Source organism: Dermacentor andersoni, chromosome 9, assembly GCF_023375885.2.
Source record: "Dermacentor andersoni chromosome 9, qqDerAnde1_hic_scaffold, whole genome shotgun sequence".
Classification (NCBI taxonomy): domain Eukaryota; kingdom Metazoa; phylum Arthropoda; class Arachnida; order Ixodida; family Ixodidae; genus Dermacentor; species Dermacentor andersoni.
Window position 1 is genome coordinate 30,957,876 of NC_092822.1, and position 71,865 is coordinate 31,029,740.

Consider the following 71,865-nt stretch of genomic DNA (forward strand, 5'->3'; position numbering starts at 1 on the left):
AGTGTCTAGCAACCATGATTGTTCCATGAGTCGAGGCGCATCGTGGTAGTCCAAGATATGTCGGTAAAACCTGGCCTTGCAAATCTTCGAGGGCACGACTATTTGTCTTACACGTGTCAGCCAAAACCGGCAAGCTGCACCGTAAAAAGCCCACTCTGTACAGCTGAAGCATGAACCGTACCGACGTGCTCCAGGTTCTTCCGCACAGGAACTTCATTATATGTACAATCGAAATTAGACTCCGCTACAGATAGATAGAGTGGGGGCTCCATGAAAGGTGCCCGTCAATAATAACACCTAAGAAGCGGTGAAATTTGGAAATCTGCAGGAACAAGACGGCAATCTACACGGCGAGATTGTATGTAAGCTGCATGCAGAGGGAAAAAGATAGATAAATAAACGTTTATTTTAGCAACGTCCAGCAAAGACCAATCCTTGCTAGCCCGAGGAGGGTGGTCTCCCTAGGCCAGGAAGCCGCAGGAGGTTGCCGCCGCTTCAGCCCGATCCACCAGGCATCGCTGGTGTTCCAGGCCCGACGCAAAGAGCAGTGCGTCCTACACTTCAGTGAGGTTGTCTGTTGATTCAGGTGCTTCTTCTAAGGTGCTATTTACTGTGGCTCTTTCTTCTTGCCGGGTTGGTCCATGGTGCTGTCTGCGTGTCGTCCTGGTCCGTGGAGCGCTCTTGGTGTGGGTGCTCCAAGACGGCATGGGGGACAAAGACTTGGCTTGCCTGACTAGCGCGGTGTTGTCTGCAGATAAAGCGCGGTTTCTTATCGTGTTCCGAAAGCGTTTCACTTTCATCCCTCTATCTATAGACAGTTAAAATAATAGTAAATAAGTATAAAAACCTTAATTAAATGACGTTCAAATTGCAATGCTGTAGTGCATAGGCTTTGAAAATCGCCCCCTAACAAGCGCCTGGTGACATGTTCCATATGCGAGCGTTAATGTGACGGTCATGAAACTTCCCCGAAAGTTTCATATAGGGACAGAATGCGGCACCAGAGGCACTGGCGTAAGTAGAAGGTGAACAATATCGTGCGATCATGCAAATCTTTCACGATGAAGGGCGCCTCTCCCACCTTTATTTCAGCATGTTTAAAAAAATTAAATTATGGTGTTTTAAGTGCCAAAACCACTTTCTGATTATGAGGCACGCCGTAGTGGAGGACTCCGGAAATTTCGACCATCTGGGGTTCTTTAACGTGCACCTAAATTTAAGTACATGGGTGTTTTCGCCCCATCGAAATGCGGCCGCCGTGGCCGGGATTCGATCCCGCGACCTCGTGGTCAGCAGCGCAACACCATAGGCACTCAGCAACCACGGCGGGTATTTCAGCATGTTTGCAGAGTGAACACGCAAAGGGAACTTTTGGCAAAATAATTTAATGTGCGATGCGTTTGTGTTTAAACTATACGCGGGACCGTTTTATGATTGACGTCGCCACCTCCTCCCCCCCCCCCCCCAGTAGCCTTCCTCGCACAGGCCGTTTCGTTCGACGGTCTCTATTTGCCCTTTGTCTAGTTAGTTGGACAAGTCAGTTATACTTGGTTAGCTAATTAAGTGTGTCAGTTACTTTTCAGTTGATTAGTTAGTACGTTAATAATATTTGATTTCTTATTGCACTTAGGTTGATTATTAGTGACTAATTTTCTTATATATAACTTAGTTAATCAGTTGGTCAGCTTTGTTAGGTTGATAAGTTAATTAGTTTTGTTAGTTACCATATTTATTTAGTTTAGTTGGTGTATTGCTCCGTTATTATTATGTAATTAGTTTATTGGTTGAGTTGGTTTTGTTGCTGTAGTTTGTTACGTTACTTATCATTGAATTTAGTTAATGTAGTTGTTAGGTTAGTTAGTAAGCTATGTTGGTTATTAGTTTGATAAGTAGTGTAGTATTTAGCTATTTGATTGGTAAGTTTACATTTTAGTTATTTATGTAATCAACTTAGTTATTTATATTCAGCGAGAAGAAATGGGGTTAACCGAGGGGCCCGATTTTACACAAGAAATACCCGATCATATCATAAGAAGCCAACAATGACACCAAGGACATCATAGAAGAAATTACTTGTACTAACTAATTGAATTAAAGCAATGATAAATTAATGGAAATGAAACGGATGAAAAAAACAACTTGCCGCAGATGGGGAACGATCCCACGTCTTCGCATTACGCGTGCGATGCTATGAACAATTGAGCTACTGCGGCACCGTTTCCCCATCCACTTTCTGGGGTATTTATGTTTTTACTACCAGAACTAACCCTGGGAGTGTTAGCCAGCGCCACCACTCACAAACCTTGGCGGCGGATGGGGAACATCTTTTCTGCCGCAGGCTTCACGTCCTGGTTCTTTTCGGGTGAATGCAACTGGTCAATAAACCTACACATGCTACCTAAATGCATCAATTTTGCTGAATTCCATACCCTCGTTATGTAATGAACGAGAAGAAAGGGGGTTTACCAAGGGTCCCGATTTTTTTGTTACTCATATTTTCAGAAGCCAACAAACAAAGACACCAACGGCAACACAGGGGAAATTACTTGTACTTACTGATTGAAATAAAGAAATGAGAAATTAGTGGAAATGAAAGTGGTTGATAAAACAACTTGCCGCAGGTGGGGAACGATCCCATGTCTTCGCATTACGCGAGCGATGCTCTAATCAATTGAGCTACCGCGGCGCCGTTACCCTTAAAAAAATCGGGCCCCTCGGTTAATCCCCCTTTCTTCTCGTTCATTACATAACGAGGGTCTCGAATCCGGCAAAATTGATGCCTTCAGGTAGCATGTGTGGGTTTATTGATCAGTTGCCTTCACCCAAAAAGATCCCATAAGTGACGCCTGCGGCTGAAAAGATGTTCCACATCCACCGTCAAGGTTTGTGAGTGGTGGCGCTGGCTAACGCTCCCAAGGTTAATTCTAGTAGTAAAAACATAAATACCCAAAAGACTGGATGGGGAAACGGCGTGTTCTAAGGCGTACCGATCTCGCTTCGAAAAGTAATGAGCTTCCGTTTGAGTTATCATAAATTGTTTCTTTCCTGATTTCGTTTTTTCCTCTTAAGTAGTTACTTATGGCAGGTTTCTCTTCCATTGCCGCCACCCATAAAATTATTTCAGCCTCTCTGACTTGCCGCTTGACGTTCTTTGTTGCTGTGTTGCCCACGCTGCAGGCAGCATACTTGCTGGTAAGCTTCCAAGTTCTTTTCCTCCACTGTGAATAAATGATTTTTTTTCCTGTACAGATACCTGAACACTCTCCCAGCCCATTTACTTTCTTCCATATTCTTCAGTCGTTCTTCATGCTCAATTTTACTGCAAGCTTCCCTCACTTCAAAACTAGTCCAGCCCATATCACCCTGCACAGCTTCACTTGTAGTCTTCCCGTGAGTGCCCAATGCGAGGCGACCCACTGACCTTTGGTTCCCTTCGAGTCCTGATTGTACCCCTGATTTAAAGCAAATAACCGCATTTCCAAAAGTAAGTCCTGTAACCATTACACCTTCCCACATACCTCGGAGAACCTCGTACTTATTGTATCCCCATAGCGCTCTGTGCTTCATTATGGCTGCATTTCTCTTCCCCTTCACTGTTATTGTTTTTTTTCCTGTGTTTCCATATATCTATTGCCTTCATTTATCCATATAACGAGATATTTATATTCTGTTACCCGAGGTATTTCCTGACCCTGTATCTACTGTCTGTTCACTGTTTTCATTGAATACCATAGCACCTGATTTTCTAACACTAAATTTAAAACCTAAGTTGTTGCCTTCCTGCCCACAGATATTAGCCAGACGTTGCAAATCAATTTGCTTGTTAGCTAGCAACACAATGTCGTCCGCATAAAATGCGCCTGGGAGCTGCTGCTCTATTACTGTACCCGCCTGTTTGTATGAGAGATTAAACCCGATATTACTTCCTTCTAGCGCCCTCTCCATCCTCACCATGTACATCATAAACAGCAGCGGGGATAAAGGGCACCCCTGCCTCAGTCCATTGTTGATATGAACTTTCTCCTCGCGCCTCATCCCTTCCCATTAAACGCAAACGGTATTTTCTAGGTAAATCCCTCTCGAAAACTGTAGACAATCGTCACCTAAGCCTTCCCCTTCCAGAATATATCACAAAAATGCTGCCGTCTACGTTGTTCTAAGTACTTACGCCAGCGCCGCGGTGCGTCCACTTCGGGCACCAAATGAAGCTCTGCCATAACGTTACGCGGAAGCATTGAAGGACCCTGCCGGCGGTTTCCATGTTGTACGCACGTCCGTAACCAAGAACGTTACCGAGAAGCTGGCTTTTCCGCAATAAGAAGCATTATTGGGGTGAGCCCACTTTACGCTACGCCTTTCGCTTGTGTTTAACCGATAACGCTAACAGGATGTTAGTAAGTTTCGTTAGAGATAAATATCATTAAATACACATATGTCGGAATCATTACTGCGTTCCATAGCCTCTTCAGACATGAACATAGTTTTCAAAATTTTCAAAAATTCGAAAGTTCGAAAAAAAAATAGAAGCACGAAGTTTACATATTCACAGCTCTGCGCCAAGAACAGATAACGCTGTTCTGTAAACGGCATCCATTAGATCATTCAAACCGGACAAATTCAATATGTCGATTTATATCTTACGTGAATTCGCTACGTTGTGTACAAGGGTTCTGCAAAGGCTGTGTTTCCATATTACTAAATTTTTTTAGATTCATATGTATAATATCAATCTTCTCCGCTTTAGATGTACTATTAGATGCAATTCACATAATTGCGATATAACTTTTCATTGCTGAGTTACACGTTTGTAAACGTGATAGCTTCGTTTCCTGAAAATTTTTGATTTTTGTCAATTTTTAACAAAAAATTGACGACCTAAATCAAACATAAGAAACGAACAGTCACTAGATTTTAAGTTTTCTTTTGAATGTGGCAAACCTCGTCAAGTTTGGTGCAGTAATTGCCCAGAAAAACGAACTTCCTCTTAAGAGGAAGCTTCGGCTGGGGCTCGACTCCGATACCACCTATTCAAATACATGTAAAACGCTGAAATGCTTTTCTAGATAACGCCTTGACCGATTTTAAGCAAATTTGCTACACTTGAGAGAGAACATTACATTCTAGTTGACTATAGGAAACGGATTTTTGATTTAGGATTTTATGGGTTCATAGACATTGCCGAAAATTGGTAAGATTACAAAAAAAAAAAAAAAAGTTAGAAACACGAAGTTTGCAAATTCGTAGTTCTGCTGAAAAATAAAAGTGTCGCAGTTCTGTAAAACTGCATCTGAAAGCATCTAAAGCGGACAAACTTGCTATATTAAATTGCAGCTCACGTGGATATGCAATGTTTACAAGAGCTTTACAATAGTCCTATTCACACATTTGTAACATATTTCACTGGTGTGTATAATATATCAAGTTTGTCTGGTTTAAATGTATTCATATATGAAGTTTGCCAAAATATTGATATCGTTTTTCATTGCCCAGCTACAGAGTTGTAAAGTTCATAGTTTCGTTTCTCTAAAGTTTGCAATCTTGAACAATTTTTATAGTAAAATTGACAAGTGAAATAAAATATTCGCTTGAACAGTCACTTCAGTTTAATTTATCTTTTAGATGTGACAAATCTCAGCAAATTCGGTGCAGCGGTTGCTGGGAAAAACATTTGCTCCTTTCCCGTGTATTTAGATCGGAAACTCCGAGCTAACACTTGTTCCTAACAGCTCACGCTTTAAACGCAGCAGACCAGGTAGCGAGGTAGGTTGACATATATGATGACATATATAGCAGCTGAATGCATAGGAATTTTAGGAAACATTAGAGCGACTATTTAAAGCAATTTCACGGGAACGACTTGTCTCGTCAGAAAATTACCAGGAGCAAGCTGGTAGCAGACGACGCTGTCGGTACAGGGACCGGAGAAAATTGTCAGAGTGCTTTGTTCGAGTTATTTTTCAGAGGATGAGAATAATAAAAATAGCAGCCAACAACGCTGTTTTACAAATAGGACGACTGAAAAGTCACACGAGATGCGTAAGCTGAGCAAGCAGCGTGTTTTTACTGACGTTCTAAAAAATACATATAGTGTAGCAGACGACGCGCCACAGACGGCCTCGTCTGCAACGCCCCTACCGAAGGTGAAAAAGAAAACAGAGCGCTTGGCTTGCGCACGCAGAGCGCATGCGCCCTCGCGTCACGTGGGTATAAGCGGTCCTTTTATGGAAAGACGCTCAAATAAAGGTACAAACCAGAAACCGGAGGAAGCGGAGAGAGCGGGTGAACGCTTTGAAAGAGAATGAGGGCGATTACGAACGGGGCGCTGGCCGAAGCGCCTGGCGGGATCACAACAGCTGCGAGCGCCTGCGAGCAGCCACTTCTTTATCCTCTCGTTCTCGTTGACAAAATGGCTACCGGAGCGCCGCCGCTGGCTCGGCGGAGCCCGGCGCTACTAGAAAAGCGGAGGCGGCGAGTAAAAGCCGGCGAAATTGAGAACAATGTCCGGTAATTTATTTCCTAAGTCCCCCCATCGCGGCTGTTTATCTAGCCCCGCGTCCTAGTTTTTTTTTCTTCTACAAGGGACGATTCGGGGACGATGCGGCAACTCAAACGCGGTTCTCCGTTTTTATGTCTTTTCACTTCTCTCTTCTTCGGCGGCGGCCGGTTCCGATTTCTCCCGGCTGCAACGTAGCGGCGCACCCTAGCGCCCTCGCTTACAACGAAGAAACTGAAGGTCAACAGAACGCGCTCGCTCGCTTGTTGGAGCAGGACGCGTCTTTTTTTGCTCTCGCTCGGTTGGACGGGTAGCTAGTTTCTCTGCTTGTCGAAGCGGCTGCTTGTGCCCTCTTTACGACCGCTTACAAGTTCATTCTTTTCACGGTGACGTTCTCACTTTGAGCGTTACGTACAATCCGGCATCAGAGATCGAGACCGAGCGCTTCTCCTCGCCAGGCATCGTCGTCTCGTGCAGGTTCACTATAAACGTAAGTGTGTACGAACTCCTTTGACTAGCTACCACTAAAATGTGTGTTTCTACTTACGATCGCCTCTGTTAATGCGTTGAATTGGTGCGTGTGCTAGGGGGGGGGGGGGGGGGGGGCGGAGGGGCTGCGTCGCTGTGAACAAGCGCCGAAAATACTTCACAGAGAAGTTCTTGGCGTGTTTTTGTTCTTGAGCAGACGGATTGGCGCGGATTGCAGTGGTGCTGCATGCTGGGAGAAAATACACCTGCGAGAGGGCGCGCCGATTTTAAAAGTTGCTTGCTGTTTCTCACTGGTCAGGTGTGTGCCGCTTTTCGGTGTCATTAGTCGACGCATTTTGGCTCCACCATCTCACTTTCTGCCGCGTGCTGTTCCCTTCTTTGTGTTGTGCTTGTCTTCCGCAAGCACATATACAGTCCGCGTCCGAAGTTTACACGCCGCAGATTGTCAGAAAAAAGTCGAACATTTCCTAGATCTCGCGGTGTGCCAACTTTTGACGCCTAACGTACCCACCTAAGTGATACGGAAGTAAAAAGCTGACCGATCCCGGACACAGAGTATGTCGCATATACAGCCGAAGCAATGGAAAATTCACAATGACCGTTAGACATTAATAATAAATTCGGCAGGGACACTTTAGGCTGCTTACGTGTGGGAATGCGAAAGCATTATAGTCCGTGAAATGTAATTTCCCGCGCGTTCCTCGTCCGTGCAAGCTCTCTCGCCTGCGTTCCTAACTGCGCCTCGGTAAGGCCAAATCAAAACGCTTGCTCGCCCGGGAAAAGTTCAGAAAGGTGACGCGTGCATTGACGCACGCACTAGGCACGCCTTTAGTCAACAAGAACCGTGGAGCCGCCGTGGCCTCGGGAAAGCGTGCTCGTCTTGCACCCCTGAGGCCCGGGTTCCGTTGCCACCGGGACCAAGATTTACCGAATTTGCGTCACAAAGCCGTCGATTTACTTTGTTTACAGGAATCTCCATGAGAAAGGTGACGTCGATCCCAGCATTTCTCGACGTGTTTTGCATTCTCTGCGGCGTCGGCCATTTTCGGTACCATCTTTCGGTCACGCCGACGGAGTTCCGCGTAATGGGGCATACAGTGCTTTCGCATCAAAAGTTTTCTTGCCAATGAGTTGTGTAGTCCAGGGTTCGACGAAAATTCGCCTGATCAGGTGACATAATGATGAAGAGTAGTTCCGGTCATTGACCAAGTCAGAGTGAAGAAACACTCAAACTTGCGCAAGATACGTAAGCGTTTCTTTGCTTTGGCTTGGTCGATGACCGTAACTACGTCACCAGCAATATGCGCTGTGTCACTACATTGCTTCAATGCTAATCGCATTAACGCCGATAGGCATCGTGAGATGGTGTACACCTTTCACGCCGAATGCGCTTACTAATTATTCGTGTGAAAGAAAGTTGCGTGCACTTGATTGACCCTTGTGTCTGTACACCATGACGTCGCGAAAAAGGAGCAATTGTACATTCAATCAGATAACAAGAACAAATCGTTTAAACGAACTGCATTTCGCGCTGACACCTTTATGATTCCGCGTACCAATGTTCAAGAGCAACGATGTTTCGTTCCACGAAGCGACGCTGGCATACGTGTACCCGTATGATTAAGGAAGGGGGGTGGGGGAGTTAGTGTCTATGTACAGTCGCGGACAGAATATTATGGACCATGAAATCTAAGAAAAAGCTGAATATCTCCGCAACCTCACAACGCAATCTGGTATTTGCATTTTGGACCTTGACTAGAATATGCTAACAACGTTCTCGTGGGCAGTTTTACTGGTTACTGCTACAGGCTGCTCGGGAATTGAACGTTTTCGGAGATCCCGTGGTCCAGTTTATTCTGTGCGCGACTGTACATGTCAATTTCGCCTGCTGCTGATGTTCTGATTGGCTGGGCTGGGGTGTGCGTTAGGAGGAGGCAGGCGCCCCCAGCCAATCGGCGCTTCAGCAGCTGATGAAATGGACATGTCCACTGGGCGGACATTTAGAGAATACTTCCCCTGCTGTCACTGCCCTGTTTCTATTTATTAAACTAGCAGCGAACGTTCGGGAAATCCCCGGATCAGTACATGAGTGAAATTTCTGGATAACTAATCCAACGCCACATTATTTGATTCGCTATTCCAATCGAAAATCTGTCATCCGAAATTTAATAAACTTGTTCGAATAACTAGTTTTCGCGTTACCCGCACTGGCAACGGGAAAGAAATATAAAACGACCCAGGAGTAAATTTCTGAAGCTCTGAAAATGTGTCTTATTCGGAACCTGACTCATCGCATTTACATTCGCATTGAGTGTACTACGTTTGTAAAGCTATTACGTTTGTATTCGTTGTCGCGTAGTTACTATTTGATTCGCATTCACTAAGTTGTCAATATGATTCGTATTCAATTCTTAGTGAATTCGGTGCCCTTCTTATTCGATTCCAACTGAAGTCGCTTCCAGAAATCGCTATTCGCACATCCCCATGTTAAGAGTTGTCGTTTTGCTTCCGTGTTTCGCCGCTTGCCGATTTTATCTGTTTTTCGTTTTTCCCTGTAATATGAGCGCTAGTCGTGCTGGAAGACTTGTATGCGCAGCCATTTCATACAACTTTTAAGTTATCAGATAGGGGCTACGAACCGCTGTTGCCCCTAAGATAAAACAACATTCCATGCCTTTTAGATTGCGAAATATGATTATTATATCGCAAAACCGCGAGACATGGCAGAAAAAAAAAAAAAAAAAAAAAAAACAGAACGCGCAATCTGCCGGAAGATCCCTTACGAACCGAATGCGCGTTTATTTATTATATCATTATTGTATTTGAAAATGATTATTATTATTGTGCTGCTAGTCAAACCGGAAAAGCCCGTTCAATCTAGCTGAAAAACATCCAAATAAAATTATTTGTTTCGTCTCCTCCAAATCATGGGCCCAAATCACAAAAGCTTTTCGTTGGTGGGTGATGCTTCCCATTAGTGGAATCTGTTCTTACGAGCAGCTCTAACGTAAGAACTTGTTTCTGCGTCGATACGTGCCTATAGAGGTGAATGCTTTTGTGAATTCGTGAGTTTTTTTGTTCGTGCGTACCGTTTCCCGTTGTCTGGGCCGCCTTCGCTAGTCCAACACCACGGTCGGCTGGCTACACTCTTAGGAACAGTTTCTAACGTACAAAAAACCATTCTTTTGTGAACACGCGCCCAGATTTGCGAACCGAACATGGACATGGATGCTACCGAGGAGAGCGACCCGTGCTACAGCCCGGGCCCGCTGGAAATCGCCTTGGACTCTTCGAGTAGGGAGTCGTCAAGCTGTGAAGCGCCGGTGGAGCCTTCACCAATCGAACCGCCTCCGTCGCTGTCAGGAGCCATCCCGAGGAAGAGGAAGGCCAATCGCAGATTTGCCAAGTCACTGTGCAAGAGCGACGACTCTAGCGCCGGAGCGGACGCTGCTACCGGAAGTTCACGGACTCCCCGGAAGCGGAAGTCCTACTCCGTCACGGAAAAGCTGGCTCTGGTAGCAGAAGTGGAGGCAGGACGAAAGAAGGTGAGCGAGCGAGCGAGTGATATGAAAACTGCTGCTCCAGCCCGCAGTTATCACGTGGCTTTGGCGTCCCTGCACGTCCTCGCGAGGTCGTGGGTTCAATACCCGACCGCAGTGCGCGCATTCCAATGCACACGGGAAGCAGGAAATTGTTCGCGTATTCCAAGAGACGAAAGAAAGTTTGTTTCTTCATCACTTGGTCGAAGTGCGAGGCTAAAGCTAAAGGCGCAAAGCCTGACAAAGGTCACGGTCTCTTCGACTCTACAGGGAAGGGGTTGGGGGGGGGGGTAATCTATAAGAGCCCACCTAGTGGACTGTCCAATTCGGCCGCTGCTGATTGGCTAGGGCCGCTCGTCTCCTTCTCTCTCGTACAGCTGCATCCAATCAGCAGCGGCCGAAATGGACAGTCCGTTAGGTGGACTCTTACAGAATACCCCCCAGGTCAACAGCAGTTACGCAGTGTTCATGAAAGTGCACACACATATCAACATATAGGTATAAGCAGTATATGTGTAAGTTTCAAAGTACAGTTTCTGCTCAAATGTTCAAAAATTTTGTACTTAAGGGGGACCGTTAAGCTTGGGACCAACTTTGATGCCGCGCATTCAAATAACATGTAAGCCGCGGAAATGCAGAAACATGTTCGACCAGTAACAAACGCGACGCACTGGGTCTAAACAGAAAGGGGAACGTGCATTACCATGCTGGTGCCGCTTGAAGCTTTCTGCCACCGAACGTCTCAAATTCGAGGTGATCCGAAAGGGGTTAATGCTTGCGCTCAAGCATGCGGCTCGCTCGGCGCCTCCTTGAAGAACTGAACAGCAACGTATCGCCCCGAGGTCTGACGGGAACGACCCGCGTTGTGGCCGGGCGCCGGTACTGCTTGCCGAGACATCTGACAGCGCAGCGTCGACATCAGATAAGCGTCAAGTCAGCGCGTGATGCGTCACGACTCGGATAGAAAATGCTGACTCACTGCAGCGGGTCGCGACTAGTTAGCGCGCAAAAATTCGCCGACTACATCTCAGCCCCGCAGCGCACAGCACCAGATCAACGGCAGTTGTACCCCTTCTGTGGAAATGTTGCAGTAGCTACTCGTACGAGCCCTGTGGGATATTTTATCGCGACGTTCTAACGCAGAGAAATACGTTCTTGCCAAACAAGGAACATAAATTTTGCGATCGCTAACGTGTCGCCTAAATTTCGCAGCAAGATCGAATTTCATGACCCGGATCGTTCAGTGTAGCGTTTGACACTGTCAGTTGCCTTATTCTGATGGGGAAAAAATGCCGTGTGCTCCTCCCGCATGTACCCCCGAGCGTTTCATAAAAACGAATCTCGAAGGCCACGCTTTGTCGCACTGCAGACGCCGGAGGGCTGTCGCCGCCATGTTTTAAAGACCATTCGCTGCGAGGGTGACAAATGACAAATTCGCAGTTTTTTAATGACATACTAGCCAATTAATAGTGCCAAGTTAACCATCCCTCGCATAAGATGCGATATTTTTGCTTAACTTGAGCAAAAATGGAGCAATGGTTAGCTCGAAAATTGAAAAAAGAAAAGGTTTTGTTAGACAAGCGCGAGTCTATGTGCAGGTGGTGCCCAAACATGGGGGCCATGTCGTCAGCAGTCGCTTCCCGCAGCTGCAGTACGGCAAAGCATGACTTTCGAGACCAGCTTCTAAAGCTCTGCGGGAGCCGCCTCAAGGAGATGCTGCGTATGGCGTTTGAGTTGCGGTGGAAATGTGCAGACAACGTGCGAGAAACTATGCCAGGAAGTGGTGAAACTCCATTTCGCACTGTGTAACGAGCGGTACTCGCTCTTGTTCCGCAGTTGAAGTCCTCTCTTTCGATGTTAGCGATACAACGCTGGCGGATGAGTGAACATTTTTTTATCCTCCAGGAAGCCGTGCGTCGCGAGCGGCCGCCAACACAAGCACTCCTTATGCAACAGCGGCCCTTCGACTTGGTTACACGTATTCATTCCAATGCTTGATATGCCAGTCACTGTATTTGCAGCCAGCTATACTGCACACTTCTGCAGGAATGGAGCGCACTGCTTCAGCGAAAACTCGGTCGCATTTCCCGCAGCTTATCGCACAGTAGCAGGGCAGAAGCGGTAACGGTTTCGTAGTAAGGCATGCTGTTGGGCTAGCCGGTTCATATAGATTCAGCAAATTTTTAATATGCGCGAAGAAGGAAGGACATGAACAGAAACGCAGTGTGTGCGTCTATGTTTCTGTTCACGTCCTGTCTTCTTCGCGCGGTTTTAACTTTTTTCCTGAGCGGTTTCGCATTCATGCGCTTTGGCTCAGGCAACGTGCGGCGCGCCGCCGCCAGCGCCATCTCGTTCCTCTAGAGTAAACTACACCGCGAAGAGGGTCTATATCGATAGGGCACCTCTGCCTTCATGTTTACGCTATGTGAGTCTTCACGCTGGTTATCCCGCAATCCCGGAGACGTGAAGCTACAGAACAGAGGTCGCGGCTTCGTCACTGCAGACCACGTACTGACCGTCGAAACGATTCGTCGATAAGCGAGTGTACAGTGGCACAGCGGGCCTGATTACACGTCGTCGCTGTTGCAGGTGGACATCTGCCGCGAGTACGGCATTTCCGCCTCGACGCTGGCGAGCATCACCAAGAATAAGGAGCAGTTCATGGCGGCGTTCGAGGAGAGCCGGCTGAAGGCCAAGCGGCTGCGCAAGGCCACGCGCGAGGACCTGGACCGCGCTCTGCTGCGCTGGTATCACCAGGCCACTGCCTCCGGGACGCCCATCAGCGGCCCACTCCTGCAGGCCAAGGCGGAGAAGATCGCCGCGGATCTCGGGTGCGGATCCTCGCCACGCGTTGCAGCATTGCCAGGTTCCCTCGAAACCCCTCTATTCACAGACGGTCCTGGACTTAACGGCTGCTTCTCAACTTCATTTGAGTAAAGTCACTGGAACGTTGATTCCAAGTTCCAGTGACTCTGTAGCTGAGTGGAACACAATGCGGTGCCGCGAATAACACGAGTATTTTCAGGATGGTTTGTCTTACTCATGATTTTGCATTCAATGAAGGTCCTAGGCCGCGCCAGACCCCAGAATAACATTGCTGCGAAGCCTCATAATGGGGGTGGGGGGATAACCTAATATATTAGCTTTTTTTACAACCAGTTTCACTTTCGTTTCCCTAGAGCTAATACCGGTCATACTGTGCCTTGACATCGTGACGAAGAATTTGGTCACGTGGGAGCAGGACATCGCGACATTTGGGCACTCACTGCAGCTCACTCGACCGCCCCCTGTGCTTACACTCGCTGTAAGGACCGATGTAGCAGCATTGCGGACGAAACAGCGCTAGAGCGCGTGTATGTATATGAAAGACTTCCTACTTTCTTCTGTCAAGGTTTAGTGTCAGGTGGAGCAATGTTCCCTCTGTAGTTACGGAACCTCAGCAAATTCCGCAATATTTCTTCTACTGTCTTCATCGACTGCTTGTCGGGCTTTGCAACTGGAAGCAGGCTCATCAAATCAATACTGAAATATTGAAGTTCAAAATAGTGTTTGTCTGAGCTAGTTCGTTGCACATGGCACAAATGGTTTTCAGCAAAACGTACTGAAACGAACAGAGAACCGCGGCGACACACGTTGGACCAGCAAATGAATGTTCGTTATTCGTTTCCCACACTTTTATAGCACAAGATAGCCAATGCTTCTTCTTTTCTTTTGTCATGGCTATTATTCATTCCATGAGGCATGTCCGCATTTAAACTTCGCCTTTGAAATGCCAGGAAGAAAAACAATTGGGTTCCTTACTTTGGTCGTCGCCTCCGAAAAGCAACTCACATGCTGGAAGTACGAGACCTGCTCATGCCGCGGTAGGCCTGCCATCCGATTCTGGCCATTCCAAGAACGTTAAGCGAGCCATCGTGATCATGGTTCTACAAACCTCCCTTTCAGTCGTGTCATCGCGTAATGTAAGAAAGATTCATGCGCCAAGTAACCTGGCTCAACAATGCTGGCTATCCCAGAGACCTGCTTACAGTGGTCGCCGAAAGTGCTGCTAAAGAAGACAGCAACGTTCAAGAAGAAGAAAAACATCCGACAGAAAGGAAGAAGGTCGCTGTTGCTCCTTATGTACACGGTCTAACCCTCAAACTAAAGACTATACCCGGAAAGGAAGGCGTTGGGGTTGTATGTTCAGCACCAAACAAGGCGTATTCAATGTGTGCGCGAGTCAACATTGGCTAGAAAAGTAAGCAATGTACAAAAACCCACAAGAAGTACACCACCTGCAAGACAGAGGGTGTGCCTTTATCATGTGGCCGACGATATATAGGACAAACAAATAGGTGTCTTAGTACCAGGACAAGACAACAGGCAGCATCTTTGGCAGTGTGCTCCGCTGGGCATATCGCTTTTCATCATCGCCATTGCCATGTGCCGTACAATTTTACATCAAGGTTTTAGAAAAACGTTATGGCAAGCTGACGCTCGAAATCTTAGAAGGCCATTGACGGAAGCGGAGAATCATGCTTCAGTACACCATCGATGCATAAAACGAAAGGGCTACTTGCGCAAAAACTATCTTTCACCCTAAGAGACAAATAATCGGCATGACAAAAGAAAAAAAGGGAGCATTAGCTATCTCGCGCTATAAAAAAGCGCGGGAAACGAATAATAAACATGCAGTTGCTAGTCCCGCATGTGTCGTCGTCCCTATCTGTCCGTGTCAGTACGTTTTGCTGGAAACCATATGGGCAATATTGAATTTTATAATGAGTAAACTTTCAGAGCGCCCCGTTTTAGAGAAATATTAATACAGACAGGAGATCCGTGGTAGGGAAACGTAAGTCCGCCTAATTCAGCACAGACTTCTGCCGGATCGCCTCTGACACTCATTTTCTTTTGTTACCACGCTTGTGAACGTTTTCTCATGAACACAATTTTTTTTGTAAAGGCGATGGTTTCAACTGCCTAGCTCCGTCCACAGCCACTAAACCAGATATAATTTACCAAGATGTTGGTTGACGCAGGACAGGGCTGAGCGGAGATTGCCCGTAGATATCTCCCTTCTGATACGGACGTAAACTGACTAGTACGATGACGCATATGTCGGAAAGCATATGTCGCCTTGAAGAAGACAAGTACACTTGTCGAAACGTTGGCTCCTGCTTTCACCTTGTTCTCGTTTTGCTCATATTACGATGACGATGGCACTGGTATTAATCGGAAATTACCGCGCCCTTGCAGGTACGAGAACTGCTCGGTGCCCAACGCATGGATCGACCGCTTCAAGAAGCGCCACTCGCTCACCTACGCCCGCGAGCGCAAGGAGATGGGCGCCGACATTCCGGACGTGGACACGTGGCTCAACACATCGTGGCCGCAGATTCGCACCGGTTACTCGTCCTGGGACATCTTCAGCGCCGTCGAGACCGGGCTGTTCTTCAGGGCGCTGCCCAAGGAAGCGGCGCAACTCAGTGGTGCCAGCTGCGAGCAAGGACAACTGGCGCAGGACAGGTCCGTTGTCGACTGTCTTTCTGCCTCTTTTAGCTTTGATCGGCAAGGTGTTACAATTTCCTACGGCTGAGCTGTATTCCATGAGCAAACACGAAGCTGGTGAACTGGGTGTAGCTATAGACACTGAGCTAGCTATGTGACACGAATCACCATACATTGAGCATAGGTGTCACCGGGTTCCAAACTAGGTGTCATCAGACGCGAAGCTGGCTATCACCAGACAGTGGGCTCGTGAACTGGGTGTCAGCGTTCATCAGACTCTGAACAGGGCTTTAATGCACGTTGAGATTGGCGCCACCAGGCAGTGAGCAAGCAAGGAGACGTCGACCTCTTGTGCGTCCATCTGGACAGGTGTTAAATATTCGTCTATTGTTTCGGAGGCGCCCAAAATTACGACATCATCTTCTGGAGTCATAGCTTCCAAGCACCAGCGGGAAATCTGATGCAAGTTCCCGAAAGTGCGCCATGACCCCACAGGGGTGCGAGGATAATGCGTATCTAGAAAGATTGGCTTGTCTTGAACGCGGCAAGGCCCAAAGCATGGCCAAGCCTCCAGTATTTAAGTATATAGGAATCAATATTTCTAGTTTCAAGTCTACGTCATACCGTAATACATATTGCATTATTCGCGCGAACTGATGAACTGAGATCTCCGACTTCGTTCAAATTCGGACCGACCCGCCGGTGCTACCGTTTACATTTTGTAATAGCTGTACTACACACTACACCGAGCTATTGCAGTTGGTAGGTAAACTTTGAATGATTCAACCTAATGCTTTCAATTCCCAACATCCTCATATGCATGCAACTGCGCCGCCATTCTCTCTGGGTAACTGTGAGAACTCTGTAGCCACGAATGTGGTTGCGATATAGACTAAAAAATAATTTTACATTAGACCCTCTTCTGTTACCTCCAGGTTCACGATCTACCTCTGCACCAACATGACCGGCGATGAACGGAGGCCGCTAGTGGTGATCGGTGCGTCGCCGCTGCCTCACAGCGTCGTCCTGCCGGGGCTCACGTACGCCGTGAACGAGAGGTCGTGGATGACGCGGCGGTTGTTCCACGAAGAGCTGCGTCGCTGGGACCGCGAGCTGGAGTCCCGCAAGCGAAAGGTCCTGCTTCTCGTGGACCAGACCGTCTGCCACGAGCTGCGCAAGAAGGCCAACCTCAAGAACGTCGACATCATACACCCGCCGCCAAACACAAGCGGCTTGCTCATCCCGTTGGACCACGGCATCGTGCACGCGCTCAAGCGCAACTACCGCAGGGCGCTCGTGATCCACACCGTGCTGCAGGAGATACCCACGGTTCTTCAGGTCCACGAGGCCCTGCGGCTTCTCGCCGTCGCCTGGAAGGGCGTCAAGGACCGAACCATCAGGTCTGCCTTCGGGGCTTGCGGTCTGCACAGCATCCACCACCTCAACGACAACACCGAAGGCGGCGATCGCGACGAAACAGACGACCCGCTCGAGCTGTGGTCGTCCCGCTACGACTTGCCCGAGGACCTCGTCGACGGCATTGGCGAGTTCGAAGCCATCGACGAGTTCGTGGCCACGTCGGCGAAGCTGCAGAGTGACCAGAGCGGCGACGATGCCGGTGAACGGTTATCCTCGTCCAAGACCGACGGGGGCGTGCTGTCGTCGAAGAAGGCTGATGGCATAGCTCCGTTCGAAGTTCTGGACGCGGTGGACCTGCTCTTGAAGTACTGCGAGAACTCGCCACTCGGAATGAGCAGGGCTGATACCGAAAAAGCAGCAGAAGGGCTTAACGCTCTGCGCTTCAGTGCTCAGATGACCGCTTTCAAAAGGACGTATGCCCTGGACTCTAAGTAACATACCGGACACAAGCATTCCTGGCTGATTTGAAGACGATCTGCTGTAGACCTGCCTACTCCGCTACCACCTTGCAACGTTGCTGGGAAGGCCGCCAGCGCGGAGTAGCGTGTGGCTACGCTCGAGAAGCTTCGTGACGACCCTACAGATGCGACCGTGCCGCCGAAAAGCATTCGCCATCCAAGATCTATGACAGGGTGCCTGTTGTAAGAAGCACTGTGGCGCGAATCCTTGGAAAGCGTCAGGTCCTGTGTATATGTGACCCAGGAACTACTGCCGAAACTCGCCGCTTGTCGTTATTTAGACCAACGTTGTGTAAGACATTGACTGGCTTCCCATTCTCCGTGTCAGTTCTCGAACGTTTGCCCTCTGAAGGGCGTGTGCTCTGCGTGGAGTGCAGACGCTGGACAATGTGTCGGGTCAGTCGGGCATTACGCACCGCAAGGAAGCAACACGAATTAAGGCGTGAACTCTTTCAAGAAGCGATGAAGGCCGTTACTCTCTTCCGAAGGACTAAAGGCAAAGCTAACTGTTGACCTGACAGGAACGAAACGGGTCGGTGGAGACAAGCTGACCTACTTCGAATACAAGACTGTATACGGACAAAAATAAAGGCGTCATTTGTGTCGTTTCATTTAGTGCGACCAATTGGAGACAACTGCTGAGACTGCGCTTCCAAGGCATCTAAATGAAGTTATAGAACGCAATGCATAACGGTGATCGCTGCACAGAGTTTCCCTTGATTAAGCAAGCCGGACAAGCTTCAGTTCCGGTTTCAAAAACGGCGACTCAGAAACAAACTCTGCGATCTCTTTCATACTGCTTAGCGGTATGCTGTTGAATTTCACTGTCGATCCGTCGGCGAGGTCGCAGAAGCGTTGAGAGCCGTGAAAATATAAACTGGAAGACGCGCGTTAGAAATACGGACACGTTCGCGGCCACAGGACGACGCCCACGTGATACTGCAGGAAAGTTCAATGAGGTCGTGAATCCCGCCCAGGACGACCGCGTAGCCCACCCGTAAAAAATAAAGGAAATATGTCCTATATTACGTCGACGAACATTCCGGCAATCACACAGTAGGGGTGTCTTACCGCTACATTAAGCGTGTATTCTGTGTAGTACGCACTTCCACCACTCGTAAAGCAGCGGTTGAGCCGATGCTTCATTCCAGAAGGCACTCGCCACGGTAAGGGGGCCCGTCACAATGACGGGCCCATTCACCGTATATATTTGCTGAAGTAAGGGAGCCACGTTTCTGCATCGCATGTTATGTGTGCAAAGTTTCGCTCATCAGCGGTCTGCCGGTCTCATTGGGGCGCACAGTAACAATTTAACAGCGCCTCGTTATTCATTGGTCCGCGGCCGCTAAAGCGACATCTACCTAAGGTGCCCAACCATCTCCCTTTGGGCTACGCAACGGGTCGCTTCGCTCCCCTTTGCAGGAGCCCTCCGTGCTAGGCGGGATGGTGAAGTATAGGACGAACGACCGAGTACTACAGAAGTCAAACAAGATAATGATTCAGGCACGTTAAAAAAAATCTACCGATGACGCAATTCGAAACCCGGACCCCACAATCATGAGCACACGGTTTGCTATCACACGGGTCCTGGATCGGCTGCTGTTATCCCGTCGCTATTTAGTGTTATGGATGTAGTAAATGTCCCCCTCACTACAGTCATTTCCGTTCCATAAAGCAAGCTAGTGCGCCGAACACGACGACTTCGAAGTGAGGATGGTGATATGTACAGATGATGCCTGTATTATGCTCACTTTATATATTTGTCCAAAAGCTTTCTTAGCAAGAAATAGTTTTCTATGGTGGAATTTTCGTGAAGCCCTTACTCTCGAGCTATACGACACATTCGGCGGCAGCTACAGAGTGCGCAAGAAATACTGTCCCAAGCTTTATTCCTCGTATCTTGAATGAGAATAATAAAAAAAAAATCTCAGGAACTCTTTTGTAGGGCATTTTCCTGATGCATTAAGAATGAAACGCGAAGCATTTTATTTAATATCTCCGCTCTTGGGCCTTGAACATTCTACGTACGCTTGAAGCCCACAAGGTATCCTGAGGGAATCTTTCCCCTATGCTCGCTCTAGCGATGCTTTCGGGGCCATCATGTTGATGTGCTGATGAGCCTGGGCCTCTTCTTTAAGAATAGCCCACACACCGAAGTCCATGGTCCCAATGGACTTCGGGACAAAGGACAAGGGGAGTTCGCCGGCCACTGTTCACCTGGAATGAAGACTGCACTCTAAAGAATGTTTACACCCTTTGGGGTGTACATCTGCCACACAACGACAATCATCATATTCCTTGCTTGCGTTTCCTTTCTTGAAGACGCCGCACCCGCTACTTTCCGGTCGGCAATGCTATGCCATGCTGATAACGCGCATGCCGTTCATAACTGGGAATTACCGGGCTCGCAGCGTTAAAGAAAGGAAATGCGTACAAGACCAATGACGTTTATTGTTGTGTGGCAAGATACGACTCAAAGGGTGTAAACTTTTCTTAGAGTGTCGTGTGAGAGCATGCGACACCATCGCTGTGGTGTCAATTGGCTTTCATATTGTGCTGGAGCGCCGCCCTGCTGCAAAGTCAAAGGCCGCTTGCCGAAGTGGGACTGGGACCAGGACAGGGAACGAGACTTAAGAATATTCCTAAAATTTGTGTCAGTGTCGATCCTTGCACTTTTTGGTATAAAAACAAGAGGAATGCAGACTATGAGAGACGCCGGCTGGAAGTTTCGAAAGAACTGCCCAATTGGCTGCATCAGCAAGCCTATGACGTCGGAGCAAGCACACAAAGGTTCCGAGCGCTGTGCGCGGCTTCTACCCTGAAAATTTCCTCATATATGAAGGCGGTTGACAAGTGTTCGCCCTTCGCGACCCGTGCTAGCGGCAGCCGGCATTTACCCCCATTTTTCTTTTCTCTGCGCGTCCGATCCTTCTCCGGAACTCGTAGGAGAACATTTTGAGGTCCCTTCGCGCGCGACCCTTCGCATTGTTGTCGCCGACACATTCGACCCCAAGCCTTTTGATGCCCCTCCGTGGCTGGCATTGCATTTTCTTACACCCAATTTTCTTAAGAGGAAGCTTTAGCTCGGGTGCTCCTATCTGTATACATGTAAAGGGAGAATTTGTCTTTCTCGGCATTGACGGTTTGACGGTTTCAAATTTGACGGTTTCATGCATTTAAAAGAAAAACTGAATATCTAGTGACTGTTGGTTTCGAATTTCAGATTTAGGTCGTCAATTTTTATTAAAAATTGGCAAAAATAGCAACTTTTCAGAAAACGAAACTATGAAGTTGGCAACTCTGTAAGTCAGCAATGAAAAATGATATCACAATCCTGTGAATTGCCCCTAATAGTACATTTAAAGCGGGCAAAATTGATGTGTTACAGATGATTCTCAAGAAATTAAGCAATATGAAAATACAGCTTTTGCAGACCCCTTGTACGCAAACGAATTCACGTAAGCTATAAAGTGACATATCGAATTTGCCCACTTTGAATGTTCTAATGGATGCCGATTACAGAACCGCGATATCTGTTCTTGATGCAGAGCTATCAATTTGTAAATTTCGTGCTTCTATTTTTTTTTTGAAACTTTCAAATTTTGAATATCTTTTTAAAAACTTCAGGCCCTAGATGGAAATTCCGCTTGCAACAGTCACTAGAGTTTAACGTTCTCTCTAAAATGCAAGAAATTTCATTAACATCGGTCCAGGAGGTTTCTCAGAAAAATGTTTTTGCTTTTCACACGTATTTGAATAGGCCGCGTCGGAGCTGGACCCGAGCTAAAGCTTCCTCTTAAGGTGAGAAGTTGCCACAAAGACAGGACGACCACTGCGGGCTACACGCTGAAGAGTGCCACACCTGAGGAACAAGCGGACAATCTTGCGGCGAGCTTTTAGAATTTTGGCGAGCTCGGAAGGAGAGTGTGACGAGATTGGGGGTCGATGTTTTCTAGGGCGCGCCAGCTCCCGAAAAAATCAACAAACCAGCACGAAACGCAGTCGAAATACAAAAGGTTCAAGAAATTTTTGAACAAATGACTTGGAAAATTGTTAAAAAATTCAGAGGCACAATTAGCGAGCGAAGTGTGCCACAGCAATCGTGGCGCACCCCGCAGTATCTAGTTGGTAGTTAATTACATATAAACATTTTGTTCTTGCTGATGATCAGTGGAATAACGCAAATGGCGTCCCTCGCCATGCCTCAGGCACTCAGTTATATTCCATTAATTTCATTCGCGTTACGATAGGAAACAGAAATCAGTAGCTTCTCAGCCACCAAGCAGGCACTCATTGCTTTTGGTACCGCGTACCTTTTGATAAGAGAGCACTTCGATCCTCGCTACAGTTACCCCAATGCCAGCGATCGCGAGTAAAACAAACATAGGTTTGGTTAGGAATGGCAGGACGAACAGAGAAATTCATTGAGTTATCATTCGTACCTTTGTCTGGTTCGCGCTTATTTCAATTATTACAGTGCATAATTAGGATGGCTATCTTCATAAGCACGCTTTCGTAAGCAGCAAAACGTCGAGCTCTTGACTTCGCATGCATTCGTAATGCCATTAGCAGGGGCTCTTATTAGCGGTATTAGGCTGTGCTCTTTCCGAAAAACGGATCATGCCAACCAACCTGAGTGTAAAGGATGTTTACAAACAACATGGAGGCTGAGAGGTGATTTCGCCCCAGAATTGTGGGAGATCGCCGTTTTCGGGCTTCGCCGAGAGTAAAACCAGCTGGGCGCTTCGGTAATGAGTCGGGAGGCGCTCTTTGGCGGCAGATAGCCCGCGTCGACACCTCGGGACACCTTAACCTGTCGCGCGTGCGGTCTTGAAACGTGGGAAAGGGTGTGACGTTGGGGGCCCTTTGCCCCGGAAGCACGGACGGGGGCGCCCTGCCTGGGACGGACCACGGGCAAAGCGTCATTAGGGCGTCAATGGGCATGCCTGAAGTACAGAGGGGCAACTTAAAGCCAGAGGGATCGGTGACCCGAGGCGCGGTATCTTGAAAGACAGGCTGGCACCGGAGACTCAATCCATCTCTGCACATAGATTTATGGGCCCGCCGGAGGAGACGAACCATGCACAAGACGGCATGGTGAATCGGTGGGTGCGCTTCGGCAGGGGTGCTCTTTGCGACACGCAGTGCGCGATGGTTTTAATTAAGGTGCGAGGACGGGGCGACGCAAATGGTCGTTCCCCGTAAGTGTTCTTCAAAGTGTCGGGAGACTTTTCCATACATGTCGCGGAGACAAAACGGTTGGGATGTTGTTTGTTTATTTGTTTTTTGGTGGTTCCTTTCTCTCCCTCTATCTCTCTGAATGTTCCGAGGAACACAGGGAGAGGGTGAGAGAGAGTGTCCAATGAGTAACAGCCCAGTTGACCCAATAAGGTCGCTGGCGTGTCGTGATTTGCCGTGAGGGGATTCGGGAGGAGCAACTGAAGGATTAAAGCCTGGCTCCCGACCTCTCACGGAGGTTCCGGGCGCAGGAAAGGTGCTCTGCACTTTCGGCTCTGCCGAGTTAAGGCGCCGGTCCCAGTGTAACCGAAGGGTCTGGACGTACGAACGGTGTTATGCACTATCGGCTATGTCGAGTTGATACGTCAGACCCACTGTAAATAGCTGTCAATGTAAATATTGTGTAGATAAAGTCTTTTCTCTAAGTGCAAACGTCTATGGCGTCCCATCTCTGATGGAAGAGAAGACGCGACGACAGCTGAAGAAAAGTTTCTCTACTAAGTAAGCTGGTTACGCCAGCTTGGAGCGCTCTGTGCTACGAGAACATAGGAAGGTAGAAAATTTACTCTGAGGTAGAAAGAAGGCTTGCCGACAATTCCAGTCATTTGCACCATTTCAAACGCTGCTTCTTAATGGAGAAACACAGATGCACACGACTCGGAGCATGACGCCTCTTCTATAAACTTACTTGTCCGACGCTAAAATGATGAAATGTTCATTACGTTAACAAAGTTCTCTTTTATCTCGCACGCATTCTGCGGCAGGTCATATGAAAGACAACAATCCTGACATACTGCCGGGGTTACCAGCATCCACAGTCACGACTTCGAAGGCCTTGCTCCTGACATCACGTAGCAACCACGTGCTCCTAAACAGCAATAGCCGAGGGACGTCACGTGCCTCCTGTGTCATGTCCCGAGAACGGCACAGCGAAGGTTCCCAACCGAAAAGCTTCGTCGGTACGGTTGCTTCGTTGCACAACATTAATAGTACATAACACCCTGGTACACTCGAGCCGATAGCACGGCAGTCTTGCACCGCTTACATCGTCAACCACTCACTCCTGAAGGCAAGGCCACATCAAGCGTCTTTCCAGAAGGACCACTTGTTCCAACTGCTCATCGGCAAAGCGATGCCGACGTACCGCTTGGGTCGCCACCGTAACAGACGTCACCTCTTCGTCGGTGGTCAACGTGCCCCCCACGCCAAACAGTCAGCACCAGCCTGTCCACAAGCACGGAGTGCGGCCGATTTGTCTTGAAGTAGCCGATGGACATCACGTGTCTCCTGCAGCCGTGTCCTCAGAAAGGCACAGTGACACCTCCTGACCAACGAGTTTCGTAGATCCAGTTGTCTTCGTCGAACGATTGCCTGGTACACTCGGGGCGATGGCGTACCGGTCCTGGACGGCTTACAGCGTCCCCAAGGTCGCAAGGCAGCGCTACATCAGGTGTCTTCGCAGAAGCACCACCTGTTCCAACTGTTCGTCGGTGAAGCGATTCCGACGCGCCGCTTGAATCGCCGCCGCAACGGACGCCACCTCGTCGACGGTGGCAGGCGTTCCGCCGACGGCAAACACCGACAGCGCCAGCCTGGCCAGGATCGGGAAGCGCGGCTGATTCGCCTTCCAGTAGCCCAGGGGCGTCACGGTGTCCTCCGTCGTGTCCTCGGACAGGTACAGGCACAGCTCCTGTCCCAGCGGCGTCGTCGGTCCCGGCTGCTGGGTCGACGAGGTGTCCAGGTTCCGAATGTTCCGGAACAGCTTCTGGCCCTTGTTGCCGGCGTCGGCGTCGCGGCGTTGAACGGCGAGTGCGGGCGGGGAGTGCAGGTTGAGCGCGGCGCGCTGCTTCTCGATCGCCTCCTTCATCTTGCACGCGGTCTGCCCGTCGCACCAGGCGACCTTGAAGCGAGGGTCCAGCAGCGCGCCCGCCAGCAGCACCGGGTCGTTCCAGCTGCGGCCGAAGTGCGTCTCCATATTGCGCAGCAGGTTCTCGGCCATCGTCTTCAGCTGGAAGCCGTCCCTCGCCACCGCCCGCGTCAGACTGACCTGCGAGAACGAGAGAGGGTGAGAGAGAGAGAGAGGGAGGGAGAGCGGAAGAAGGGTTCGCACGAGCCCTGCATTTATTTCGCGCGATCCCTAACGACATAAAAGAAATGTCTTGCCCAAGACACTATTCAAAGCGAACGTTTTTCGTTTATTATTTTTTTTTTCTTATTCCCCGTACTTTGGAGTTCCTTGTCATTTTTTTCTCCGGATATATTTGTCGTTGCATATAGCGCACAACTTTGGTCACCGAGTATGCGCTGTCGCTTTACTGGCAAGTATACAACCCGGGGCACTGGATTTGTGCCGGAATAGACGGCTTGCCGCTGTCTGGCTTAGAAGACAGTTTGGGTCAGTCAGTGGGTATGTAGCCATTCTCGGCCGATCACGCGCGATATATTTCATGTCTCCAAATATCTATTTTTCTTTCTTTCTGGAATGGGCATAGACATGTACAACTATGTATTCCTATCGTATTACGTCTCTCCACGAATCGATCACACAAAATAAGGTTAGAGAATACGGAGAGGATTAGACATTCTTCTTTTTTTCTTCCGCGCACACTCTCAGAAAGGAATCGCTTAACAGACCATGTTGCCACCCTTATTTCCAACTCTGTTATCGAATCCCTGATGTAGCTTCTTACTTTTTTCTAATCTAATATTTTATTACTGTTATTTGATGCGCTATGTCATATTGTTGCTCTTGATGTTCATCGGATACCTGTAGATATTTAAGCATTTCAAATTGTAATGTGTAACTCCCCCCCCCCCCCAATAATGCCTTGTTGGCGCTGTGGGTACTGTGGTAAATAAATAAATAAATAAATAAATAAATAAATAAATAAATAAATAAAGTGATTGTGCCACTGGGACTTAAGAGAACCTTTTGTTGGGCAGGTTGCTATCGATTCATTATAGCTATTTGAATGCGGTAAGAACCACACACGGCACACAAGGGAGGATAAACTAGACAGAGCGCCACTGGGGAACAGTATCAGGCCGGAATAGACGGCTTGCCGCTGTCTGGCTTAGAAGACAGTTTGGGTCAGTCAGTGGGTATGTCGCCATTCTCGGCCGATGGCGCGCGATATATTTCATGACTCCAAATATTTATTTTTTCTTTCTGGAATGGGCATAGACATGGACAACTACATGTATTTACATACGTGTCGTACTTCTCAATGCGTACGCCTCCCATCAACATTCTTCCCACGACAAGCACCATAAATCGCCTTCATCCTTGTGACAGAAAACGCTAGAAGCGACGAGGCTGCGTTCGCGTCGTTCGCTACTGCTGCTACTTCGCTAACTAAAACAACCTCCGAGTCATTTAAATTCCAACATCGCGCCGGACCTGGGTACTTATTGTCCGAAAGCGTTTCCCAAGCCATTTTCTTTTTGAAGTTTGGATCGGCGCCTGAATTAGGCAGAAAACAGAAAACACGAAAATAACACTTTGTGCCCTTCCACTCTGAAGAAGGATAACTAGCGAAGCTATATTGGGATTACTGTTGCGATGACTATATTTATTTATATGGTTATTGCTATAGTGATTGAATAAAGGCACGTACGTACACGTAACTTCGTAATTGTTATCGTCTTTTATTTTCTCTCATTCGTTACCACGGTGACCATAGCTTTGTGGTCGCTGTGGTACACCGACGAATAAGTACAGAGTCTGGAGCGTCGGCGGCGGCAGCAGCGAGAATAGGGAGTTTTAGATCAGGGGACGCAAGCGGCTTGCGTGCCCTAATCTAAAACTCTCTAATATGTGCGGCGACGGCGGGCGAATACGACCGACGAGGAGCGGGCCGCGGATGCCAAGCGTTGTGCCCGTCAGGACCCCCCGAGTGTACACGGACTTCCGCAAAGCCATCGCCGCACATTCATGCTGATGTTGATCACGCACGGCCGCTGATGATGTTCAAGTCCCCGGCAAACCACAGTCGATCACACACCAACCACACGCGTGGAGCCAAAGGGATTGCCCACAAACTCCCGCTCGAACCTCGCAGCCACGTCTACGCCTTGCGCTTTCTTACTCAAGGTGCTCAGGGGTCCTGACGGGCACAACGCTTGCATTTGACATCCGCGGCCCGCTTCCTCGTCGGTCGTATTCTCCCGCCGCACATATTAGAGAGTTTTAGATTAGGGGACGGAAGCCGCTTGTGTCCGCTAATCTAAAGCTCACTATTCTCGATGCTGGTGCCGCCGGCAGTCCAGGGGCCCTCTGCACTTCTTCGTCGGTAAGGGAGCAGTTACTCGATGGTCCCGACCCATCGGTCGCTGCGCGTTCGGCGGCCGCGGCTTCCCGTCGCTTTCACGCCCCATCGCGCTGTTGTTCCCGTCGGTGATCTTTGAGGGCACGTTATTCTTCCTCAGGGCGAACTATGCGCGCCCTCCCCATAGCAAGTCCAAAGCGCAGCTGCCGATAACGTCATTAGGGTGATGACTACGTCAGAAGAAAACGAGGAACAAAGATTGGTTGGTAGGCTATGACGTTTCATTTCCTCCATCGATGCAACTCGATAGAAGGAGGCAAAACATTTTCCGAACCTAGTCATATACAGCTTCGCTGTAAAAAAAAAAAACAGAAAAAAAGAAAAAAAGTCGCTGTTTCGCCAGGACCATCCACAGCGATAGCAGGGACTTTGGATATTGCAAGAAGTTAGGCTGGCAACCTTATGGGCAGTATAATCTACCGTAAATGTTCGGTTACTAACTAAAGACGCGTGGTGTCGAAAAAACAAGAAGAAATGACAATATTACGCCGATCCAACGGATACCTTGGAATATATACAAAGCCAAGCTTTGTGGTAACAGAATGACACAAATGTGCCCGTTTCGTTCCGTTCCTGCGTCTTTGGAGTAGAGGAAACTGGCTCTCGCGCAACCCGTGCTACGCTTTGTTACACGCGCGGCGATCATCTCAAAGATCTATATACTTGGGGTTGGCAGGATATAAGCATACGTGCGAATGTAGTCTAATGGTTAGATCATCGGACTGTTGGGTTAGAGACCAATAGTTCGATCCCAACCACTGGACTCGTAATGGAAACTTTTTTGCTTAAGTACTTAAGACAGCAGCGTCACCTAGCAGCCACAGCCAGGCAAGTCCGGAAGCTTTTGCAGGGAAAAGCTAGGAAGAACTAGGAACGAAAATGACGTCATGCAGCAACCCTTCGCAAGCGAACGCTCCGCGCTGCCACTCCCTTTACCAATTTCAGTGTGGTGCCTCCGGAAAGCGCGCATCCTTGAAGGCGTCGGCTTCCTGGCCTTCGAAGAAACCGGCCGTGTGCTAGCTGCGAAGGCGCTCATTTTGTTATAGCTGTGAGTAGAAGCGAAATGGGCCGTCTGGACTCTGCTGACACTGCACGTGGCGACGATTCGCGCTGCCTGTTTCAGTTCGTCGCTATATATAGACGCTCTCATATAGGATTCATGGGCGCAGCCATCTTAGGCTGTTACACAAACAATCTCTGCGTTTTATCGGACGCACAGTGCCGTAACACGGTCATGAAACGCTGAACGCATTTATACAACTATTTTCATGCTTGCGAATTGACTGTAGTAACGCGCACTTCGTCGTTAAAGACAGAAAACAGCAGCGTTAACAGCCCAAGATGGCGGCACGTAAACGCTTCCGTAAAACGGTCCGTACTTGGTGCTCTTATTTCGTATATAAACATGCCACTACTGATAATAATAATACTAATAGTAAAAACTTAGTCCAAAGTTAGCGCGCTGTCGTTCTTTCTCGTCCGCCTTGCCCAAACGCTACGGTCCCCAGTAAACTGCATGCACCAAACCAACTAGCCCGAAGAAGTCTGCACTCCTAGTGGTTTCGTGGCTCACCTGCAGGTTCCTCAGCGCGGGAAGGACCAGACCCACGGTCTCCTGCGGCTGTCGCAGCGCGTTGGTGGCCTCCTCGAGCGGCGCCAGCACCTCGAGCAGGTCCTGCAGCAGCGCCACGTCGTTGGTGGTCAGGCCCACCTCCTTGCAGGCGTAGATGCGCTCCTGCAGGTCCGCGTGCTGCGTGAACACCGAGCACAGCTCGCGCAGGCAGTCCAGCTGCGAGGTCCACTCGTCCGAGTAGCTGGACGGGAACGGGAAGGACACGCCCGTCGCTCCGGCCACGGTTGCCGCGTCGCGGGCGCTGGCCTTGATGCCGGACACGACGCGGCTGCACCGGGCCACAAGACTGACCACGTCCTGGTCCTGGAAGAAGGGAAGGACCGGCTGCTGGCATGCTTGGTTGGTTGGTTGGTTGAGCTCATTATCGTCCCACAGCAACGGTGGGGCCGTGAGACACTCTACGTCGGGGCTAACCCGTGGGCGTACGTGTCCCCTCTTTACGGGTGTTTTGGGTTTCCACAAGAAATTGCCACCACGGGAATGGCCCAGAAACCGTTTTATGGGGTTTTGTTGCGCCCAAAGCGTTCGACGGGATTTAAACGGCGCAGGATCTTTCTCCAGGACAGGTCACCCCCTTTAAGGAAAGCGTGTGTGAAGCTTGGAAACGCCTGTGCCCACTTGCTTAACCAGTGAGTTAAACGGCGAGCGACACACACACACAGAGAGAGAGAAGGAGAGAGAGAGAGAGACCGAGGGCCACTGTGCGTCCATACGTTTCTTATTTGCACAGAGATTGATTACTAACTAGCCTAGCTGCACGTTCTTCTGGATGTCCTTTTGCGCTGTATTGCCGTCTTCCCAACGTTAATAAGAAAGGTAGTCTCGAGCCAGGCATCTGAACGCGCCTGCGCTACACAACCGACCAAAACCGAGGCTGTACTCATGGCTGGCTGTGGGGGGGGGGCTAGCACAGCAGAATGCCGCGTGTCATCCCGAGTCCAAACGACTTCTCCGGTCCCAGGACACAGTTCTGGTGGCGTCGCCGCGTGTGGACGTGTCTCATCGGCTCCGTGAGTTTTTGGGTGTAGCGCCCGTTCTTTTTGCTATATCCTAGTGGCTCTTTCACGCGACATGTGTGAAGATTTCCGCGACGTTTTTAGACTATTTTTAAAGAGGTCTATGCATTAGAACGCTTGTTATTGTGACTTTTGTGGTTCCTCGCCTACGAGAGCTTCGTGGCTCTCCGACGCCGTAGGCGTTGACACGCCTCGTGCGGGCGTCATGAACCCGGTTGAGGTAGTAGAAGGGGAAGACCTTTCCCCGGAGGAGATGCTCAAGTGGCGACAAACGCACATATACGACGCCGCATACCAAGACTCACTCCGCAAGGACGCCATCGCTGCCACGGCCAAGGCTGCTGTATGGAAACAGATGATCTCAAGGAATAACAAAGTGAGGCCTCCCAAGTTACCCGAAGGCTCATACAAGGCCATTTTTCGCATTCGCGGAGGCTTCGACGCCTCCCGCTTCAGCCACTTCCAACTCACCAAGATTCTCTCTACGGCAGCCGGCTTTCCAGCCACTGCGGAGCTGCGCCAAGACATTGTTACCATCAACCCCACCACCAACACAGTTACCCTCAGCACGGAAAGCTGCGATCGCTTGAAGAAATACCTCGCCATCAAGTCGCTGACAGCCGACGGCCAAGAGCACGAAGTCACCTCCTACAGCGTTCCAAACTCCGAGACGTGCAAAGGCATTATCTACATCGACAGAGTATGCCTGGGAGAAGTTATCTATGAAAAAGACATTCTACCCATGCTTCGTGAGTGCAACCCACAAATGCACTTTTTAGAAGCCAGACGGATGGGAAAAACTTCCGACGCAGTCCTCGTGACTTTCTTGGGAACGAAAGTTCCTTTTTGGGTCAAATATGAAATGGCGATGCTCCGGTGCAAGCCTTTTCGACAAAAAATGGAGGCCTGCACACGCTGTTGGAAAGTTGGACATCGACCGGACGTGTGCCCGACGCATACTGAGGATACTTGCCATAAATGCGGAACTGTGAATCCTCCGACTGATCATGTGTGCATTCCTAAGTGTGTACTATGTAGTGGAAGTCATGAGACTGGATCCATTCAGTGTCCACTACGATATAAGCCCAAAATCTCACTCCTCAAGGCTGACAAGACTCCTCCTCAATCCAAGACCAAGTCTTCTCCTTCGCCCAAGAAGCAGGGACCTCTTCCTAAGAAAAAACAAGACGAAGATTGGCCTCTTCTATCCGCTGCTCCATCTAAGAACAAATCAAGCTCTCCTCAGGTAAGCTGGGCATCGGTAGCTTCCCACAGCTTACCTAAACCTAAGCAACCTGATGCCCCGATCTATGCCCTCCTACAGCAGTTTCAGGACGAAAATCGTCTTCTGCGTAAACAAATTCGCGACCTCCAAACCCCTTCTCCATGTACGCCTACTACCACTCGATCTCAACCCTCCACTGATGAGCAACCCACTGTAACTCCTCCCCCTGTCAGTGAGAATGGCGATCAATCTCTAACCATGGACACTTCTCCTCCTCCCACTACCATAACCGCCACAAAGCGCAAATCTATTGATGATGGGAGAGATACTTGGGAGGAACACGATAAGCTAACTCGTAAACTCACCGCACACATTAGAAACTCTAACAATCGTTTTGAGGCCCTTGAAAAACGCATGGATGCTGTAGAAGCCAAGCTTGCGTCCCTCACTACTAACGTTCATAGCCTCAGTGCCCATATAAATGCTAAATTTAACCAGGATGACGCGAGACTTAGCCAAATTGATGAGCGATTCAATCAAATTATCGAAAGACTCGATCGACTGCGTGGCCGCATCCCCTAAGCGCTCCAACCTAGTTGTTTGGCAGTGGGATTGTAGGGGCTTTTCGAAAAAGAAGGCCAGTCTGCAACAATACATAGCCAATCTCACGCAACCGCCCGCAGTCATTGCTTTACAAGAAACGAATGGTTACGTTAAATTCCCCGGATACAACACATTCCAATGCAAAAGATGCGAACGTCCCAATACCGCGATCCTAGCACAAAAACATTTGACTGTTACTTGCTCCCATTTTGAGAATATCGACATTGATCACGACTTCGTAGAAATACTTCCTAAAAAGACCAGGTCAGCTCCTATTTACATCCTAAACGTTTACAGCAGTCCCAGCTCTAAACACCACCGTTTTACTACCGTTTTTGCTCGTGCTAAACAGGAAGCTCGAAGAAACCCGCTCCTCATTGTTGGCGATTTTAACTCTCCAAATCAACTATGGGGTCACACTACTTCCACACCTAAAGGTCGAGCTTTATGGACCCACATTCAGGATCATCAACTCACCCTCCACAATGACTTCGACACACCCACCCGCTTAGGAAATAGTGTCTCCATAGATACATCACCAGATCTCACCCTCACCTCTCGGGTTAACTTAACTAAATGGGAAAACCTTCAAATCAATTTTGGTAGCGATCACTACGTTATACAGATTTCTGTTACCTTCTCTCACAAGCCCTTTCACACTCTGCCTCCCAAACTTACGGATTGGGACAAATTTCGGAAAACTCGCGCAAATAATGCTCCCACTTCCATTCTTGATCTACAGCAATGGATTAATCAACTCCAAACGGACGTTGACAATCATAGTACAACTATGCCACCTGATGCTCCTTTTCAAACAGCTGATGCCAAACTATTACACATGTGGCAAGCGAAGGAATCACTATTAAAGCGGTGGAAAAGACGCCGCCATAACCGCAGGCTTCGCATACGTGTAGCTAGACTTGACGATGACATACAAGCATATGCGACCCAACTAGTTAATCAACAATGGGGCCAAGTATGTGAGAGCATGCATGGTAATCTCAGTAGTAAAAAGACTTGGCAACTGCTGAGGCATTTGCTTGATCCCTCGACCTCGCGCGCGCAACACAGTCACTACATCACTCAATTATTGCACAAACACAAGGATAATATTCCCCATCTTTTTCAGGAGCTTGCACGATTACACCTCCCTCCTACCACAACTCATGAGAATTCAGATTATACAGGCGATGTTAACGAACTTCTCGACGCCCCAATAACAGAGGCAGAAGTGCGACATGCCTTAGCTTCCCTTAAAACTACATCTGCTCCCGGTATAGATAATGTAAATAATAAATTACTCCGAAATCTGGACGACAAATCATTCTCTGCCCTCACAGAATACTATAACCATTGCTTCGATAACAGCTCTCTTCCGAGCTCATGGAAAACTGCTAAAGTAATCTTTTCTCCCAAACCCAATAAACCCTCTGACAAAGCTAATCTTAGACCTATTTCCCTCACGTCATGCTTGGGCAAAACGCTCGAACATGTCATGCTTAATCGCTTCAATAAATACGCGGAAGACAATCAGTTATTCCCACCGGAGATGATTGGCTTTCGCCAGTCGCTTTCTTGCCAGGACGCCATGCTAAGGCTCAAGCATGACCTTCTCACTCCTACGTTTAGTAAAGACACCCAAGCCATCTTAGGACTCGACCTTCGCGGTGCATTCAACAACATAGATCATGGATCTATCTTACGTGAGTTGAATGTTATTAACTGCGGTAGAAAAATGCATGACTACATCCGGGAATTTCTTACCAATCGGACAGCTGTCATAAGTCTCAATGACCAATCTTCGCCCCCAATCACCCTAGGTAGCTTTGGCACTCCTCAGGGATCTGTGCTCTCGCCGTTTCTATTTAACCTAGCTATGAGGTCTATTGCTGGGAAGCTAGCATAAATACCGGATCTCCAATATTCTTTATATGCAGACTCAAGGCTATATGGATTAAGGGTGGCTCGGATGGCTACATTCAAGATACCTTACAAGAGGCTGCAGACGCAGTGGCTACGAGAGCCGGGTTCATGAACCTCGAGTGCTCGCCCACCAAATCTGAGCTGTTAATTCTATCCGCAAATAAACGTGTTACGCCGAACATTCAGATTAACATCAACGGGAAGCAAGTTCCCGTAGTAGACAAGATCCGTGTACTTGGCATGCACATTCAATCTAACAGACTCAATACGTATACACTTCAAACGGTTACTGCCAGCGTAGGTCATACCACACGGCTAATAGGAAGGGTGTGCAATAAGCACGGAGGTCTCCGCGAGGCAGAATTGCTAAGACTGGTACAGGCGTTTTCTGTCAGTAAAATCACATTCTCCCTACCCTATCTCCACTTAACTAGGGCCGAGGAAGATAAAGTTAACTCACTGATACGCAGACTCTACAAATTTGCCCTTGGAGTGCCAAGTAGAGCTTCTACTGAGAGACTTTTGGCTACAGGTACCTTGAATACTTTTAGTGAGCTCGCAGAAGCCCACCTGACCGCTCAATACCAGCGCTTATCGAACACCCACACTGGTAGGCACATCCTAAACTCCCTAAGTATTGCCCCAGCACCCATGACCAATGAGAAATTCAATATTCCCCACTCGATACATGAGCACTTTCATATCCCTCCTCTACCTAAGAATATGCACCCTGTTCATCACGAACATAGAAGGCAACAACGAGCTAAAGCCCTGCAGAAAAAGTTATTTAACTACAAAGACGTGCTCTATGTCGATGCCGCAGAGTATCCGTGTGGACAAAAATTCGCCATATCAGTCGTTGACTCCACTGGCAGTATTGCGACGGGGGCATCCATTATAGCCTCTTCTTCGGAGGAGGCAGAGGAGGCGGCGGTGGCACTCGCCGCAACAATACCCAATTACTATGTCATAGTAAGTGACTCCAAAACTGCCATACACAACTTTGGAGCGGGTAGGGTTTGCAGGACAGCCCTGGCCATTCTATCTCACAATCCGCCAGCCCAACTTCTGAGTTTAATCTGGACACCTGCTTGCGCAGGCCTAATCGGCAATGAAGCGGCCCACCTAAGTGCTCGAGCTTTCACGAACCGAGCACAGGCAGGGGACGGTTCAGACGCCAATAATCTCCCTCCAGCATTCACCTCCAAAGACAGATTACTTACATACCACGACATTTGCGGGCATTACCGCCTAGGTCGCCTAACCCTCCCTCCTTTAATGATTCGGTCGTCACGCATACACGAGGTACTATGGCGTAAACTACAGACTCGCACTTTTCTATCTCCTGCCTTACGTCACAAAATTCACCCGGGAATATACCCTACTTCAGCCTGCAAGTTTTGTCCTGCTAGCAGAGCGGACCTTAACCACATTATGTGGCAATGCAAGAACCACTCCCCTCCCCCTAACCTTTGTGGAGCTTTAAGTAGTAGGGAGCTGGGGGAGGCTGCCATGCGCAGCTACAACCCCGAACTTCAGGAAGCTATCCTGAGGTGGGCTGAGGTGGTAGAGGAGGCCTACCGCGAGTAGGATAACCTCCCTCGCCTTCTTCCCGCACTTCCTTTCCCTTTAAGATGGGATAAATAAAGTTGTCTCTCTCTCTCTCTCTCTCTCCGGTCCCAACATCGCGAAGGTACACCGCGACGCATTCGGCGCCTCAGCTCATACGACTTTACTGCCCTTCCTCTGTCGTCGAGTGCGGAGCATGCACGGGGCACAGCTTGTTAGCTCGAGTGCTCGTTAGGCGCCGGTCTGCGCTCAGACACGCGTTGCCCATTCTGCCCTCCTGCCTCCCCCTCGCCCCCTCCTGCCTCCCCCTCGCCCCCTCCTGCCGCCCACCCACCTACCCAGACCTCATTTGCCGCTCGTGCCTCCCGTGTGCACGCACACGCTCAGCGTACATTATTAGACACACACTTGCGAACCCTTCTTTCTTTCTTTCTTTTTTTTTTACGATAAATATTTCAACCCCAGAGGTTCTCTCGACGCTGTTGCACGTGGCCTTTCCTGTAGAACCCGCAACACCTCGAGTCTGCAGCTTTGAACTATAGCGTCGCGAATAATTAACAACCCGCTTTAGCTTTTCGTCCACGCAGTTTAAGATGTGCATTAATTAACGGCGGTGCGCTGACTTAGGGAGCAGTAGCAGCGCACATTAAGGTCGGGGCGTAAGCTATATATCGCCACACGTTACGGCTTCGTAAATGAGTTGTGTATTTGTACACCGCGGGTGCGCTTTGTTAGCTTATAAAGCTTTGCATTCGCGCCGTTCATAGCGTTTCTCACACGACTATTTTATACGCAAGGCGAATGCACGTGTACCTGCTCTGTTTATACATACCGAGTTTTATTGCTATACTTCGAGGAGCTTTTTTCTGTTTTAAGTAGCACGGAGCGTACAGTGGAAATCGGCCCCTTCAGGTGGATCACCTGGAGGCGAACACAACTAAATAGAAACCCTAAGGCGAGGCCACATTTTCCAGATATACCTACACCCATTAAAAAATTTACAGGGTCTCTTATGTTATCCCTAAGAAAACTTGAAGGCGAAAGCCCGAGTTCCGATGCAATAAAGACGGACACGTGAGGTACACCTCCCCCTTAATTCGCTTAGTCTGGTCGTGATTCGACTCCCACCGAAGGTCGAGAGTTCGCAGCTTCAAATAATACCAAAGGTCGTGGGTTCGACTGCCACCAAAGTTTGGGGGTTCGTAGCCTTTTTCTACCTTTCATGTCGTGGACGCGTTCTCGCTCAAGAGACTGACCGATGAGACATGTGAGACTAAGGCTACCGCCTTAAAAAAAACACACACACATACACTCATCTATATATATATATATATATATATATATATATATATATATATATATATATATATATATATATGTGTGTGTGTGTGTGTGTAAAGTGAAGGAGACGCGCGTATGAAGCGGTGTATTGACGTTTCGGCCGAGGTCCGGCCTTCATCAGAAACGTCAAGAAATGAAGGCTGGACCCCGGCCGAAACGTCAATACATACGCGCGTCTGCTTCGCTGTGAATGTTTACCCGGACCCAGAATTGCTTTTTTCTGGTGTGTATATATATATATATATATATATATATATATATATATATTACGAGGGCGAGTGAGAAAGTCTTTGCCCCTATCTTTTTTTAGGCCAAATTACGGCCGTAAATGCGAAGTCAACATATCGATTCCCAGCGGTGGACTTTCCTTGGACCGGCCCGGCCTTATCTGCCGGTAGCTCCGCGGCACGGCGCTGCTGTCAGTTGTTGAAGATGGCGGCTGTGCTTCACACGTCCACGGAGTACAAGCAACGAAGTGAGATTCGTGAGTACACAAGGAAATGCAGCCCAGATATGGGGAAAGGTGTCTCTCTCTGAGAGGTGTGTGGCAGTGGTGGTGTGCGTTCACAAAAGGCCGTGAAGACTTGCGTGACAACGAGCGTTCGGGGAGGCCGCGTGCGTCGATGACTGACGACAGGGAATTCTCAAATTTAGTGCTGCGATGGGACAAATGGGTCTGAATCGGTGTGGGGACGATGTGGAGAAATAGTGTAAGGTACGCAGTATAGTACGCTATATTTGTAATTACCTCTGTGTACCTTATGTTGGCTAACAAAAAATGGAGGCAAACACTTTCTGATTCGCCCTCGCAAACAGTCGTTAAATAATTCATTTAACTAAGCACTTGCATCGTGTTGCACATACACATATACAGTAAGCACATCGTGTTACCTATACATACTTGCATAAACGAAAGCGTGCTCACCACGTCGAATGCGCTCCGCAGGGCACAGTGCAGGCGGTAATTGGAGCTTATGGACCAGTCTTGTCCGGACGAGTCCAGCTCCTCCAGTATTTCGTGGCTCAGGTCGAACTCTCCGGAGTCCGGCGAACGGGTGGACACGCCTCCCTGGCCTCCTCCGTGGCTCGAGTCGCTCGTCCAGCCGGGAAAAGAGAAGGTCTTGGCCGTGCGGGCCGGACTATCCACCAGAACTCGCATGATGCGCTGCCGGGGTTATCGAAGAGAAACAAAAGAAACTCAACGCGGTCGTCACCGCCCGAAGACCACACTTGTTTTTCACGCAGCGGCGTGGTCGGTATTGAACGACCAGGGAGGCTTTTAGCGTGCCTGGTATTGCGCTATACTCGGCGTAGTAGGTGGCGTCCAAAACCCAACGTCGGTGACGTGTTTCGGGCTCCCGTGATTGCTTCCGCCGCATGCAACCACCGAAAGCATAGCCTTCAAGACCTGCGCCTGTTTATACAGAAGGCGCCACCAATGGGACTCTCTCTCTCTACACACACACACACACACACACACACACACACACACACACACACACACACACACACACACACACACACACACACACACACACACACACACGCACACACACGCACACACATATATATATATTGAAAGGGGGTTTATTGCAGCTCGTATGCGGGATCGCAAGTGGCTCTTGATCGCGAGTCCTAGCTGTTCGCATCAGCAGCCCGAGCTCGGGTATCGCGCCGCAGCGGTGGCAGTCCGCACAGCGCCACATGCATGTTACCCACTACAATTGCCCCCGCGGTGAAGAGGAGCCATCCTGGCGACCTAAGGTGATGACACGATAAGGGGGTCGTGGTACGGCTTCAGGCGGCTGATGTGAACCGTCTCGCGGCCACGGCGGCGTTTGTCCGAAGATGGCGTCACCGGTTCGACCACATAATTCACCGGCGATGTACACGCGACGATCCGGTACGGACCCTGATATTTCGGAGCAAGCTTTGGGCTAAGGCCTGGAGATTGGAAGGGCAGCTGAAGCCAGACGTGAGAGTCCACGGCGAAGGACTGTGTGGGCTGCCCGTTGTCGTGGCGATCTTTGTGGATTCCTTGGGTATCCGACGTGAACGAGCGAGCCAGCTGGCGGCACTCTTCAGCATGGCGAGCAACTTCGGAAAGAGGGGTGAATTCAGAGGCATCCGGATGATATGGTAGCATGGTGTCGAGGGTAGTGGATGGTTCACGTCCATAAAGAAGGAAAAATGGGGAGAAGCCTGTGGTAGCCTGAACGGCGGTGTTATACGCGTACGTCACAAAAGGGAGGACATCGTCCCAATTGGAATGATCAGACGCAACATACATGGTGAGCATGTCACCAAGAGTGCGGTTGAACCGTTCCGTTAGACCGTTAGTCTGTGGGTGATACGCCGTAGTGGTGCGGTGAATAGTGCGGCAAGCGGCGAGTAGCTCATTAATAACTTCGGACAAGAAGACACGGCCTCGATCGCTGAGCAGTTCTCGCGGTGCGCCATGCCGTAAGATGAAATGCCGTAACATGAATGCGGCGACGTCGCGAGCAGCAGCCGAAGCAAGTGCAGCAGTTTCGGCATATCTTGTGAGGTGGTCTACTGCGACAATTATCCAACGATTTCCTTTAGCAGTGGATGGAAGAGGCCCATAAAGGTCAATGCCAATCCGATCAAAAGGACGTGCAGGACACGGTAAAGGTTGCAGAGGGCCTGTCGTATGAGGAGATGTCTTGCGTCGCTGACAGGCTACACATGACCGAATGTATTTGCGGACATAAGAATACATGCCGCGCCAGTAGTAGCGCTGGCGGAGCCGCTCGTAGGTTTTCAGGACGCCAGCATGAGCTTGTTGTGGGTCGGCGTGGAAATACGTGCATATGTCGGAGCGCAGATGGCGAGGGATGACTAGCAGCCATTTGCGACCGTCCGGCTGATAGTTTCGGCGGTACAAGATGGCGTCCCGTAGCACGAAATGGGTGGCTTGGCGACGAAGGGCTCGAGGGCATGTAGCCGTCGAAGAACTGTGAAGAATGTCAACGAGAGACACAATCCACGGATCTTTCCTCTGTTCAGACGGCATGTCGGTAACAGCAAGCGTAGCAACCGGGCACTCTATGGGTGAGGGTGGCGTTTCGTCGGATCGCATGGGCGATCGGGAGAGTGCATCGGCATCAGAATGTTGGCGCCCGGATCGATAGATGACGCGAATGTCAAATTCTTGGAGCCGAAGAGCCCAACGTCCAAGACGGCCTGACGGGTCTTTCAGTGACGCAAGCCAGCAGAGCGCGTGGTGGTCTGTCACAACATCGAACGGATGGCCATACAAGTAAGGGCGAAATTTGTTTAACGCCCAAACTATAGCCAAGCATTCTTTCTCTGTGACAGAATAATTGGTTTCTGCCTTCGTGAGGGCACGACTCGCATACGCAACCACATATTCCGGAAAGCCAGGCTTGCGTTGCGCAAGGACGGCTCCAAGACCAACGCCACTGGCGTCCGTATGAACTTCGGTCGGTGCAGTCGGGTCATAGTGGCGTAGAACAGGCGGTGAGGTAAGCAGACGACGCAAAGTGGTGAAGGCTTGGTCACATGCCGGAGTCCAATGGCGAAGGTCACCGGGGCCAGCCAGGAGCTTCGTCAGGGGAGCGATGATGCAGGCAAAATTGCGCACAAAGCGTCGAAAATAAGAGCAAAGGCCGATAAAACTTCGGAGCTCTTTCAGTGTAGTCGGCCGCGGAAATTCGGCGACAGCGCGAAGTTTGTCAGGGTCGGGAAGGACGCCGTCTTTGGAAACGACATGGCCAAGTATGGTCAGCTGGCGGGCGCCGAAGCGGCACTTTTTCAAGTTAAGTTGAAGGCCGGCGGTGGCAAGGCAAATAAGGACTTCGCGTAGACGAGAGAGGTGAGTGGTGAAATCAGGGGAGAAAACTACCACGTCGTCTAAATAACACAGGCACGTCTTCCATTTGAGGCCTCGCCGAATATTGTCCATCATTCTTTCGAATGTCGCGGGCGCATTGCAGAGGCCGAATGGCATTACTGTAAACTCATACAGGCCATCAGGCGTAATGAAAGCTGTTTTCGAGCGGTCGGATTCATCCACTGGCACTTGCCAATAGCCCGATCGCAAGTCCAAAGAAGAAAAGAATTCAGCACCATGTAGACAATCCATGGCGTCATCTATGCGCGGTAGAGGATAGACATCTTTTCGTGTAATCTTGTTGAGGCGTCGATAGTCCACACAGAAACGAATCGAGCCATCTTTTTTCTTAATGAGTACTACGGGCGATGACCATGGGCTGCAGGATGGCTTGATAACACCACGGTCAAGCATGTCTTCAACTTGCTCGGCGATGACACGACGCTCGGTGGATGACACGCGGTACGGACGCTGGCGTAATGGTGCGTGATGTCCCGTATCAATGTGGTGAGAGACGGTACTTGTGCGGCCTAATGATGCTTGGTTCCAATCAAAAGAGGCGTGAAAATCATTTAAAAGAGTAATTAGTCGCTCACGTTGTGTCGGCTCGAGGTCATCCGCAATGGAGCGACAAAAAACATCCGGTGGTACTCGGTTAGATGGCACATGGGGTGTCAGTGCTGCTACGTTGGCAGTATCTACGTCGTCGGCCATAGGGAAATGCACAATAGCGTCAGCGTCGACAGACTCGACGGTACCAATAGTCTCGCCACAGTGCAAAGCCAAAGTGTCTGAATTTGGGTTTGAAATCAGTATTTCTGCAGCACCATGGTGAACCGTGAGAAGGGCGAAAGGCAACAATATAGGTTGGCGGCGAATGAAGACGGCAGCGGGTGTAAACATGACCGTCGCTTCGGCAAGCGATGCACATGAAAGAGGGACAAATACAGCACTGTGAGGAGGAAGGTCAGTATCCGAAGCTACACAGATCCTGCTAAGATCCTGAACTTGAAAGTCGTGACATGGCAAATCGCACAGAACGGAGAACTGAACCTCAGCACGTGCACAGTCAATGACGGCATGATGGCGCGACAGAAAATCCCAACCGAGAATGACATCGTGGGAGCAACAAGTTAGCACAAAGAAATCAATGGAATACAATATGTCTCGAATCAGCACCCTGGCAGTGCACATAGCGACTGGCTGAACTTGTTGTGCACTGGCTGTTCTAAGCAATGGAACCGAAGGTTTCATGGTCACTTTCCGCAATGCACGACAAAGCTTCTCACTAATCACGGATACAGCAGCACCTGTATCGACGAGCGCAAGGCATTTGATGCCATCAACGGACACTTCAATAACGTTAGCGGGGGGAAAACGAGGACTTTGATGTTCCGACGATGACGCAGTTCGTGCCTCAGGAACTGCGGAAATCAGTTTTCCGCCTCAGTAGTACTGGCACTCGGTCTACGACGCATGGGTGAGAGTGAGCGCCGACGAGGGGAAGGCGAGCGACGAGTGCCGTAGAGCTGTGACTGCGGTGCCGGTATGTCATCAGCAGCGTAGACTTCCGGTGGTGGTCGCTGAGGCATACGGAAAGGTCGGAAGTCGGAGCTGGGTCGTCGCGGGGTGCCCACGAAGGCCGGCAAGCGCCGGCGGCAGAAGCGCACAACATGACCCGGGGTACCGCAGGCATAGCATATTGGGCGGTTGTCAGCAGTGCGCCAAGGATGTGGCCCCCGCTGCTGTGCACTGAAAAAGGGATCCACCGGCTGGCGAGGCGAAGGCGGAGGAGAGAACACCGGCGGGCGAGGCGCTGAAGGCGGAGGAGAGAATCCCTGTAGACGAGGCGCCCGTGCAACGGCTTCAGCATACGTCAGAGGCGCGGCCACGGGAGCCGGCTGACACGGAGGTGGAAGAGCTTCGGTCACTTGCTCTTGAATTATCTGTCGGAGCGCTGGAGCCAAACATTGAGAAGGCTTCTCCGTGGTCGGCAAAATCGAGAGCTGTCGTGCGACCTCCTCGCGCACAAATTCTTTTATTTGCGTCAACAAAGTTGTGTGGTTGTCGCCAATAATTAATGCGGCTAACGAATCTTCCGTAGGCGGTGGGCGCCGAGCTAAGATGCGTTGTTTCCGTAGCTCGTCAAAACTTTGGCACAAATTGATAACTTCGGCCACGGTACGCGGATCCTTCGCTAACAACATCTGAAAGGCGTCCTCATCAATGCCTTTCATAATGTGTTTTATCTTGTCCTGTTCTGACATTGACGGATTCACGCGCTTACACAGGTCAATAACATCTTCGATGTAACTTGTGAAAGTTTCACCGTGATGTTGCGCACGCCCACGTAGGCGTTGTTCTGCGCGAAGCTTGCGCACAGCGGGGCGCCCGAACACTTCTGCGAAACTTGTTTTGAATGTGCTCCATGAGGCGAAATCGTGTTCGTGGTTTCGGAACCAGAGGTTCGCGACGCCGGTTAAGTAAAACAGCACGTTGTGCAACTTGGTGACGTCGTCCCACTTGTTATGCTGGCTCACCCGTTCATAAGAAGACAACCAATCCTCCACGTCGTGATCATCGGTGCCGCTAAAGATGGCAGGATCACGCTGGCGCAACACACCGGAAACGATGACCGCCGGAGGCTGTGGTGCATCTTCCTGGGTGGTTTCGTCAGGCATGGTCGTAGCAGGCGGTAGCGTCCGGCTTCGGAGTTCCAGTTTCCGAGGTCTACCCCGCAGCTCCACCAAATGAAAGGGGGTTTATTGCAGCTCGTATGCGGGATCGCAAGTGGCTCTTGATCGCGAGTCCTAGCTGTTCGCATCAGCAGCCCGAGCTCGGGTATCGCGCCGCAGCGGTGGCAGTCCGCACAGCGCCACATGCATGTTACCCACTACAATATATATATATATATATATATATATATATATATATATTCTTCCACGTGACCGGCTTCCCACACATACACTTTCTTGCACTTCGACACTTCTTATGCTAACAGATTAACAACTGCCTTTTCACGTTCATCAAACGTCAATGCCCTTGAGCTGCAATCGACTCTCAGTATATATAATAGGCATAGGGTTCCCCTTAAACACACTCGATGACGTTCGTAAACGGTAATTACAATTAATAATCTTCCACGTACGTTCTTGTCGACGTTCCACCGCTGGAGCGCCGATTCGAACACGTCGCGGACCGCATCGGCGGCGTCCTGGTCGGCGGCGACCCGCCTGAAGGCGACGGTCTTCGTCTCGGTCCGGAAGTGGCGCGTCGCGTACGACACGTCGACGCTCGCGTACACGTCGTCTGACTCGCCGAGCCAGACGCCGATGATCGCCGAAACGGAGTCGGCGGCCGCCTTGCCGATCGACGGCGACAGGGCTTCTCGCAGCTGGTCCAGTCGCCTGGGAAGCAGGACGTCCGCCATCTTCTCGGCCGTCGGCGGATCGTAGTCGGGCGCCGTGGCCTGGAACCAAGAGGGAACTTTAATTTATATATATATATATATATATAGACAGACAGATAGATAGATAGATAGATAGATAGATAGATAGATAGATAGATAGATAGATAGATAGATAGATAGATAGAAAGCATGATGACCGTCAACTACAAGCACTAGAACAAGTCACAAAGCGCGCAAACGGTTTCTCCACGGGCGACCGAACCGGCGGCAAAGCCTGCAGTCGAGTGCCTCTGCAACGACCGCCTCTGTACAACGAAATGAGCTGTATAACGAAGTGGACTGGTTCTTTCCCGGTTCTACTGCCAGCTGTGAGGTGCGCGACTTTTACAACGAACTAGCCTGTATAATGTCGGACGCTCCAAACACTTCGTTATAGACTGAGGCACGCAACTGTATGGCTATTTGGAAAAGAGCCCCCATCACATACTTACCGGCCCTACGTAACAGCAGGCCAGATACGTAACGCACGTATCACCAACATAGCTTGAAACACGAACAGGAAACGTTACTGCTCAGAACTCCTGTTACGGGGAAATAGTACATGGAAGTGAGATGCACAATCGCTCTGTAGCGGGCCTTTAAGCGTGGAGTAGTCCCAAGTGTATGTTTTAGAGTCTGAAGGAAGTCACTGTTCAAAGTTGAGGTGAACCCGGAAAGAGAACACACTGGTGTAGTTTCGGCATCGATCGCGTTTGAAAGTACGATGATAGTACGTAAGTTGCAGTAACTAAATAAGGTATGGTACATGCGCAGTGAGGACCACGTTGTTTGTTAGCGCACGCAAAGGCGATTACGTTTGCATGCAAGCGCTATTCGGAAACTGCCTACTACCGGGCTCACAACGACAACAACAGGGTGCGGCGTTGAGCTATTGGTTAAAACGTGAGAAGAGAAAAAAAAAAGGAAAACAATTACATACACAAGAAAGACGCCACACGAGATATATACCAGCTGTTTCATTTTATGTGGAACACACTTTTTTAAAGAAAGAAGCTCTCATATCTAGGCCTCTGCCGTTTTACTGGATACGCTACGTGATCAGGCAGACCTTAGCAGCAAGAATATTTTCAGCAGTGATTTAGGTTAATTACCTAAAATATGCTAATTAACCTTAAGGCAGCCATATAAAACCATTCGGCAGCTTTTTACTGCCTCCTTCTGCAGAGTTTGCGTTCTTTCTGCATTTCTGTTCTGCCTGGCTGCTCGGATGGTCGGCCTCGCCGGTGAATGCATCCTTCCCTTCGGTGTAACTCAACGATACACCGTCAGTCCCATCAGTGACGGCATCAATCCACAGCTAGAGGAAACGTGTTTGCATCCGTGGTGATGCTATCTCGCTCCATGGCAAATCCCTCATCTAGATCGTAACCGCCACCCGGGCAACCGTACGAAAGCGCAGACCATCAAGACCATCTCAGCTGCCTTTTCCCTGGATTTGCTTCAAGCGACCGCGACAGCCCTTCCTCGAGGCAGCCATAGTGACGAAGACGTCGAACTGCATGGCCGATTTGTACAGTTCGCCTCACGTTTGGTTCTTCACTGGGTGCGGGAGCAACGCTGTGAACGCGGCGCATGCGTCGCATTTATGTGCTTGACTGCACCGCAGACCCGCCATCCGAAGAACTCCACAAGCCTGTAGGCTCGCAAAAGTGGGAGATCCTGCTGGTAAGCTCTGCTCCGGAAGTACAAGTCCAGGTCAGAACACAAGCCCAGAAAGCGGTCGCCTTCAGCACCGACTGAGGGCCATCTGGTGAGGTCGCGGAACCCATCACTCCCGGTATCGATAATAAAGTTTTATGACCGACTGACTATGTGCTCGGCAGGTGTGCAAACGCCGTTGTATGTTCGTAAATAGGTCCGGCGATCCACATCTGCTGTTGCTGCAGCGCCCACAGATGCTTTGCGAAATTGCTGGTGATGGTTTTTCAATGATTTTCTTGTTACTACGTTCAGGATGCGTTGAACCCCGGCCCTGGAACTCGATCCGCGGCTTTGGTAGAACCAGATAACTGGCCAGACCAATCTTTCGACAAGTGGCTGCCCTTTTTCATTTTCTAAAAGACGTTCGCTCTTGATCTGTGCAGTCGGCTAAGGGTCGAGAGGTTTATTTATTTGTACAGTGCTCACGGAATGAAACGCGTCAATGTAGGGCTAAGTAATGCGCATACTTTCGCTTCAACCGGCTGCAGTTCGTGTCACATCGACGTAAATATGGCGCGTACACTTACATCGGAGCCCTCGTCACCATTGGTGACCAAATTCTTAGCGACATGACATTGTGCTCTCGCGTACTTTGCACATATGTAGGGTTGTACTAAATGCTCCGTGTCCTATTTCAATCCGTGAGCACTGTACATAGTGGAGCCAAACATTTCACTATAGCAGGAGTAGGAAAAGAACAATGAATTTCACAGATACATTACAACTATTAAACAGCAGTAAGAAATTCATCTAAAAGGCATTCACGTGCCTTGCCGGGCAAAGCATTCCAGCACTGAGTGGTACGAGAAGGAAAACTGTACAAAAACAAGTCTGAACGTGAACTATACGTAGCAATATTTAGTGAATGATATTGACGAGTATTTGAGGAGGCTGAAAATGAAATATGATCATGAAGAGAACAACGTGGTGAATTCACATAATAAAATCTTGCCGGCAACAACATAATAATAAATCTTCGGCAATAAAATCTTGCCGAAAGAACAACGAAAAAGAAACAAAAAAAAAGAAACATTGGGAGCATGCAGAAGAGGCTGGAAGTCTTTGGAAGAAAAGAACAAAATCGCTCGATCGGTTTGACCAAACTAGGGCTGGCTTCCAAGCGTCAGTAGAAAGCCTAACTACTCAGCATCATGATACCTTCACCTTAGGCATTGACGAACTAAAGGACAGATCCAGACACGGAAATCTTTTCCGTGGCATTCCTGACCCCCAAGGATCGCGGCAATACTCTGAAGAGCGCATAAGAACTGCTCTCACCGGAGTGACCGAGGGCCTACACTGCAATTCCATCAAATGCGCTCACCAGTTAGGACCATATGCGGCTCACAAGTGCCGCCCCATCATCGTGAGGTCTTTCAACTTTCAAAATAAAAGAAGCGATTCTCGTTGCTCTAGCAAGATTAAAAGAGAGAGAGAAAAAAAAAGAAAGTTGTTATACTGTGAGCGAATACTTTTCGCCCGCCACGGGAAACATTAGCAAAAGACGGCTCGAGCTTGCCAAAAGCCAGCCTGCGCAGTTTCCTTTCCGGCTTCGGCTCAGGAAATTTGTGATTGATTGAAAGCACTACGTGTGCGATACCGCAAACGATAGCGTAAAGGAGCACGCGCGGAAACAACTTCTTGATGGACACCACGTGGGCACGACTACACGCACCGCTAAGACGAGCGAGGGGTAGTGGCATTTGTTTACCAAATGTGTCGGTCCTTAGCTGCAATATAAGGAGCGTTCTTAAGAAACATGATACCCTAAGTTCGAATAGTATTTATTGCCAGTTGATTCATAGCTAAGACGAGTTTCAAAAAGCTCAACTAAAGAAAAAACAAAAGATCAGTTGTTAGTACAGCGTAATTTTTGTCCGTCTTCCTTAGTCCTTCGTATTTTTTTTTTTCGGTTCAGCTTGCCAGGACCACAAACTTTCCCTAACTTCACCTCGTTTTTTCGATCTATCGCTGCGATCGTACAGCATGAAAAGGAGCCGGCGTTTCCAAGGACTTCCTATCGCAGTGCATCCATGCAACCAGTGAACTAGAAACAGTGTGGGCTACCTTGGAGCTTAATGGGCAGCAAAAAAGTTACAATAAAATAAAATAAAATAGTTAGTGTTTTTACCAACCCTCCCCCCCCCCCCCTCCTTTACACATCTAATTTCGCTCAGCAACTGCAGGACGTAACTAACATGGTACTGTCTGGTTATCCTACAAAAAAAAAAAAAAATTATGGGGTTTTACGTGCCAAAACCACTTTCTGATTATGAGGCACGCCGTAGTGGAGGACTCCGGAAATTTTGACCGCCTGGGGTTCTTTAACGTGCACCTAAATCTAAGTACACGGGTGTTTTCGCATTCCGCCCCCATCGAAATGCGGCCGCCGTGGCCGGGATTCGATCCCGCAACCTCGTGCTCAGCTGGTTATCCTACGTTAACCTTTTCTTTTCAACTTAGCGACTTTAACACTGAACTATAAGACTGAACTATCCACAATAAATCCTTTTTCAACAGTACCAAATAAATGCTAAACATCATGCTCGCTTTTTTTTTTTTCATTTCCCAACTAACCACACAACTAACAAGAATAACGCGATTTGAAAAAAATAATATCGATATTGTTCGAACAAGCCATGATCTTTTTTCGCCCATAGATTATTTACCAGGTTTGTGTGACCATTTTATGCTTCTGTTTCATATTAATTTATCACGACCTACAGCTAAGAGCAAGATAAAGACCATTCGTGTCTATTCGTGTGCTAATTTCTATGCCATTAACATCGAACTCAGCGCATTTCTTGAAACTTTCTTTCGTGATTTCGACGTCCGTACGCTTCAAGCTAATTGGAAATTTATTTTGTGCTAAAGTTAACGGTTCAACTAACAAATATATTCTTCCTCGCACTGTTATAGCTAATCACAAGGTCCCGTGGTACAATGTAACATTAAGCGTTTATAAAAAAAAGCGTATTCAAAATTACATAGTCACATTCAAATAACGCGTTACAAATCCCATTAAATTTATTGGGCGTATATAGCTGTATCTTGCTCTGGTGCAAAAGTACTGCTCACCCAATCACAACTTTTGATTACTCCGGGATCCCTCCAGTTTGACCAGACGGACGATCAAGGAAAGTTAGGGAAAAAATGCTCAGCGTTTTAATATTACCTTCATCAGCTGCAGGAAGCCGGGCCTGTTCACCACTTCGAATGGCTCCAAGTCACGCCACACCAGTCCCAGGACGGCGTCGTTGATCTCATTGCGGCGACTCCGGGGACCGTCGTGGCTGTCAACTACGACGCTGGGACTCGCCGTAGCAGACGACGTTCCCGGACTGTCGACAGACGATGTGGTTGCGCAATCGTTGGTCGTAATGGCCGGGTACCTGCTAACCGTCTGGACGGTCATCTCGTTGTTGGGTTGGGACTGAACGAAAGAAGGCGTCATCGACGTGTTCAACGAGTCCAGGCTCCAGGCTAACCTCAGACTGTTGTTTTGGTCGTCGACAGCGTCGTGCGGCATGTCGGACAATATGTAGCTGCCTGTCGACGAACTGTCGTGCATCGTCGTCATGAACACGGTCGCCGAGGAGGAGCCAACGCTGCCGGGTGCCATTTGCAGCGCGGGTCGTTCGTAAGGCACCGGTGGAGGCAGAGCTGACCTGCCCAGTACATCTCCGCTTGCAGACGACACTGGCACTTGGCTAACAGAGGAAGAAGAGGAGGATGTCGTCGTCGGGCCGACCTTTCGTTGTTTGCCGTCCTGAAGATGCAGTGCTATCTCGAGCTCTCGCGGGTGCTTCCTCTTGAGGTGTCTCAGCAGGTTCGAGGAAACGCCGGCCGTGGCGTGGATGTATTCGCTGCAGAGCAGGCACGTTCCTATCAGCCTGGTACCTTCCGTCCTGGTGATGTAGAACCTGCGCCAGGATGCCGGCGGGGGCCCCCTGGTGAATGTGCGTCTATGGATTATCGCGGCCACCGACGATCCGGTGATGGCTGCACCCTGGCGCTCTTGAAGGTCCACGACGAGTGGCTTCGATTCATCGCTGCCGAAATCGGCCATCTTGATCTTGAAACACCGAACAGTGAGTTCGTCTCCTAAATAAAAAATATAGGAACACAGTCCACATTACCTGATCAAGCAGTCACATAGCTGTGCCATTTACTCTATTACGTCGGTAGGTTTCGTGGACCACGCGCGACGAACCACGCGCCAACTGTTCGATTCAGCCAGCTAAATGTTGGCAACATTACAACACTGATGTATTTTCGAAGGCAGCGATCACCGCCTCGCAACACGTTTCACGTATCCAGCTTCGTGCATAAATTCACTGCGAAAAAGAAAAAAGAAAACGAGACGAAGCAACGATGCCTCCTAACGGACGACGTACGCGTATACAGACCCAACAGAGCTTAATGTGATCACGAGCCTGTTGTCCAAACATTTCCCACTGCCAGATTCCGCGGTGTTGCCATTACGAGCGCAGTGCCATGCACACCACAATTCCTTGAGAGTCTTGTCACTGAGGGGCGCTTTTTCTATTGCTAAAAAACTTCGGCTCCTCAAAACGCCGAAGCCAACCAGTCAAACGCACCCACGAAGAAAGGCGACGAAATCAGAGACAAAAACCGAGCGAAATACCTCTTCGAGGCCACGCTCCACAGTCGATTCGAGTCCGTCGCCGACACCTGCGCAAAGCGCCCAGCAGACGACAACACGCAGGGCTCACAGTCGACGAGAAGAGCGCTTTGATGCCGCCTGCGAGGTACGAAATGGCGGTCGCAGTGAGCGCGAAGCCCCCCTTGGTTTTGGCTTTGCTCCCAGTCCACGATTCCACACGTGGCAATACGGCGCTTCTTTAGCAGACGACGCACACATGCAGACGGCGAAAGAAGAAACAGAAATCGAACGTCTGTACGAGCTCACACTGCCGCGGGAGTCGTCCCAGTCCGCCACGATTCCGCGTAGCGACGCGTCGCCGCCATTCCAATCGAATGGCGTACACTCCCTGAGCGAGTGGACTCGCCGGCCACAGCGTCACGAGCCAAGCCGAGCGGCGAGCAGCAGCTCTCAGCGCGAGACACGCGAGTAATAACAAACACGCAAAATAAAAAAAGAAGCACAGCTCGCGAGCGACTCCCCTCCACCGCCAAGCGGGCGCGGAATGGAACTATGGGACGGAATGGAATGCCGCTCCCCTTCGCAGCCTCTCCCATTTTCTCTCCTCTCACAACGGCCCTCACCACTTCCTCCGCGCGCCGCGCCTCCTTATCCCTTTGTTTGCTTTTTACGAGGATGGGAACCGGTTGCTACAGGAGCTGCGGCGCGGCCGTTCGTCTATTCTTCGCTCCACGTCCTTTTCTTTTGCCATCTTTTTTTTTATTGCCCTTCGGTAAAAAGAGTACGTGCCACGAAACGAGAAATGACCCTGCAGCCCGGCTTTCGACTGTGTAGTCAGTGTAGCTTTACAGACACTCGCGCGTGCGCGCGGAGTTTTGAGTCTCGCAAAGCGGCGACGTTGAGCCGCGCCGCCAACCGGCGGCGACGACGTCAGCCCGCGATCACAGAGGGGCTTTGAACGCGGCCAGCTGCCACATTACCGCTTTAGAAATCGTTCATCGTGACAACGCTTTAAAAAACAAACAGAAGACGAAAAAAGAATGAATGACTGAATGAATGAATGACTGAGAATGAATGAATGAAAGAACAGAATGACGAAAAAAGAAAATGAAGTGTTGAAAATTTATGGCCGGTCACGTAAGTTCCGTTTTCGTAATGCGTACGACCATTGGTCCGTGAGGCGACAATCCGCCACAGTGTATCAGAGTCAGACAAATGCCGTCATAATAAATGGGTACCAACAAACACGAAAAATAATATATCTTGCCTAATCCTTTTTCTTGCGTTGTTAGCTGCAGACCCGGTGTCGAGCCGGCTTACCTTGAACGCCCAACAAATAATAGTAACCTCGTTCAACGCGAATAGTTCCAAGCACATATCAAAAGCAGATTAGTGGTCACGTGGTATCGCAACCACTGACCAACGCGTGTCTCAGCCTGGTGCAGTGATCGCACGCATTGACTTAGTCACCTAAAGGCTGAGCGCGCACCTAGCTGAAAAAAAGAAAAGAAAGGCTTTCGGCAATACGATTTCTATGCAGCTTCGACCACTGAACAGACCCATGCATCATTAATGCCCCCTGAACACTACAATTGGTAAGCTTTAATTATCACCGCCAAATTATAAACATAAGCGAAAATAGTGTCTTTTTTTTCACCATTGTAAATTATGACGGTCTATTCATAAGCTTTATCACCGCCAAGTTCTAAATATAACCGAAAATAGTGTCTTTTTTTTACTATTGTAACTTATGATGGTCTATTTCGTATGTACTTTTACTTTGTATTGGTTGTACCTTTTGAAATTGCATTTGTTTTTTGTATTCATCCTACATTGATTACGCCATTAGACATTGGGTTATGTATATCGGTTTAATGAAGTTAACTTGTGCAGCTATGTATCCAAACTAGCTTGACTTCGTACACGCCCCCTCCCTTCTTTCCTCCTTGCAGTAATGCCACTACAGCGATGAGATGCACAAACAAACAGTTCCCGAGTTTTCTTATACGTGAAAACTGCAGAGGACGCCTGCTCAATACTCCCATGCGATGCACAAACAAACCCTTCCCGAGTTTCCTTATACGTGAAGATTGCAGAAGACGCCTGCCCAATACCCCCGAAGCCTCGATCCTCTTGGTACATTCTTTAAAACTCATTATAATTCCCGATTTCTTTCGTAATTGAGGAACTGAGGCCTCCTCAGTTCCTCGATCCCTCTTTAAGGGATCGAAAACTATCTGACAAAGGATAAATTTTGCGAGTACTCTTTTAAGATAGCGAAAAAAATAGTGACTTGTAGAGGTCTTGACGGCTTTGGAGACGTCTTTTAACGTCGCTTGTCGCTTGCGGACTCAATTATTGCAGCTGTTGGCAGCTACTCTATCGGGGAATCTTCCGGCGATAGGTGGAGCCTCATTTTGTGAAGGTTATCTATCTCTTCCCGTTCTCGGGGACTCTATTCTATCCTTATCATCGGTCGCACCGAGTGGCCGATCACAGCGATAACAATGGTGCGGCATCGCGCGAACCCAACGGCAAAGTGAGATAAGAATTGAGAAATTAAAATAAAAGAAGACGCTTTGCACAGAATGTCCCCTGTTGGACTGTGCCGCTGTTATCTCACCAGGGCCAGTGGTGCGATAGATGTCGCGACGTGTCAGAGCGTCCTTGGACGCGATAAATAGAACAGCAGCCGGTAGAACTTGTTTCTCCCGTTAATCTTGGCGTCATTGGCGCCTGATTCGGCTAGACGGGCTTGTGGGGCTGCTTTTGAGGCTCTGCGAAGCAACATTTATTTCGCGAAAAAAATGTCGTACTCGTATCTGGAGGCCCTCGTTCTGAGATAAACAGGATGAATAAAAAAAAATGCTCGCCGAAAACAAGTAAATAATGCAGACTGCGAGAAAATAACGCCGTCATCATACAGGCAGCGTTCTGAGCCTAACCACGAGGTAATCGGCTTTATTGCCGGCCAAAATTAGAAAGGGGCTAAATTAAAAAACGAAAAAGAAAGGAAATTGAAAGAAAAGAAACACGATAAAGAAATGACGCTCGTTACTTAGACTTTGGTAATGTTAATTAAAGATCCCTTGGTGGTCCAAACTTATTCGGAGCCGTCCACAAAAGCTTCTCTCATATAGATTCAGTGTTTATTTGGGAGGCCAAGCCGCATGAATCAATCAATCAATCAATCAATTAATCAATCAATTCATCAATCAATCAATCAGATTTATGATCCGGATTGCCTCCAAGCATGGCTATCATAAGTTCCTCGCTCTCTTATATCATGGATTTTGGTCTGGAGTCAGCGATGTAGGAGATGTAGATGAACACATGCACTGAGATGATTTATGTAAGTCAAGCATATATGCACAGCGGAAACGGAAAATTCTGAGCAGCAACTTTTGTATAAGAAGGAAATTGGGCTGACCAGCAGCTCTATAGCTTACTGGCTATGGTATTGTGCTGCCAAGTTAGAGGTCGCGGGTTCGACCCCGGCCGTGGCGGCCACATTTCGACGGAGGTGAAATGCAAAAAGTAAATGAACAAGCAAAAAAAGAAAAGACGACGCCCGTGTACTTAAATTTCAGTGCGCGTTATAGAACCCCAGGCGATCAGAATTAATCCGTAGTCACCAGGTTTCTTTGGCACTGTTGGAATCGTACCGCTGGCACGAGTTGTTGGGGTCTCGGTGCTGGCGCCCGTTATGGCGAATGGGTCGCAAGCCCCAAGGGTAGCGTTGGCCTGGCGGCCTGGGGCACTGGAAGCATCCGAAGGTCCCGGCAAAGCATGAGAAGACTGGTAACAGAACAACTTGTTTATTCTAACATAGCAAAAGAGCGGCCGGTCAGGTCGACCGAAGTGGAGAGACGGGAGAGCACGTAACTCAACAGTACAAATCGGAGCCTCTCCCCTGGCGTCCGGGGGCAGCTGCTCTTATACTCTCGGCGTCGCGGTCCAAAAGGGAAGGAGGGAAGGTCACGGGATGAAGGTCACGGGACGGCGCAGCAGGGGCCCACGACGGCGCGAGCGGTTGAGCCGAGAGACCTCCAGGCCCCTCATTCGGGGAACTCCGCTCCCCGGCTGCCGCGCTTTGACAAGCGAGGGCACACACACACACACGCACACACGAAGACACGTGGCACTGAAACACGCCTGGACACGCTTGGCGGGTAGGCGTTGCGGCGTCGTTGAACGGGCCAAAATGTCCGCCGCTTTGAACAAAGCCCCGGCGTCCGTTGCATCCGCGCCGGCATTACCGCGCGTTGTAGGCGAAACGTAACAGACCGCCCCGCCGGGGGAAGGAGATCCCGATGGTCAGGGGACTGCATCCGCTGTCCGGAGGGATGTCGCTCGATGATGCTCATAACCGAAGTTGGGCGTCCCTGGGCGTTTCTTGAGCGCAGCGCACAGAGAAGGCCTCGTTCTCACGTTCAGGTGCACACAGGACACTGCAAAGTGACTTCGGGAGAGTTGACATTTTTGTTCTCGTTTCCGGCAAGCGTTAGAACCACGCCAAAAGTCAACCGCTCAGTCAGCAAGCACGGCACAACCCTCACTAAGCCCTGCCAGGCTCTTTCCCCTTTTATACTGCTGCCTAGTTCCTTACAGTAGTTTAGCAGCACTCAGAACGCGTCCACAAATCGGAAAAATTGCACTAAAAAGCACATCATCACTTTGAAACACTACACAAAAGCAATAGGTTAAAAAAAATCCTGCCTCAGGAAGAAAAACATCAGTAACAAGCAATTTTGAGGCTGATTCCCACGTTAGGGGCTTCGACTTAAGCCATCGGCGTTACCGTTGAGACTCCCCTTTTTGTAACGCACCTCAAAGGAATATTGTTGCAAAGCGAGGCTCCAGCGCAGGAGGCGGCCATTTTTGGGAGAGATGGTCTGCAGCCATTGGAGAGGGCAGTGATCCGTTTCAATGATAAACCTCGAGCCGGCTAGGTAACATGACAATTTCTGAACGGCCCACACGATACACGCACACTCTTTCTCGGTGGCGCTATACGCCTGCTCACGACTGGTCAGCTTACGACTAGCATACAGGACGGGGTGTTCTACTTCTCCATTTTCCCGTTGGCACAGTACAACGCCCATGCCTCGCTCACTAGCATCACACTGAACAACGAACCCTTTTGTGTAGTCGGGCGATCGTAGCACAGGCTGGCTTGTTAGGGCGCTCTTTAGGGCGCTAAAAGCTCTTTCCTTCGTCTCATCCCAGACGACTGTTTGCGGCTCTGTCTTTCTTAGAGCATCCGTCAAGGGAGCCGCGATATCAGAGTACCTGGGGATGTACCTCTGATAGTAGCCGGCGACACCTAAGAACGACCGAATATCGGTCTTCGTGCGCGGTTGCGGGAAGTCTCGCACAGCGGCCACCTTTATTTCAGAGGGGCGGCGTCGACCCCGACCAATCACGTGTCCGAGGTAGACAACCTCGGCCTGTGCTAACTGGCACTTGGGAGCCTTGACTGTCAAGCCCGCATCGCGCAGGCGGGTTAGCACTGCCCGCAAGTGCGCCATATGCTCAGGCCAGGATGCGGAGAATATCGCTACGTCGTCTAGATACGGTAAAGCGAATTCTTGCTGTCCCCGCAACACTTTATCCATGAGGCTTGAAAAGCAGTATGGCGCGTTCTTCAAACCAAAACTCAAAACTTTAGGACGGAATGTCCCCATTGGTGAAATGAACGCCGCATACCTACTAGCCTCTTCTGTAAGTGGAACCTGCCAATAACCCCTGACAAGATCTAGGGTGGAAATAAACTGAGCGCTACTCACTCTCTCAAGGCGCTCCTCGATGTTAGGGATCGGATAAATTTGATCCTTAGTGATGGAATTAAGCCTGCGGTAGTCGACGCAAGGACGAGGTTCCTTGCCCGGTACCTCAACTAAAATCAAAGGGGAGGTATAATCACTCTCACCCGCTTCAATAACACCGAGCTGTAGCATTTTCGTTACCTCAGCCTCCATAATATCGCTCTGGCGGGGTGACACCCGGTACGCCTTGGATCGTACTGGCTCTGGGGAGGTAAGTTCTATGTCATGAGTAAGGACAGAAGTCCTACCAGGCCTCTCAGAGAACAGACCATGAAACTCTTGTAAGAGCTGGTGTAGTTCGGTTTTCTGCTCAGGCGACAGCGATGCTTTACTTATTAAGTCACTAATGACTTGATCGGTGTCTTTCCTGTTCGTCACTGAGCCTAGTCCCGGAAGCTCGACCGGAAGCTCTTCGGGCACGTTTACCATCATGCACACCACTGCTTCCCGTTGCTTATAGGGTTTGAGCAGATTACAGTGGTAAACTTGCTGTGCTTTTTACGTTCGCGCTCATCTTTCTCTTTCTGTTCTTTAAGTTCGCGCTCCTGTTTCTCTTTTTGTTCTTTAAGTTCGCGCTCCTGTTTCTCTTTTTGCGCCTCCCTCTCCTCAATGGTCTCAAGGCATTCCGACAGCTCGTCATCCTCAGCTTCTAACTCAAGAATAGCCCTTAGCAGTTCTGGTTTTCTGAGTTTGTCTGAGACATCCAGACCCAACTCTCTCGCAAGCTCCAGCAATTTCGGTTTGCGCAACGACTTCAAATCCATGGCTGCTCTGAATGCTGCTTTCTCTACTGCCTACTATTGTCTTGCCGCAAACTAACCCGGCAGCAACGACAACCCCAATTACCAGCTCTGTTTCTAACACTAACAAAAGCCTGGCAAAACTCAGAAGAAGAAAGTCCCGCACTCACCAAACCTCGCAGCCAAGACTTCAGCGCAGTCGTTCCGCTGCAGGCAACCAGTCATCACACAGGGCTCGTTGCACTGCTCCCGGATGGTCGTTGAGCTGCTCAGCATACAGTCAACCGCATCTCTTCGCTGCTGGCCTCCGTTGTCGCGATCTCACCGCTGGCAACCAGATGTTGCAATCGTACCGCTGGCACGAGTTGTTGGGGTCTCGGTGCTGGCGCCCGTTATGGCGAATGGGTCGCAAGCCCCAAGGGTAGCGTTGGCCTGGCGGCCTGGGGCACTGGAAGCATCCGAAGGTCCCGGCAAAGCATGAGAAGACTGGTAACAGAACAACTTGTTTATTCTAACATAGCAAAAGAGCGGCCGGTCAGGTCGACCGAAGTGGAGAGACGGGAGAGCACGTAACTCAACAGTACAAATCGGAGCCTCTCCCCTGGCGTCCGGGGGCAGCTGCTCTTATACTCTCGGCGTCGCGGTCCAAAAGGGAAGGAGGGAAGGTCACGGGATGAAGGTCACGGGACGGCGCAGCAGGGGCCCACGACGGCGCGAGCGGTTGAGCCGAGAGACCTCCAGGCCCCTCATTCGGGGAACTCCGCTCCCCGGCTGCCGCGCTTTGACAAGCGAGGGCACACACACACACACGCACACACGAAGACACGTGGCACTGAAACACGCCTGGACACGCTTGGCGGGTAGGCGTTGCGGCGTCGTTGAACGGGCCAAAATGTCCGCCGCTTTGAACAAAGCCCCGGCGTCCGTTGCATCCGCGCCGGCATTACCGCGCGTTGTAGGCGAAACGTAACAGCACTCAAAAACCGCAGAATCTGATTTTTTAGACAGGTCGCAACGCTTTTGATAAGCACTTCTAGGTCATGACGGACGGCTTATCAACAGCCGGGAAGATTATGAAGTAATTTCATTCTGTAGTAGAACTAACCTAAGGGGCGAAAGCTTGTTGAATTCACGGAGAAGCATGAGAAGAAACTACTGACCGCTGAGCGAGCTATGGAGCCAAAACTGACAGTCTTAACTTTAAAGGGACACTAAAGCGAAACAATAAATCAGTTTAGACTAATGAAGCATTGTTTGAGAACCATACAGGCAGCCATTTAAAAAAAAATAGTTTGATTATTAGATGAGAAAATGAAGGTGCAAGTATCAGTATTTGAATTTCGCGCCGAAGCGCCAGCGCCCGTACGTCAGCGTGACGTCAGGGATTCCAAAGTATGTTTTCGCATTTGGGCCGCGTTGGCTAAATAAAGGTTCCCGAAACTTGCCATGCTTAATATTTGGTTCCTTTAGAACACAATGTAGTCAATCTGTACCGCTATATATAATTAGTAGGCCCTAGAAGACGCCATAAAAATCCAACACGTCACAGCCCCCAGGTGCGAAAACTTCAAGGGGCGTCGCCACCCGTATTTCGTTCTTGCGCATTTTCTAGCTTACTAAACGTCTTATCGTTGTAAGATTGGTGTTTTTGGTGTTGTAGAACGGTAATGTACTGATGCAGAATAAATCATTTTTCACTTTAGTGTCCCTTTAAGAGACAGGAAGACAGTGGCGTGGATTTGAAAGCAAACAGGGGTAGCCGATATTCCAGTGGAAATTAGAAGAAAAAAAATACAGTCGGGTTGGTGTTTACAGGGTGTCCCAGCTAACTTTAGCCAGAGTTTTAAAATATGCAAATGCCACGTAGCTGGTCCGAACAAAGGTAATGTTTGCTGTCGTTTAGAGATACTATAAAATTATTATTTGCAGCCGGCCTAATTAGATCAGTTTTAATTAATTAATGAACTTCTCAAATATTATGATTAGATTAGTGTAAATGAGAAAATTGTAGAGCGACATGAAAAAGTCCCTATACAGCTTTCTGTTCCTCAGTACGTGCTACAAGAAAGTGTTTTTCCCAACGTGAATGAAGCCCGCTAAGGCTCGCAAAATTGTCGCGCGACTGGCCCCACGAGGCACTTTACGTGTATTCGCGGGCTTCTTTCACGCTCGGAAAAACACTTTTATGTTATAGTAGTTATAGTACGATAATTGCTCCCAAGATAAAAGAAACTTAGTCAAGCACGGGAGTGTATCTGGTGGTGTGATGACGTTAGGAAAATCTAGAGGCACCAGGACGGATCACTGGGAAATGTCTTGGCCTTGCTGTGGATGTAAAGAGGGTCGATGATGACACAACTATCGGAGAGTTTCACGAATACATCTACTTTGGTCCGAACGAACGAACGAACGAACGAACGAACGAACGAACGAACGAACGAACGAAGGAACGAAGGAACGAACGAACGAACGAACGCACGAGCGAACGAACGAACGAACGAGCGAGCGAACGAACGAACGAACGAACGAATGAACGAGCGAGCGAGCGAATGAACGAACGAGCGAACGAACGAACGAACGAGCGAACGAACGAACGAACGAACGAACGAACGAAGGAACGAAGGAACGAACGAACGAACGAACGCACGAGCGAGCGAGCGAGCGAGCGAACGAACGAACGAACGAACGAACGAACGAGCGAGCGAGCGAGCGAGCGAGCGAGCGAACGAACGAACGAACGAATGAACGAACGAGCAAGCGAGCGAGCGAACGAACGAACGAACGAATGAACGAACGAGCGAGCGAGCGAGCGAGCGAACGAACGAACGAACGAGCGAACGAGCGATCGAGCGAGCGAACGAACGAACGAGCGAACGAACGAACGAGCGAGCGAACGAGCGAACGAACGAACGAACGAACGAACGAACGAACGAGCGAGCGAGCGAGCGAGCGAGCGAACGAACGAACGAACGAGCGAACGAACGAACGAACGAACGAACGAACGAACGAACGAACGAGCGAGCGAACGAACGAACGAACGAACGAACGAACGAACGAACGAACGAACGAACGAACGAGCGAACGAACGAGCGAACGAGCGAGCGAACGAAGGAACGAGCGAACGAACGAACGAGCGAACGAACGAGCGAGCGAACGAGCGAGCGAGCGAGCGAACGAACGAACGAACGAACGAACGAACGAACGAACGACTCATGAAGAGAACGAAGCAAACAAGCAAGTTCGTGGACAGCTTAAGTCACACGTAGAAGCGTAACACCGCATCCACGAACTTCCCAATGCACCTCACGCTGGCTCTGTAAATTCCGCCATGTGCACAAATTAAAAGGAGCGAACTTCACATCGACCCGCCGCCTACGCCGAACAGTCGCGCCCTTAAGGGAAAGAACTCTGTGTTGACGCTTCGAAACTTTCTCTCTTCTGAAACACAATAAAGTAAAGCTGCACAATGCAGAACTTCGAGTTGTCCCGACCTTTCTAAAGTTAGCGCTTCCAGTGGTTCGGTGTTAGAGTGTTCCTGTATACTTCTTTTGGTTATTTTTATATGGGTCTGCAAATATTCGGAATTTCGAATACTAATTCAGTTGGCTTTGTTGGCGTTTCTAGAATCCGACGAATACATTGAATATTCCTTTTGTAGCTGAAAATTTACTGGGTAACAATTATTATCAGAGCCTGCAGGGTGAAGATGCTTTGCAAGGCTGTTAATAATGTTAGTTGGTAATGCAACTTAGCATGGGAAACACATAAAAAGGACGTTACAGATGAACATTGTTTTAGCTGTATGCAGACGTGTCACACAGGAAAATTTAATGTCAGCCGTAGATAAAGGCACCCGCAAATTTGCGGGTGCTAGCTGGAATCGGCTGGCGCAGGACAGGGGTAATTGAGATCGCGAGGAGAGGCCTTCGTCCTGCAGTGGATATAAAAGATCATGAAGATGATGATGATGATGGTGTAGGTAAAAGCACTGGATACAGCGCGTGACACAGAGGCTGTAGTGGCTCAGCACTACGAAATATATTGCCATTCGCTTAAAATGGTGATGACGATGTGTCAAAGAATAAAACAAAAAATGCGACACTTTACGCTAAGATTTCTTGAAGTCAGTGTCATTTAACTAAAGCTAATTTTATAGCTATATCACAACATTCTAAAGATTTAAGGTCACGCTTACGTAAGTAATCCAGTGATACATTGCAGTAGACTAAAGTGATACTCATCCAGACGAAGACGGTACGAGTCTTGGGCCAGGTATGAATCCAGTAAGTTGTAAAATAATAATAATAATAATAAAAAAAACATGACGGGCGTGCATTAACCACCACCAACGCGCGGAGGTCTGGTCTGTCGCTGATGTAAGTAAAACTGATAACAGCTTTGCATTTTATTAAAATATAGTAAACAACGGCTTACATTTTTATTAGTTTTAATTTGTATGTTGTGTGTTTTCTGTGCTCCTGTATATAGTTCCTGGTACTCTTCACCTAAGATTCACCTCTTCGCCTAAGAGACGGTTTAGGTTCTGAAACATATTCGAATGACTAGCTGGAACTCATCGGGGATCGCAAATGTCATTTTCGTCGAATGACAACAAACATCCTAGCGTAGCTAGCGAGTTAATTACAATAAATAACTTTAAAGTAGGGTGTCAGATGTGTAGCTCCCCGAGGAGCTGTGCGCATGGCGGCTTTCGGTTTTCGAAAGAAATACGGCCTTTAGAATAGGATGCACACATACGGGCAAAAGCATACGGGCCACAGGGTCGACGAAAAAAAAGAGGAATTCCTTCGCGATGAACTTGTATAAATGTATGCTGATGAGTGCACTAGAAAATTCGTAATGCCAAGTTCGGACTGCAGTCTTTAAATTCAAGTTTTCAATTTCAAGCTAAACGACTTAAAGGCGTAACGTTTGGCACAGATAATCAGAGTGCAATAGAGAACGTATATTCAAAAATTTGTTAAGGTCAGCGGACCTCGAAAAATGACCGGAGTCGCCTCTTAACAGGCCTTCTCCTTTCTCTGCTCTAGGCTCTCGCATTTCGACGCACCTTTGTCGATGCTTACCTGCGCTGACCTTGGTTGCCCTCCTACAGCCGTCGGTAGGGGCCAAAGCGGTCCGACACTACGGCGCTGCTATTTGGAGGCGAGGGAGGGGGGGGGGGGGGGCGTAATCGGATTTTCGGTTCGTTCTCCTTCGAGTCTCAGGAAAAGGGGAGAAATGGTTCACTGCCCGGCGACAAATTTTGAGGTGGAGAGCGAGAGGCGTGTCTTTCGCCTGAGTTGAGCCCGTCCTTTCCGAGGAAGCACAACTGGTCACTGCTGCCGGTCATTCTCGGCCCGCAATGAAAGGAGCTACGATAAAAGAATGCAGCAGAAGCGTCTTTGGGTGTACGTTCATCGGCGTTTACTAAGAATCTTGAGATTTAGCACACCACAAGAGGACAGTGGGCCCTTTTTCCAGTAAGCAAACCCTCCAGCGGCCGCCGCTTAAACTAAATTTGACGGCCCACGGCCGGACCAAATGGTAGTCGCGCGCTTTTCTAAAGAGCGCGCGTCTCCCCTCCAGTCCGTCCGTGGACGAGCACGGCGAGCGCGCTCCCGCCCCCACAGAGTTTCCTACAATCACCACTAGAGGTAACTATGGCGCTGCAGTCGTTCAGCCACCATGGGAATGATGGATGGGCAGTGCATGGACTCGTCCCATCTTCGTTCTTGAGGATTCAGACGCTCTTGGGGCATTGTTTATTACTCTATTATCCGCATTCACTGTCCTAAATTTCAGAGCAACCTATACCTTTTTTTCTAAGTGCAGAAGACTGCGAACATGCACTGTCGCTACTAAACGCAGTGGTTCAGCTTGTCCAGGTGGCCGAATCGAAATGCGCCAAGCGTCTCAACGCGCTGGCTTGTCCGCGAGAAATTTGTGTGGCGGTTTGTCGATCCGTGCGCCTGCGGCGCCATCCGGGTTTCAATATCGGGTTTCTGTACTAGACGTCCTGTGTTCGAATCCTGCCGTCGGGCAATTTTAATGACGTGTACTTAATTAATTATTGCACAGCACTTCGTTGAAAATGACGAGTTTACAAAGTCCCGAAGCCAGAGAGACCGAGTTTAAGCAAATGCATATGACACCCATCATTCCGATGCCTGCTCAACCGCTGCGCTTGCAGATCCCGTAGACACCATTGTTCCCTCTAGTAATTGTTGTATGAAACTATATGCCCGCCCGTTCTCGCTTCTAAGCAGTGGTAGCGTGTGTTTTATTTCGTTATTCTCTTCTTTTCGGTTGTGTTGTTGGAGTAGACTCGTCGTCCTTAATTAGGCTAAGGCGGTGCATATTTGCTCACGTGCATCAATAACACCTTTTCCATTTACCGATGCGAAGGCGACATCTGGAGCGAGACGTGCAGGCCGTCAAACAACGAACAGCCTGCAAAGGTCCTACACTCGTACCGCGAGTGTATTTCAGAGTAAGTGTTGTTCTTCCCTCTGTCTCTCTCTCTCTCTCTCTGAGAGAGGGAGAAAAGAAAGGAGAAGGCCGGCAGGTTAACCAGAGGGGAAGATCCGGTTTACGCTGGGGAGAGACGGGAGAGTAAGGTAAAGAGACAGGAAAGTAGAGAGAGAGAAAGAAAGGGAGACAAATACACAATCGCAGTCAGTCACTGTCACCGCATACTATTACCGCAAAGCACAGTAGCCCCTCTGGCATTATGAACATCAGCTCAGACTACAGCCGCTTCGATGTAGCTCTCCATATGTAGCGTATTTTAGATTGTGTGTTACAGCGCGAAGCAGGGACAAGGGACGCAAGAAAACCGAGGACAAGCGCTTACGTCCCTTGTCCCTGCTTCGCGCTGCACCCCACAATCTAAAATAGAAGACCAACTAGCCCAAACCATCACCCTTCTATGTAGCGTATGTCATGGTACCATGGAAGGGAGTGGATGAAACTCGTTGTTATGTCAGGTGTGTAAAATTGCATTCCCCTGTAAAAAAATGAAATAATTAAGACAAATATCAAGAAACCGAACAAGAAAACAGAGAGACTCCTATTTCTGTATAATGCGACACCGCCAGTGTGTCGCTTCGGTCTTGCGCGATGCATTCCTATGGCCCTGTGTGGCGACACTCATCTTTTTGTCTGACCCTGCGTCACCGTACGACGCATGCGCGATGCATGCGGTAACGCGTGCGTCAGCCAATAGCAAGAACCCAGTGATATGCACACCGGTAGATTAATATAGTGCCTAGACCGCCGAATCAGTCGTAGCGCGGCAAGTGCGACTCGAATGTTTACAGAGCTGGTGTCGTGCTATTGCCAGAGCGTAATAGTTCTGCGGAAACCCGCAAGGTGGAGAGAAGCAATTAATACGGGGAAAATGAGACGTCCACCCAAACGTAGCAAATTTCTCCAAAGGAAACGCATACGAGTTTCTCGAAAGAAAAGCCTTGCAGATGAAGAAAAATTCGTCCTGTTCCGGGACGAATGTTTCTTCAACTGAGAGGCTTTTATTTCGAGTAACCCGTATGGGTTTATTCTGTAGCAATTTTCTACGTTTGGGTGGTTGTGTCATTTTCCCTTTATTATTACCAGAACGCAGCAGGCTTGCTTCACTCAGCAAGCATCGGGTGATGGCTCACTGGCAACATAGCGTATATGTATATATTTCTTTTTCTTGGAACTTGACAGAGCGCACCACAAACGTATAACACGCCCAGCATTCCACGATGGTTCGTGCAATCCACAGTACAGCAAGTTTCCCGCATGAGGTCCGCCGCGAAAGCTGATTCTATCGATCGAGCGTTCGTCCACGAATTTGTTTTCGTCGACAAAACTGCTTGCAGTCTCTCCCACGAACTGCTGAACTGTTTCCTTGCCCAATATTACCCCGCCGAACACGTAAAAAAAAATTGTTGTTTAGTCCTTCAGACTAAGAGAATTACCGCGCCTCATGCAAATGGATCACGTGCTCAACGTCGCAAGCCTGCCCTGCGGTGATGGCGGCGCAGCTTGGCTGCTGCTGGGGGCGAGGGTACGCGCATGCGCATAGCTGAATCGAAAAAGGAAGGCCCATTTATTGCGCTAATAGCTACGTGCGACTAACTTATTTGCCGTCATCAGCCGAGTGAAACCAAATTCGGCATGCGCCAGTCCAAAACACCCAACTTCAGACGTACGAGCTGTGGAATCGACAACCGAACCGCAAAAAAAAAAAAAAAAAAAAAAAAGACAGAAAAAAAGCCAGTAGTGATTTATGTTTCAGTCATGTGCGTGTGATGAAAGAAAGCAACAGCCCACTTCAGCATTTGTTTCTTACGAAGTTACCAGTTACTCATAAATCAGCTGAAATTTGCCCCAAGGCGAGAGCTTCGATAGGTGCCGCCACATCTTTTGACGCAGCAGAGCCGGTGAGACAAGTTTGGGGTGAGACGCTGTTCCCCAGGAATAACGTGCTATGCACAAACCACGAACGCCATTTGCGTCTAACGTATACGCAGTGACAACGACGCTATTTCTTCGAGGCCCGTCTAGATTTCTCTACTAAATGCGAAATACATTCAATGCAGACTCGTTAAATCTTCCCATGTGATAGAGACTTTAGTAAAGAAATACCCCACTCGCAACGACAAACTTGCCACTCTTGGCGTTAGAGGAGGCTTGGTAAGACAGAAAAGACGCAAGACAATAAAATAAAAATAAATAAAAAAATAAACCGGCGGCTTCATCACCCTGGTGTTCCCGTACTAGCTCAGAATGACGTCATTCATTTTGACAGCGACTACTCTTGTGTAGTTAATTGCTCACGGTAAAGATAAACCAAAATGCTTTTTAAAGAAGCCAGACGCTGAATGTAGCAAGTTTGGAGAACCTATAAAGAACATAAAATCAGCCTGGTTGCAAGAAGACACTTTGAAATCTGGGACGTCACAATGACGGCCTCGTGCTGACGTTTCAGCGCGAAATTCAGTAAAGGAATTTCACATCCGTTTTATTGTGTACGAATCACTGTTTTTCAGTAAGATTGGATTAAACGCAGCTTTGTAAAAATACTTAATTACGTTAAATCAATTCCGTCTTGCCCATCAGTGAACAATTAGAGTCATTCCTAGAACCGCCGCTTCTGTGGACTATGCTACCGTAATGCCTTGTTGCTGCGAGAATGCGCCGGTATACCAATAAGGCTAACGTGTGGATTAGTAAATAATTTTTGCGTGGTGTAGGTAGACCCGCCCATGTGTGCAGCAATATTTTTCTTGTCGTTTAATTCTTAGTCATGTATAATATTTGGTGTTCGACTCCATATTCTGAAGCCAGTTCGCAACGAATATTGGAATTCGATTCCAAAAAGTTCGCTTTTTCAGAACTAGTTTCTATCATAAGTGCTGCGGCACGACGTCATCCGCGTTATGAAAAAAAAAAAAGAAAAATGAAGGCGTTTCGCACGAGATTAACCATCCATCATTTCTTGCTGCACAACAAAGAAAAAGAAAGAAAAACCAAAAACATTTTTTTGTGGTGCAAGAAGGAGGGTAAAATATTTGCATAGAATAGAAAAACCTAAAACAGGTTTTCGGGAAGTAAACAGACGAGTAAAGAAGGAAAGTATAAAATGTATGGTCATACGCTACTACAGCTGTTGCGTAAGTACCAAGATCCATATCCCTTATCAGTGTAAACAAAAACGAAATAAAAACAACACGAACCTAGCGCCATTCGGTTGGCGCACTGTTCGGACAGATTGATCAGATTACCGATAACTCACATCGCACTAAACTAGTTTATCCAATTATCCGTAAAACAACGAATTCTTGTTTGCACCCAGAGTTCCTGGCTCTTTACGCCTTGATTCAGGTGCAGATAAAAACAGTGGGGGAAAAAAAAAAAGAGAAAAAAGCTTCCTCACCGTTTGCACGAAAAGAAGGTGTTACGAAAGTATACGACCTAAAAAAAAGTAACAAGAAAGAAGAAAGACAGAAATTTATCGCGCGCAGACTCACGCTTGCGTGCTGTACCGCTCAACTTTGAAAAGAAGCGAACCTAAGCATGAATAAACGAAAGGCATAATACTTTTTTTCTCGCTTTGGAACAACACGAAACCGCGCTAGCGTACTTTTCTCGCTGTACTATATTTAGCCTCTTCCTTTTTTGTGTGTGTGTGTTGTTTTCTTTTTTTTTTTTCCAAGTCAGTGAGTGATTGGCTTGGGGGAACACTTTCCCCGCGAACGGGCGCCGGATCGAAGTATTGGAAGAGGGAAAGGGAGTTCGCTGGCGTCAGCTTGGCGGATGGATGCCGAACTCGCAGCAGAGCCGCGAGAACGGGCGTGCAGGTCATGATCGTGATGCTTGCCGCAGCCGTTGCACTGAGATCATAATCGCGAAACGCACGCGGATGCACGAAGCCTGCTCACTCGTTCGCTTGCTCCCACACGCACGCACTCAGAGAAGATGGTGGTGGTGGTGGTGGTGAATTGTAGCAAGAGGCGGGTATAGCCTGGCGAACAAGGCCGGCAATTGCACCGCCCAAGCGTCTCGCACAATACCGCTGAAGGGTTTCACCATATGTCCATCAAACCAGTCTCTCTTAGGAATTCGATGAGGAGACGTGAAGTTTCTTTGCGGGCTATAACTGATCCCTCGGGAAACATAAGGTGTTGCAGGCGCGCATGCGGAAGGTCCTTGTTTTGCAGATTTTTCCGGAGAGTGTCTCTTTCATCTTGGAATTGCTGGCAGGACCACAAAAAGTAGTCAGAGAAGTCAGAGAAGACGCAGGCAGACGGAAGAAGAAAACTGCACCCGCCGTGGTTGCTCAGCGGCTGTGGTGTTGGGCTGCTGAGCACGAGTTCACGGAATCGAATCCCGGCCACGGCGGCCGCTTTTCGATGGCGGCGAATTGCGCAAACACCCGTGTACTTAGATTTAAGTGCACGTCAAAGAACCCCAGGTGGCCGAAATTTCCGGAGTCCTCCACTACGGCGTGCCTCATGATCAGAAAGTGGTTTTGGCACGTAAAACCCCATAATTTAATTTGTTTTAATAAGAAAACTGCCCAGTACACCCAGTACAAAACGGTGAGCCGGAACACGCTTTCCGGTGCTCTCAGTACACAGGGTGTTTCAGCGAACCCTTTCAAAAATTTTTAAGAGTTGCCTGTAGCAGCTATCACAATTCTAGTTCGTGAGCTGGTCTTACTCGAAGCGGCGGACAATACTTGCACAAAAAATTGAGATGCAAAATCGGCTAATTATTAAAAATTCGCAAATTAACTTTTTAACTAATTACATTACGGCGCATATCGCAATTTAAGATTATAGCCGTAGAGTTCAAAGGCGGACCCGCTTGGAACGGATTTTCAAGATGACACCAGTTTAGATATATAAATTCCTCAACCTTGCGGATAAATGCTTTGGCGTCCAAGTTAATTTGTTAAGAAAACGTCGCTTGACGCACTGAGACACAAAAGTAACTGGAACGCCAATGCACTTCTCCGCAAAGTTCGGGAATTTATATCTCGAGACTGGTGTCGTCCAGAGAACTCGTTCCAAGTGGATCCGCCTCGCGAATCCCACTGCTAGAATTGGTAAATTGCGACATGGGTTATAAGATAATTAGCTAAAAATTTATCTCGTGAATTCTTGTTATAGTCGATTTTGCATTTCAATTTTTTTTTGTGCGAGTAGTGACCGCCGCTTCGAGTAGACCGGCTTGTAAACTAGAATTGAGCTATCTGCCACAGGCAACCTTTAAAAAATTTTGAAAGTGTTCGCTGAAACACCCTGTATAAGCCAGTACGCTGTAAGATACTGGACTTGAATTCTGGGGTCTTACGTGCCAAAAATCACGATTTGGCCGTGAGGCTACGCCGTAGGTGGGATGACTCCGGATTAATTCTGACCACCAAGGGGTATCTTTAACGTGCAAGACACTGAAAAAAAAAACAACCGCCCAACGGTTCGAGTACAGAGCAATGAGCTGGAAGGCTCTGGAATGCACTGGTATTTCAGGTAGGGCCCCGTTAGGTTCACAGCAGCTATTGCTTAAAAGGACAATGAGTATTCTTGTGGTTTGATGCGCCGAAACCGCAATCCAATTGTAAGGTGCTCCGCCGAGGGTACTCCGGATCAATTTTAATCCCCCGAGGTTCTTTAACCCGCACCTAATCTAAGTATACGAGAGCTTTTTTCCATTTCGGCCCCATCAAAATGCGGCCGCCGCGGTTAGAATCGAACCAGCGACCTCGAGGTCAGCTGCGCAACGCCGTATTTCCTGGGCTATACTGCGGTGGGCTAGAGAGACACTGAAGAGAAACGTATTGTTAAAAATTTATTAGAAAATAACGATTGTTCGATATCAATATAGAGCTTGCCTCATAATAAGGGGGGGGGGGGGGGGGGCTTTGGCACGTAAAACCCCTGGAAATTTCTTTTAATGTAATAGTACAGCCACTCCTACAACAACAGCAGATTTGACAAATCAGAAAAGACGCAACAAAAGAAAAGAAAAAGGAAAAAAAAAATACGCGTTTCGATGTAGCCCGGAGCTTCGGTATCAGCCCGCCATGACATCTTTAACTTCGACAGCAGCTAGTCGGGTATATTAGACATTATTAATAGCAAAGGAGTACGCCGAATCCTAAACGAAGGAAAAGTTCCTGATGGCGAGGTTTTTGTTATTTTTGTGCTTCCGGAAATGGTAATATACGAGACACCGTTTTTGTATTCCTTGCCATTACGAAAGATAAGGAGCTTTACGTAAGCAGAGCATGACGTGGAGCGTATAACGGTCATAACGGTCAGCGCCAGAGAGACGGCTTTCCTGTTCGGCGACCGAGTAATGTGGACGTGTTTATGTTGAAGCAGCTACCTCAGGCCCCGAAAATTTGCACATCATGACTGCAGCCCCGTCCTCACTGAAACGCAAATGTAAGGCACGTTGTTATCGTGACGAATAAAACTGCAAGATGCTACGCGGAAATGTTCTTACTTAGGCCTTCTCACACCCTGAAATAGGTTTCCTTTTTTTTCGTGTTGCTTTGCCGCATAGCATGTGGACCCCGAGGCAGTATTGCGGCAGCTTTGAGTCATCTTCTGCGATATCGTGTTACTCAGCATTAGTGTTGCGTCTCAGGAGTCGGGCAAGCAAAACACGCGCACACAGGTACACAAATAAAACAGCTACGTTTATTCCTTGCTAATGTGTTCGGTGTTCCGAGCTAATTGCATTTGATGTTCAAGCAACTACCCTTTCCCCAGCTTTCTCCTTGCGTCACGTCCCGTCCTTTATTTCCTTTTTTTTTTGCGGTGCCATTAAATATATGATGTTAAAGGGGCTTAGGTGTTCTGAAGACGACTTTTATTAAATCGTTTAGACGAAAACCATGGGCATGAAACAATGACCATGGAGAAATGCAGAGGCTTTTCGAAAGGTCTGCGCTTCGAAACTAACCGAGGCGAAATACTACGCCAGCAAGAAAGAAAAACGTAAGTTAGTGCCGAAGAATTAAACAGCCACTTTACTCGTAACTATGGACGACTAAAGAACGTGTTTGTTGGAAGCACTTAAATATATTGATAATTATGCCCATCATCATCAGTCTATTTTATGTTCACTGCAGGACGGAGGCCCCTCCCTTGTTGGAATCGTACCGCTGGCACGAGTTGTTGGGGTCTCGGTGCTGACGCCCGTTATTGCCAATGGGTCGCAAGCCCCAAGGGTAGCGTTGGCCTGGCGGCCTGGGGCACTGGAAGCATCCGAAGGTCCCGGCAAAGCAAGAGAAGACTGGTAACAGAACAACTTGTTTATTCTAACATAGCAAAAGAGCGGCCGGTCAGGTCGACCGAAGTGGAGAGACGGGAGAGCACGTAACTCAACAGTACAAATCGGAGCCTCTCCCCTGGCGTCCGGGGGCAGCTGCTCTTATACTCTCGGCGTCGCGGTCCAAAAGGGAAGGTCACGGGATGAAGGTCACGGGATGAAGGTCACGGGACGGCGGAGCATGAGCCCACGACGGCGCGCACGGTCGAGCCGAGAGACCTGCTGAACCGAGTGCAGTGACGCATCGCCAACCCCCCCCACACGACGGCGCGAACGGTTGAGCCGAGAGACCTCCAGGCTCCTCATTCGGGGAACTCCGCTCCCCGGCTGCCGCGCTTTGACAAGCGAGGGCACACACACACACACGCACACACGAAGACACGTGGCACTGAAACACGCCTGGACACGCTTGGCGGGTAGGCGTTGCGGCGGCGTCGGACGGGCCAAAATGTCCGCCGCTTTGAACAAAGCCCCGGCGTCCGTTGCATCCGCGCCGGCATTACCGCGCGTTGTAGGCGAAACGTAACAGACCGCCCCGCCGGGGGAAGGAGATCCCGATGGTCAGGGGACTGCATCCGCTGTCCGGAGGGATGTCGCTCGATGATGCTCATAACCGAAGTTGGGCGTCCTTGGGCGTTTCTTGAGCGCAGCGCACAGAGAAGGCCTCGTTCTCACGTTCAGGTGCACACAGGACACTGCAAAGTGACTTCGGGAGAGTTGACATTTTTGTTCTCGTTTCCGGCAAGCGTTAGAACCACGCCAAAAGTCAACCGCTCAGTCAGCAAGCACGGCACAACCCTCACTAAGCCCTGCCAGGCTCTTTCCCCTTTTTTTTTACTGCTGCCTAGTTCCTTACAGTAGTTTAGCAGCACTCAGAACGCGTCCACAAATCGGAAAATTGCACTAGAAAGCACATCATCACTTTGAAACACTACACAAAAGCAATAGGTTAAAAATCCTGCCTCAGGAAGAAAAACATCAGTAACAAGCAATTTTGAGGCTGATTCCCACGTTAGGGGCTTC

General features: G+C 49.0%; 2 protein-coding genes across 2 annotated transcripts; one reads left to right on the plus strand and one right to left on the minus strand.

Annotated features, from left to right (window-relative positions):
* The first annotated feature begins 6,080 nt into the window (after positions 1-6,080).
* LOC126527384 (tigger transposable element-derived protein 4-like) lies at positions 6,081-18,499 on the plus strand. The gene is made up of 5 exons (XM_050175198.3): positions 6,081-6,983; positions 10,186-10,527; positions 13,111-13,352; positions 15,760-16,029; positions 16,947-18,499. Exons 2-5 carry the CDS (start codon positions 10,201-10,203, stop codon positions 17,863-17,865), a joined length of 1,758 nt encoding a protein of 585 aa, XP_050031155.2. The 5' UTR covers positions 6,081-6,983; positions 10,186-10,200; the 3' UTR covers positions 17,866-18,499.
* A 5,345-nt stretch (positions 18,500-23,844) lies between these two features.
* On the minus strand, positions 23,845-50,909 carry LOC126527382 (zinc finger BED domain-containing protein 4-like). The gene is made up of 5 exons (XM_050175197.3): positions 48,987-50,909; positions 43,790-44,110; positions 37,690-37,929; positions 29,028-29,390; positions 23,845-25,173 (listed from the first exon to the last, which is right to left on the minus strand). Exons 1-5 carry the CDS (start codon positions 49,878-49,880, stop codon positions 24,568-24,570), a joined length of 2,424 nt encoding a protein of 807 aa, XP_050031154.2. The 5' UTR covers positions 49,881-50,909; the 3' UTR covers positions 23,845-24,567.
* Positions 50,910-71,865: the final 20,956 nt, after the last annotated feature.

What these genes read in the sequence shown, in the direction of transcription:
- LOC126527384 (XM_050175198.3), top strand. Translation starts at nt 10,201, where the DNA reads ATGGACATGGATGCTACCGAGGAGAGCGACCCGTGCTACAGCCCGGGC. An exon ending in TGGAGGCAGGACGAAAGAAG is followed by an intron (nt 10,528 to 13,110) that starts GTGAGCGAGCGA and finishes TCGCTGTTGCAG; the next exon opens with GTGGACATCTGCCGCGAGTA. An exon ending in GGACAACTGGCGCAGGACAG is followed by an intron (nt 16,030 to 16,946) that starts GTCCGTTGTCGA and finishes TGTTACCTCCAG; the next exon opens with GTTCACGATCTACCTCTGCA.
- LOC126527382 (XM_050175197.3), bottom strand. Translation starts at nt 49,880, where the DNA reads ATGGCCGATTTCGGCAGCGATGAATCGAAGCCACTCGTCGTGGACCTT. An exon ending in GCTTCCTGCAGCTGATGAAG is followed by an intron (nt 44,111 to 48,986) that starts GTAATATTAAAA and finishes TCTTGGTTCCAG; the next exon opens with GCCACGGCGCCCGACTACGA. An exon ending in CCGCGCTGAGGAACCTGCAG is followed by an intron (nt 25,174 to 29,027) that starts GTGAGCCACGAA and finishes TCGTTCTCGCAG; the next exon opens with GTCAGTCTGACGCGGGCGGT.